Raw genomic sequence first — 72,089 nt, 5'->3', positions numbered from 1 at the left:
ACGGTGATCGCTCCCCCTCATCCCGATGAACATGACTTAAATCTGTCATTGGATCACACCCAGGAGATGGTTCCTGCGGCTGCAACGACCTTAGAGCCGAAGCAAACCAAGCCATCTGAGGCCTCAGAGTCCGCGACGTTGGAGCCGCACGTGGACTCGACGCCCTGTGATATTCGCTTTAACGGAGCTTCGGACTCGTCTCCGGTTATAAGTTCCGGACTGTGTACACCCGCGGACACCGAGCTAGATCGGTTATCGATCCTTGAGTTCAGCGACGCTGGCGTGTTCCAACACTCGCCTTTGGGTGACGTTCTAAAATCTTTAAAGAATTTGTCCTTGGAAAAGGACTCATAGCCAAACTATGTCTGGTTCGAGCTCGAGACGGATGATGAGGAATTTCGCTTCCCACCCGCCACCCACTTCATAGCCACCATCGATGACTTAACCGACGTGCTTGACTATGGCTCCGAAGACATCGACGGTACGGACAATGATGGCGACAAGTAGCAAGGCCAAGAACACGCCATTCACTGGACGATGGATGGCCACCTCTTCATACGACGTGTACATGGTTGATACACCTAAAGGATCTGGCGACGACAAAGAAGAGTCGGATACGAACAAAACCTCCGAGACACAGTCCAAGCGCTGGCGGCCCAAACACCGCTCTAAGCACCACCGCTCAAAGAACGGCAACACTGGCACCGGACAAAATAGTACTCCGGGCGATGACGAAAACAATGAAGGCCCCGTCGGGGCTACATCCGAACAGGACCACGACATCAGGCAAAACAACCCTGACGAACAGGCCATGGAAGATGGCTCGGACGATGATAGTTACAATCCACCCTCCGAGGAGGAGACAAGCCTTGGCAACGGAGATTTCATCGTGCCTGAGGATCCTCTTGAGCAGAAACGCTTTAAGCTTCAGCTCATAGCCACTGAAAGAAGCCTGAAAAATAAACAACAGCAGCTTCAAGCTAAACAAGACTTGCTCGTCGACAGATGGACTGATGTCCTGACAGCTGAGGAATACGGCCTCAAGCACCCAGCCAACAGGTACCCAAAACGCAGACTTCTACCTCGGTTTGGTGAGGTGGCAACATATCCCATACCTCCTTCGCACAATGCGGATCGAGCACCCCGCGGTCGGGATAAAACGGTAACTCAGACCGAACAGCAGCCCGCCCAACCACCTCGCAAAAACAGGGACAGACCAGCTCGAGACCATACATACAATCTTCGGCAGAAATTGGACAATAGAGCAGGACACACTAGATCTATACGGATCGCGTGGACGCTCCCATACTCGGGACGACAGCTACCTACTCAGACATGACAAACTTAATCACATCCGGGCCAATAATCACATACGGACGTCATCGGAGATATGCCGTGACACGGCCCGTTATAGAGGCGCCGCACACCCTCTCTGCTTCACAGATGAGGTGCTGCATCAAAAATTCCCCGAAGGGTTCAAGCCTGTCAATATTGAATCATACGACGGAACAACTGACCCCACAGTATGGATAGAAGATTTTATTCTTCACATACACATGGCCCGAGGAGATGACCTCCATGCCATCAAATACCTCCCATTAAAACTCAAAGGACCAGCTCGACACTGGCTAAATAGTCTGCCTAAGAACTCCATCGGTAGCTGGGAGGACATGGAAGAGGCCTTCCTCGACAACTTACAAGGTACATACGTCCGGCCACCCGATGCCGAGGACTTAAGCCACATAGTTCAACAATCTGGAGAATCAGCCAGAAAATTCTGGACTAGGTTCCTAACCAAAAAAACCAGATCATCGACTGTCCGGAGTTGAAGCCCTAGAGGCCTTTAAGCATAGCATCTGGGATGAATGGCTTACCCGCCACCTCTGCCAAGAAAAGCCGAGATCCATGGCAGCCCTCACGATACTTATGACCCGCTTTTGCGCGTGAGAGGATAGTTAGTTGGCTCGCAGGACAAACACAGCCAACGAAACAGGCCCCTCCGAGGCCAAAAACAACACCGGCAAGCTCCGACGCAATGGACACAAATGCCGAAGCAATGGCGATAACGCCGATGACACTACAGTTCACGCCGGATTCAGTGGCTCCAAGTCCGGCCAGCAACATAAGCCCTATAAAAAGAGCAGCGGAGGACCATCCAGCTTGGACCGCATACTCGATCGTCCTTGCCAGATACATGGCACCCCAGACAAACCGGCCAACCATACCAACAGAGATTGTCGGGTATTTAAACAAGCCAGAAAGGTCAACAGCAGAAACAAGGAAGGAGAATCACGGAGCGAGGACGATGACGCGGAGCCCTGGCAGCCGAACACTGGGGAGCAAAAGAAATTTCCCCATCAAGCCAAAACGGTGAACATGATATACGCTACACACATCCCCAAAATGATAGAGGCGAAGGTGTCCTGATGTTTCGATGAGATAGATATCGTTTTCTGTGGGAGTCAACTTTGACGATCCGACTACGAACGTGCGAAGACGTTGCACCTTAGCAATCGCTAAACCAACTACCGAGGGTTATTGACCACGCCGGAGCACGATCGACCTGACCACGAGGGTCTATTTCCTGCGAGCAAACGAAGAACAAGCAAGAAACTGAGATTACAATCTGGATATTACGAATAAAAGATGAAAGCTTTATTGATCAAGGTGTGGTTCTGTGACATCTTGGTCTGGTCGTTGGACACAAACGAAGTACGCGAAGTTGCAGCTATGGCAAACTTTTAATCTAAACAAAACCCAAAGTCTAAACGACGCCCTAAGGGCTGTATATATGGAGGAATAGGGGGGAATTTCGTGGCCCCTGGAGGAGGGGTCTGAAACCAACCCTAACTCTTGTTTCCCCACACATACAGATTCTAAAAACAGCCTATACTTAAGTATTTTGAAAATACATGGGCCTGGCCCAATAATAAGGCGACGCAGCACCTAGAATAGCCTCTGGACGAAATTTATGAAGTGGCACCTTGTATATTTCGTCCAAGGCTTCATGCACTCCTTATGGTGGCTTCAAAGTCCTAAAATCATCACTTGTAACTCCGTTCTTGATACCCTTGCGCATGCCATCATCTCCATGCTTGAACTTTCTCCAAGGTTCATCTTTCTTGTCCAAACTAGGCCCTTCATTTGTAAGCAAAACAAATGTATCCAATTTAGGAAGCATCATGTTCTCATGAACATTATAATAGTTACCAAGAAACGAAAGTACCTGATAATTCAATTAGCGTGCGCGAGCTCTAGTAATTGGTCCAGTATGTATAGCAGCAGGGGCTGTGGGTGTAACAATGGTATTGATGTCCTCATCATCTTCCCCTTCTTGAAATGAAGTCGTCCTCGATGAAAGCTCATCCTCCTCACCCAAATAAGGCTTCGAATCTGCAATGTTAAAAGTGGGACTAACCCCAAAATCTGCAGGCAGCTCAAGTTTATATGCATTATCATTTATTTTCTCTAACACCTTAAAAGGACCAGCAGCACGTGGGATTAGCTTTGATTTGCGCAAATTAGGAAATTTATCCTTATGCAAATGTAACCAAACAAGATCTCCAGGTGCAAACACAACATGTTTTCTACCCTTATCTCAAGCAAATTTATATTTAGCATTCATACGCTCAATGTTTTCCTTAGTTAACTCATGCATTTTTAAAATCAATTCAGAGATGCAAAGTTGAATAAACGCTCAACGACGGTACTGTGCTGGTCCTAGGCTAGACCGTGCTAGAGACGCGAGCCTAGAACACTAACAAAATCACGGCGCTGCACGTAAACAAGGGAAAAGCACACTCTAGAACTTTTTTCGCTCTGTTTTTTTTGGCGCTCCTCTTTTTTTCACGCTCCTCTTTTTTGCGAAAAATCACTATCATGGCGAGTGTCTCAAAACTATTCCCTCGTCAAACTGACAGGATGGGCACGGAATTTTTATTTGACTATTTTTTCAGAAATCAGGGCAGCGACGATGAAAAAGTGCGACAAAAAATTACTATGATGGCACATGGCTCAAAAGTCTCAGAAAAGCCTAAAAATAGGATAGGGAAAAAATTTGCCTGTGAAAAATTTGGCCTAAAAACTGCCTGGTGGTCTCCAGACTCTTTTTTTTGGAACCTACTCACGCAAGGAAACACGAATCGCAAATTAGACGGACCTCGAAAACAAACCTAATATGAAACGAACTCGGAGTGGTGGTGGATATATGGTGGTAGGATATGGCAGCGGTGGTGGTATATGGATTAGGATTGGTCGTGGTATATGGATACAGATTGGTGGTGGTATATGGATACGGATTGGTGATGGTATATGGAGATGGATCGATGGCGGATAAGTAGTGGTGGTAGATGGCAGGGGCAATGATGATGGTGCGGCGGCGGCGTGACAACTTATGACCAGAGCTCGAAACTCTAATAGACTAGACTCTAAGACCAGCAACTAGACACGAGATGCAACCGCAAATTCAACAAAGCAAAATAATGAAAAGACTATGCAAAGGCTCAGATTGGTTCGGATATGATGAACTAACCCTAATTTTTTGTTTGGCTTTTTTCTTGGACTGTAGGTATGAAGAACAAACTCGGTCTAAACTACAAAAAACTATAAAATCTCACTGAGCAACCTGGAAATCTGATACCACTTGATAGAGGCGAAGGTGTCCCGATGTTTCGAGGAGATAGATATCGTTTTCTGTGGGAGTCGACTTTGACGATCCGACTATGAACGTGCGAAGATGTTGCGCCTTAGCAATTGCTAAACCAACTTCTGAGGGTTATTGACCATGCCGGAGCACGATCAACCTGACCATGAGGGCCTATTTCCTGCGAGCAAACGAAGAACAAGCAAGAAACTGAGATTGCAATATGGATATTGCGAATAAAAGATGAAAGCTTTATTGATCAAGGTGGGGTTATGTGACGTCTTGGTCTGGTCGTTGGACACAAACGAAGTACGTGAAGTTGCAGCTATGGCGAACTTTTAATCTAAACAAAACCCAAAGTCTAAACGACGCCCTAAGGGCTGTATATATGGAGGAAGAGGGGGGAATTTCGTGGCCCCTGGAGGAGGGGTCCGAAACCAACCCTAACTCTTGTTTCCCCACACATACAGACTCTAAAAACAGCCTATACTTGAGTATTTCGAAAATACATGGGCCTGGCCCAATAATAAGGTGACGCAGCACCTAGAATAGCCTTTGGACGAAATTTATGAAGTGGCATCTTGTATATTTCGTCCATGGCTTCATGCACTCCTTATGGTGGCTTCAAAGTCCTGAAATCATCACTTGTAACTCCGTTCTTGATCCCCTTGTGCATGCCATCATCTCCATGCTTGAACTTGCTCCAAGGTTCATCTTTCTTGTCCAAACTAGGCCCTTCATTTGTAAGCAAAACAAATGTATCCAATTTAGGCAGCAGCATATTCTCATGAACATTAGAATCGTTACCAAGAAACGAAAGTACCTGATAATTCAGTTGGCGTGCGCGAGCTCTAGTAATTGTTCCAGTATGTATAGTAGCAGGGGTTGTGGGTGTAACAATGGTACTGATGTCCTCATCACAAAAGAGAGTGCAAGAGCACACTTCGGGACGTCTATGTGTTAGAGCCAGTCGCCCCGAAATTCAATCAGTGGTTGTCATTCCCGATCACCTTCGACCGCCGAGATTATCCAACCAGCATCCGCCACGGCGGTTCAGCCGCACTGGTCCTCGACCCAATCGTCGACGGATTTCACCTGACGCGAGTCCTAATGGACGATGGTAGCAGCCTCAACCTGCTCTATCAGGATACAGTACGTAAAATGAGCATCGACCCCTCACGGGTCTAGCCCACGAAGACTACTAAGGGAGTCCTGGATTAGGGGGTGTCCGGATAGCCGGACTATACCTTCGGCTGGACTCCTGGACTATGAAGATACAAGATTGAAGACTTCGTCCCGTGTCCGGAAGGGACTTTCCTTGGCGTGGAAGCCAAGCTTGGCGATACAGATATGCAGATCTCCTACCATTGTAACCGACTCTGTGTAACCCTAGCCCTCTCCGGTGTCTATATAAACCGGAGGGTTTTAGTCCGTAGGGACAGACAATCATACCATAGGCTAGCTTCTAGGGTTTAGCCTCTTTGATCTCGTGGTAGATCTACTCATGTACTACCCATATCATCAATATTAATAAAGCAGGACGTAGGGTTTTACCTCCATCGAGAGGGCCCGAACCTGGGTAAAAACATCGTGTCCCTCGTCTCCTGTTACCATCCTCCTAGACGCACAGTTCGGGACCCCTACCCGAGATCCGCCGGTTTTGACACCGACATTGGTGCTTTCATTGAGAGTTCCTCTGTGCTGTCGCCATCAGGAAGGATGCCTCATCCCGTCCTTAAAGACGGCACCGTTGCTAAGGGAGCTTTGGCTGTCGTCCAAATTCTCCGGCTAGGTGGTTTCCTTATGACCGCATGTTCGGCTGCTGCGCCGATGATGACATCTCGGGTCATCGAAAGCAATCTTCATGTCAGCTCGAAATTCGCCGAGCAGCTAGATCCAATGGAGCTCTCTTCCATAAACGAGCTCTTGGATCGCATCGCCGCCCTGGGAGCCGCTACGGATTACGACCAGATTGGGCCTAAACCCGATCTGAGAGAGATTAACTCTCCCCAGGTCACCCATCACATTGCCATGGAAGAGGGACAGTGCGGCGACCCTTCATCTATCTTAAGGACTAGCTATGTCCGGATTCCTGATCCCTCCAAGCTGGATACCCGCGGAGGGGAGGACATCACTCAAGACCTGAACTTAAAGTCAGGCGACGGGCTAGATTCATTGGATAGCATCCAAGAATCCAAACTTCCGAGTTCAGAAACTCCTTGGCCCCTGGGTCTCAGATTGGGTGAGGTTTCGGATTTGATTCCACCCACCCACCCGTACATAAGCGATCTATCCCAAATTAGGCAAGAGCCCGAAGAAACAGTACATCATTACTGGGCCAGATTCCTCCTGGTTATGAACAGGATACTGGACTGCCGCGAGGAAGATGCAATTTCATTCTTCTGCAATAATTGCACGGACAAGGGAATCCTCAACGCCATAAGTCACCGTGATATTACACGCTTCGCTGACTTGGCGTCCATAGTACGAAAGTACTGTGCGATGGAAAGCGCCTGGAAAACCAAAATAAAATTTTGGGACAATCCGGCCCTAAATACAAACCCAGTCCGAAATAAAAGGGTGCATCATCGCCAGACACCCGGGTTCAATACCAATAAGCAAAAGCCCTCTACAGGGCATGGAACCGTACTGGAAGGATGGCTTAATGGACCCTGCAAAATTCACAGTGCAGAGGGCGCCACACCAACTCACAGCCTTAGAGCATGTTGGATACTCCGGCAGGTGGCGAAAATTGGCGAAGATCTTCTAATTCCAGAAGCCACAGAAAGCCACCCCAGAGAAACCAGTACGGTATTAACAGTCTTCGAGACTTTCGCATCAAATAATATGCGAAAAATAACACTCCGCAGGCTTGCCGAAGTCTACCAAGTAGCAACAATAAACCCATGGAGTGACACGGCTATTACTTTTAACGCTAGTGATGAACCTAAATTCCGAACAGCCCGAGCACCAGCCGCATTTGTCCTCAGTCCAATAGTGGACGGCTTTCGTCTTACCAAGGTACTCATGGATGGCGGCAGCGGATTGAACCTCATTTATGAGGAAACCCTTCAAAAAATGGAAATAGAGTGGAACCGCATTGAGCGAAGAGGAATAATCCCCAGTCGGGAAGCGCGCTGTACAGGAAAAATCACACTAGATGTGGTGTTCGGCACGCCGGATAATTACAGGTCCGAAGAGGTCACGTTCCAAGTGGCCCCGTTCAGTAGCGGATATCACGCTCTGCTAGCGCGGGAAGCGTTTACAGTCTTCCAAGCAATACCCCATTACGGGTACATGAAGCTCAAGATGCCCGGGCCTAACGGAATCATCACTCTCGCTAGTGATCCGGACATAGCACTCTGCGCCGAAAACAAGACAGCCGCACTGGCCCTCGAGGCGCTATCCGAAGCCCTAGCGGCTGAGGAACTGACTGCGCTGCGCTCCACGGTGAATAGGGACGATGTGATACTCGATAAAAGATCCAAGTTCACCTCCTTTAAACCGGCGGATGAAATAGTCAAATTCCAGGTCCATCCAACGGCCCTGATGTAGATGCCGCACTGCGAGAGTTCCTATGAGAGAACTGGGACATTTTCGCCTGGCACCCTTAAGACACGTCAGGAATCCCACGCAGGCTGGCCGAACACAGCTTAAATATCCTAAAAGGATTCAAGCCAGTCAAACAGGCTCTTCGGTGTTTTTTCGAACCTAAGAGACAGGCCATGGGAGAGGAACTAGCCAAACTATTGGAGGTCGGATTCATCAAAGATATAAAACACCCGGAATGTCTAGCAAACCTGGTGATGGTACCAAAGAAGGACAAATCCCGGCGCCTGTGCGTTGATTTCAAAGACCTTAACAAGGCTTGCCCAAAGGATCCCTTCCCTCTCCCCCGCATCGATCAAATTATCGACGCTACCGCAGGACACGATTCGTTGTGTTTCCTCGACGCATACTCCGGCTACCATCAAATAAAGATGGCAGAGTCAGACCAAGCCGCAACGGCATTCATCACACCATACGACCCATTCTGCTTCAACACAATGCCCTTCAGGCTCAAAAACGCCGGCGCAACATATCAGCGCATGATTCAGACATGTCTGGCAAACCAGATCGGCAAAATAGTGGAGGCATACGTAGATGATGTGGTCGTTAAAACAAGACATGTCGAATCTCTAGTAGACGACTTGAGGCTAACATTCAATAACCTCCGAACATACGACATCAAGCTCAACCCGGAAAAATGCATTTTTGGCGTTCCAGCCAGAAAGCTCTTGGGCTTCATTGTATCCGGTAGAGGAATTGAAGCAAATCCAGCCAAGATCCGAGCTCTGTCACAATTGGATATCCTGAAGGACCTCAAACAAATACAAAAATTAACCGGATGCGTGGCGGCTCTAAGCCGCTTTATCTCCCGCTTAGGAGAAAAGGCCCTATCCCTTTACCGCCTCCTTAGGCGCACCGAACTCTTCGAGTGGACGGATGCAGCCACGGCCGGACTCGACGAAATAAAAGCCATATTGGCAACAAACCCAGTCCTGGCCATGCCAAACATTGGCGAACAAATGCTATTATACATTGCAGCAACCCATCATGTCGTAAGCGTAGTGCTCGTCGTCGAACGAGAAACGGACGGACACAAATTCCCCCTTCAAAAGCCAGTCTACTATGTGTCCACTGTCCTTACTCCATGCAAGTCACAATACCCGCATTATCAAAAGATTGCGTACGCGGTATTTATGGCATCCCGGAAGCTGTGACACTACTTTCGAGAGTGTTCAATAACAGTAGCCTCGGAAGTGCCACTTAACGATATTATAAACAACCGCGACGCGACGGGCCGGATTGCAAAATGGGCCATTGAGCTCCTCCCGTTCGACATAACTTACATGCCACGGCGAGCTATCAAGTCGCAAGTTTTGGCCGACTTCGTCGCAGAATGGACGGAGGCCGAACTCCCTAAAGAGTACGGCACATATTCAAACTGGGTCATGCACTTCGACGGCTCCAAAATGTTGGCCGGTCTAGGGGCTGGCGTCGTTTTGACGTCCCCCACAGGAGACACAGTTCAATACATACTCCAGATAATGTACACAGACTCCAACAATGCAGCCGAATATGAGGTCCTTTTACATGGTCTCCGGATGGCAGTATACATGGGCATTCAAAGCCTAGAGGTGCGCGGGGACTCGAACCTCGCAATATCCCAAATAAATGGAGACTTTGATGCCGAGGATCCAAAAATGGCAGCTTATCGCAACACCGTCCTAAAAATGTCAGCTCGGTTCGAAGGGCTCGAATTTCACCATATAGCCCGGGAAAATAATCAGGCAGAAGATGTCCCGGCACGCATCGCTGCAAAACGCAATGTAGTCCCCCCCAACATCTTCTTGGAAAGGCTGTTCAATCCATCCGTAGTATGGGAAGGGGAACCCGGCAATAACAGCCCGGACCCAACCGCACTGCCCGACACCGAACACTCTGACATAATTGGAGGCTCTGCCAATGAAATAACACCTTCAGCCCACGTAATAATGGCCGTCATCGCCCCGTGGACAGAACCATTCCTCGCCTACCTTACTAAGCAGGAACTCCCTGAGGACGAAAATGAGGCACGCTGCATAGTGCAGCGATCTAAAGCCTATAAAGTCTATGAGGGAGAGCTTTATAAGAAAAGCACTACCGGAGTCCTTCAAAGGTGCATCTCCGAAGAGGAAGAGCGGAACCTCCTGGCTGAAATTCATGCCGGACTCGGCAGTCATCACGCTGCAGCTCGGTCCCTTGTAAGCAAGGCCTTCTGTGCAGGCTTTTATTGGCCGACGGCCCGGGCAGACGCCCAGGACTTAGTCCAACGATGCGTCGGTTGCCAGCTTTTTGCAAACCAAAGCCATATGCCACCCACCGCCCTCCAAACTATCCCCATCACTTGGCCCTTTGCAGTCTAGGGGCTTGACATGGTTGGACCCCTTAAAGGCGGAACCCACAAGAAAAAATACTTACTGGTCATGGTGGATAAGTTCACCAAATGGATAGAAGCCAAGCCTATTAAGACTGCCGAATCCGGACCGGTGATAGACTTTATATCCGGGGTTGTACACCATTACAGCGTCCCCCACAGCATCATCACTGATAACGGCACGAACTTTACGGCCGACGAGGTAAAACTCTGGTGCAAAAACATGGGCATCAAGCTCGATTATGCTTCCGTCTATCACCCACAAACTAACGGCCAGGTCGAACGTGCAAATGGTCTTATCATGAGCGGCATCAAACCCAGATGAGTGCGGTCCCTTAAGGAATCTAATACGCACTAGGTAGAGGAGCTCGACTCCGTACTCTGGGGGCTGCAGACCACGCCGAATCGCACCACCGGATACACACCATTCTTTATGGTGTACGGCGCAGAGGAAGTTTTGCCCTGCGACATAATTCATGACTCACCTCGAGTGCGCATGTATGAAGAAAGAGAAGCCGAGCCCGATCGGCAGGACAGTTTGGACGCCTTGGAGGAAGAGCATGATGTGGCAAAAGCCCGTTCCGTATTCTATCAACAGCAGGCTCGAAGATACCAAAGCAGAGAAGTACGGGACAAAAATTACAACGTTGGCGAATTAGTTCTACGCCTGCCGGACAAGAAAAAGGACAAACTCAAGCCCAAGTGGGAAGGTCCCTTCATAATTGACCAAGTCCTGACTAGTGGAGCGTACCGACTTGAGCCGAACCCATGGAACGCAGCACGTCTCCGAAGATTCTATGCCTAGCGCCGGACTCTGTGTTCGTCTCTTTCCTCTGTCCATTTTTATATACTTTCTGTCTTACATTTCTCTCCTTCTTCTCTCTCTCTTTCTCTCTCTCTCTCTCTTATAGCCTTTAAAGGCTCATAAAGTGATGCGCTATCTGCGCTCATTAAACCTGGGGGCTTCTTTAAACAGAAGCTTATTTATACGGGCTTCATGCCCAACACATGTGTCACACTTCCGCATGTACCTTTTATTCACCATTATATGCATCGATATGACTTAAGTTTTGGCCAAGCTGGGTTGCCTGGCTCCTGTGCTTACCCCTACATTCCCAATTGTTCGGCTAGGTGGTAAAGGGAGCACCTCTGCGATTGTTACTGCCGGGTCAGCCGGATGTGTACCTCAGACTGGGTGAAGCCGAAAGCTAGCGTTCTTAAGGGAATATTCGGTCGGTGAACTAAAGATGATCTTTTTTCACTTATTTATCTATACGCCCCCAGATGTTTTTCCCGCGTCTCTTTTCGCAGAATGGACATGCACTTTAGGGCATGCCTCCCAGGGAAAGGAACCCCTAACGGAACTATTCTCCCTGGAAGATGTTTCTTACTAACCATGTAATATAACATAACTAGTTGGGCACTTGTCTGTTCAAGCACTAATGACCCCTACGCCTGGTCTCCATGCATACCCCGGTTCTTATATAACTGCGAGGGTATTCGGACACACTCCGGACCGTCAGGTCCCGAGGTTGAAGCCAAAAGGTCGGCCATGACAAACGATCTACAATCCGGCTAGAAGGCATTACACATGTCAATTAAAATTACATAGTCAATATGACTGATTGTATTCCTCTTCAATACCATCTAACAGGCTGTCTAGCTTACAGTCCTATTGAGAATACTTTGCGGCCAATTCTACTTGGCCGTATACTAAGCTCATAGGGATCTCCTTCCCATCAGGCCCCACGGGTCCAACCTCGGCCATGTGGTTTGGGTAAGCCTTCATGTACCGCGTCTTCACCATGGCCCAGGCCTCCCTGGCGCCTTTACGGCAGGCCGACATCTTCCACAATCGGAAGGGCCGCCGCGCTCCCTTCAGCTTCTCTACAAGCTCTCCAAGGCCTTCGGGCATGGAGACGGATGGCCACAAGGCCTGGGCAACGCCTTGCATCACCTGCCGAACTCGCTCGTGCAGTTGTGAGAGCTCGGGAAGAAGGTCACCCGTAGAACCAGGCATTTCCTCTGCAGGACGACCTGTTAGCATACCTACAGACATTACTCTGTTAGTCGACTTCCTCGCCGAACTCTTTTTTCAAAGTTCGTTTAAGCACTTACTAAATATGTCGCGTCGAAGCCGCTGATTCTCCTTAACGGAGTCCAATAGCTGGGCATGAATGTCCTTCAGTTCAACGCCCATCTTGGTGTTGGCATCTTGGAGATTGTTCTTCTCCCGCCTCACCTTTGTCAGCACACTCTCACCATCCTTCATCTGGCGTAGGAGTTGTTGCTTTTCCAGATTTAATTTGGCGCCATCTGCAATTTCATTTGTCAGATTTGCACCCACGCCGCACTTCGCAAAATACTTATCTTTCGAAGCGTATATTATCAGAGGGGGTCTCCTTGGGCTCCCCTGCCGCGGCTATTGCAGCCTCAAGTTGGGCTTTGCACTCTTACAGCTCCCGGGACAGTAGGGTATTCTTTTCTGTAAGAACCTGCATAACAAATGATCCTTAAATCAGTTATTCTAACTGCTTCAAGTCTCGGGGGCTACTGGTATATATATAATTACCAAAATTTTCTTACCCGTATGTCTTTTACATACTGCTCCATGGCTTTGGCTAGACCATTTTGAGCGGCACGGAGGTACGCATCTCCCGAATTGAAGGCATCCAATGCCTCTTGGGAGAAACAAGCATCACGAAGAACTATCCGGCGACGCGTGTGGTTCATGGCGCTCTCCACCTCGGAATTGGTGGCAGACAGCATGTCCGCATCCTCTGTCGGAGCAGCGTCCGGTGCGCACCTTGTGTTCGCCTCCGCTTCCGGACCAGGCTTTGGAGCCTGGCTGGTGGAGACGCGATTGGCAACCTCTCCGGATATAGTCCGGCGAGGTCTCTTCGTCCTGAAGAGAGCACGAGCGTTAATATGCCTCGAAGGAGTAACACCTGGGAATTAGATGGCGCGCTATACCTTTGCGTCGGCGTCTCAGTCCGGACCGCACTTCTTTTCAGCCCGCGGGGCCTTGCCGCCCCTTGTTGGCTAGTCGCCGCAGGCTCGGCCTCCCGTCTCAAGGACCTCCCCTGGAAAACACGGTTGGCATACGGCAATCGAAAACACGCGAGGATAGATCCCTTTTCAAAGTGTTGGGACTTCGGTCTCAGTTACCTGTGAGGCTGGGAGTAGCCCTGGGTAATCGGCCATAATGTCCACCAAGGTGTTGTCCTTGCTCAATTGATGAAACACGCCATCAATCAGCTCCACAGATAAGTCCGGATCCTCTTGAGAGGCCGGGTCGAGGGACCGTCCCGGATCCTCGGGTTGTGGAGGAGGGTTGTTTATTTCTTTAACAGCTTGGCGCAGTTCCTGCGTTGAAGTCGTTAGACTGAATATTTAACGATGGGAATATAAAATGGATGGGCAAGTAAAAGTGTCCACTTACCCAACTTGGGGGATTATACATAGAAAATCCACCCTGTGGGTTGACACGAAGAAATTCCCCCTCTTCTCCCTTGTACAAAGTGAACAAGGTCTTTATTAGAGCGGCAGCCGAATCCGGCCCCTTATGACCGTGGCGGGTAGCGTCGTCCTCCCCGTTGAAGTCCCACATGGGGTGGCCTCTATACTGGAGCGGCTACACCCCTTGCATGATGCATGCGGCCATGACCCCGATCATGGTCAGTCCGGAATGGGCTAACAATCTTATCCGGCCCATCAGGTAAAGAACGTCCTTGTCGCTTTCCCTCTGAGGGCTCCGTGGACGCCAGCTTAGGCGCTTCTTTAGGGGAGCACTGTCAAACTCAGGGAGGCCGATCCGGACAGGATCCGGCAGCGGGACGTCCTCTATATAAAACCATTCCGAAGGCCAGTCTTCGGACGCCTTCTTTGGGGTTCCGGATAGATATCCGGTCCCGGCGATGCGCCACACTTTGGCTCCGCCCACTTGATATATTGACCCCTTCTGAGAACGGGGCACAAGGCAGAATAGCCTTTTCCACAGCGCGAAATGAGCCTCGCGGCCCAAAAACAGCTCGCAAAGGGCTACGAAGCCCGCGATATGCAATATGGAGGCAAGCGTGAGGTTGTGCAGCTAGAGGCCATAGAACTCCAGGAGCCCCCGGAGAAACGGATGAATTGGAAATCCGAGCCCTCTTATTAAGTAAGGGACAAGGCATACCCGCTCTCCTTTGGAGGGATTGGGGGCGCTCTCCGCTTGCTCTCCGCCATTATAGGTGGCAAGTCCGGCTCGAACCGGGACCATATAGGCCGGGGGGAGAAATCCCTTGGTCTCGAGCGTCACTAGCTCGTTGTGCGGGATGGAGCACCTCTTCCAATCTCCAGGCTGAGGGCTGGAAGGGCGAGAGGGGGAGCTGCGGCGGCCGGCCATCATAGAATGGACCTCTGTCGGATACGCTCTGATGAAAACTCGCGGAGGGGAGAAGGTGTGGTTTGGATCTAAATCCTCGTCCCCTTAAATAGGCGGCTCATTCACGCAGCTAGGGGTGTAAATATAAAAACACCCTGACTTTTCGTATTCGTTTGACACATGGAAGATGGCCATTATTGGGCGTAGAAGCCAAAGAGCGCTACATTTACAAGAAACCGGACACTATTCAACAGGTACAAGGAATTTGGAGGAGAACCCGCCTTGCAATGTCGAAGACAATTTGCGCGCCAGACTCGTCGTCATTGAAGCCTGGTTTGGGGGCTACTGAGGGAGTCCTGGATTAGGGGGTGTCCGGATAGCCGGACTATACCTTCGGCCGGACTCCTGGACTATGAAGATACAAAATTGAAGACTTCGTCCCATGTCCGGAAGGGACTTTCCTTGGCGTGGAAGGAAAGCTTGGCGATACGGATATGTAGATCTCCTACCATTGTAACCGACTCTGTGTAACCCTAGCCCTCTCCGGTGTCTATATAAACCGGAGGGTTTTAGTCCGTAGGGACAGACAATCATACCATAGGCTAGCTTCTAGGGTTTAGCCTCTTTGATCTCGTGGTAGATCTACTCTTGTACTACCCATATCATCAATATTAATCAAGCAGGACGTAGGGTTTTACCTCCATCGAGAGGGCCCAAACCTGGGTAAAAACATCGTGTCCCTCGTCTCTTGTTACCATCCGCCTAGACGCACAGTTCCGGACCCCCTACCCGAGATCCGCCGGTTTTGACACCGACAACTACCTTTAAAGGAGTCATACCAGGCGTAGAGGCCCGCTGTACGGGCTCAATAACGCTGGAAGTAGTATTCGGTTCCCCGGATAACTTCTGAAGAGAAGAACTACTCTTTGATATCGCCCCATTTCGCAGCGGCTATCACGCTCTGCTCGGACGAACCGCATTCGCTAGATTCAATGTGGTGCCACATTCCGCTTATATCAAGCTCAAGATGCCCGGCCCACGTGGCATCATTACAGTAAATGGAAACACAGAACGCTCCCTCCGTACAGAGGAGCACACTACCGCCCTAGGAGCAGAAGTTACAGAGCGGCCTTCTCAAGCAGCATTATAATCCGGCTGCCGAGCCCCTGGACATCATCAAGAGGGTCCGGACCACACTACTACAGGACAGCTCGGCTCGGCCGAATTAGCAATTTGACCTCCATCCCAGCCCTGACGAGGCAAAGGCACCAATACCGCGCGTACATAAACTACACACTCAAAACCCCAGGTGAATTGACGGAGGCATAACTCGTTCGTGATCCACTATACCGCTCGACCGACCCTGGGATTCGCATGATTTCACTTTTCCTTTTCACGAGTTTTCTTCTCTTTTGAATGTCTATGCGGACAACCTGCTTGCAGAACACACCAAGGAGCCAAGGAGCTTTGTCTTACAAGGGAATCCCCAGGTGGTCTCTACTAAACTTGCCATACTTGCTCTTCATACCCGCATGTAGCTCGCCCTTGGTTGCGGCATGTTAAATAGCCCTATTTTTGCTTATCATATTACTTGTACAAAGTACGCCCCGACGTACTAGTTACATCACAATGGCGAATACACGGTAGCGTCGGCTCATTATTTCATTTTTTCCGTTTACTCGCCTCAGTATTAATCAATTACCGCACACATACCCCATGGTATGTATTACTACGCCTGGGGCTTCATTATGCTCAACACTACGGCAATAAAATTTCGAACACTTCCATAGTATAGTTCGGCACCCCAAACTTATAGCATTATATGCATCGGCTCCGAATCATGTCTATGGTCAATAGTTGGGTTGCCCGGCTCCTGTGCTTACTACCTTACGTTCCGCTATATCGGCTAGGGTAGTAAAGGGAGAACTACTGCGATTGTGTCCCGGTTCTTTTGGACGAGCACCTTAGTAGAGAAAGCCGAAAACTGACTGCCATGATGCGGCGAGAGCCGGTCAGCTATTCGAGAGGTTCCAAATCGCTAAAGATTTCTTTTTCCGCTTCTTGCAAAGAATCGGTTCCCCCGATTAGGCGTGCATAGCGCCCCTAGTTCGGTCTTCCGAATACCAGGGGCTTCGCCAACTTTCTTAATTGTCAAACTCCTATGGCTAAGTGAGGGCGGTAAAGGCCACATAGTCCGATTGCCTTGTTCATTGCGCTAAACACCTCCTTTAAGGACCAGAATGTGGAGTAAAGAGTGTTTAGATTCATCCCGAACACCCCCGTACTATCTACGTGGGGGCAGAAGCCGACGACTGGTCAACCCTCGGAGTTAATAAACGGCCGCACAGGAGGTTAAATTTAAATCATAAGCATTATACTACACAAACACCATTGTTCCATATTACAGGGCAAGGTAATACACATGTTCTCATGAGAATACGATATCCTTCGAACATTGCTCCGCCACAAGGCGGGACTCCTCCAGGACACCTTCAAAATAGTGCTTAGGCCAACGATGCTCCTTGCCCTCCGGTGGTCCCTCGGTGATTAGCTTCTTGGCATCCAGCTTTGCCCAGTGCGTTTTGACGCGGGCAAAGGCCATACGCGCACCTTCAATACAGACCGACCGCTTCACGGCTTCGAGCCGCGGACAGGAACTCACAAGCTGCTGCACAAGGCCGAAGTAGCTGCTAGGTATAGGATCGGTAGGCCACAGCCGGACTATTAGGTCCTTCATGGCTAGATCTGCCAACCTATGCAGCTCGACCAACTGCTTTAGCTGGTCGCTGAAGGGCACCGGATGTTCGGATCCCAGATATTGGGACCAAATCATTATAATGCTCGGCAGCACCGGATGTTCGCTGTAGACATCCCTTCTTCGGCTTTATAATGCTCGGCAGCATTTGACACACCGTGCGGCAGATCTATAAACGCCCCTGGAAAATCCAAATTTAGGATAAGTACAAGGAACGTTTCTTCTACACACTTGCTATGCATGGGGAAGGATTTACCCGCCGTAATATTCTTGGCTGCCTGAATTTCCTAGAGGGCACTCTGGGCTTCGGCTCGTGCATCCTGCGTGCTCTGGTAGGCCTTCACCAATTCGGACTCTTGCACCTTACAATCGCGCTCCAAGGACTCAAACCTCTCTATCGCGCCCTGGAGCTGTTGCCGTGCCTCGCCAACCCGGGCTTCGTGCTCCTCGCGTGAGGCGCGTTCTTTGGCCACTTTGTTCTGGGCCTCGGCTAGCGCCTTCTTAAGGGCCGCCACCTCGGTCGTGGCCACTAACAAAGTTTATGACACTTTAAGTTCGGCTGGACAACTCATTTTTTCGAAATGTACCTACAGGTTACTGCATACCTTGGCTATCTTCCAGCTGTTTCTTCACGAGGCCGAGCTCCTCCTCGACCCGCTCCAGTTTCCGCTTCAGTCCGGAAACTTCTGCAGCGTGAGCAGTGGCAGCATGCAGCGACACCTGCTTATTCAGATAGACAACTCATGTTAGACTCATGCGATATTCATTCTTGATCCTCTGTTTGGTTTTTCCTCTCGAACACCGAACAGAGCATAAGGGGCTACTGTCTATACGGTGATGTTTTTCCTACAATTACATTACTTACCTCAAAGCCCATTAGAAGGCTCGTGCAGGCTTCGGTCAGTCCGCTTTTGACAAACTGAACCTTCTCTATTACCGTGTCCTTGTCCATAAGGACACGATGCTCATCCAATAGAGGCGCCTCGTAGCGCCTCCAGCAGATTATCCGGTGCCTCTGGTTGGACAGAGATCACCGGAGGAACAGTTACATTCCCTCCTTGGGGGGAATATCGTTCGCTGGACCCCCGGAGCCACGTAGACCTCCGGAATGGTATCTAGCTAAGGCCCGAAGGGAACTCGGGCCCGTCACTAGTCCCCGTGGGGACTTTTTTTCCCATATGTCCGATGGTCGAGGAATCATCCTGGGACGTCACCTCGATGGTCTCCGGAATCTCCCCCCGGCCCGGGAAGGTCTTTTTGGACACCACCTCGTCATCTCCCTTGGGTGAGATGGAATGGGCAGGCGGCGGAGACATGCTAGCCACCTCCTTCGAGTCCAGCGAATCCTCTGTCGAGGATCGCGGGGAGCCATCACGTGCCGGACTGCAATGACAAGGTTTAAGATGTATCAATATTACAGACCAAGCAGGCCAGATGTTTTTGATTCTGGTACTCACAAGGCGGCCCGAGGATTGGTTCGGCGAGGTCGCTCCGGACTGCTGTCGACATCCCACGCAGAGTTATCCGCGAGGGAGCCTTTTCCCATTGTGGGCGCCTCCGCCTCCAAACTCGTGGAGGCCCCCCTTTTCTCCCTTCCCCTCGCAGGAGGGGAGTCCCCTCCCTCCTCGTCGTCATCATCGGCGGCCGAGGGGCCTGTCTCATCGTTAGACGAGATGACCAAGGTGCTCCTTTGGCGAAGCTCACTCCTAGTCCCCTTGGTCGTGGTTTTGACCTTCTTCTCCGGTACATCGTAAGGCGCCGGAATAGCATCTTCGTGAGGAGTGAGGTTTCTCCACCTTCAGGCAGCGGAGCCGGACTATTATTCCGTCCCGCTAGGTCAACCCAGGCCTGAAAAAGGAATTGATAAGAGGGCTTAGTATCTTTCCTCGAAGTATGTCCTTAAAGACTATACCTTGATAGCCTACCGAATTGGCCTGACGCTTAAAGTTGAGCCCGCGATCCTTGGTCAAGAGTGGCGGTGTCTCGCTGCCCTTGAAGAGCACCTTCCAGATATCCTCGTGCGTCGTGCCGAAAAGCCTTAACAGCATGTGGTGCTTGGCCGAATCGAACTCCCACAAATAAAAGGTCCGGCGCTGACCCGGAAGGATCCGGCGTACAAGCATGACCTGGATCACATCAACGAGATTGATCTTCCGGATTATCATATTCTGGAAGAACGTTTGGAGCCCCGTGATCTCTTCCAAAGTTCCCCAGGTCAGGCCTTTCTCTTGCCAGGAGGTAACCGCATCGGGACTCCGACTCGGAATTTGGGAGTCGCCGCCTAGTTGGCGTCGCGCGGCTCGGTGATGTAGAACCACCCCGATTGCCATCCCTTCACCGTCTCTACAAAGGATCCTTCGAGCCAGGTGGTATTGGGCATCTTGCCCACCATGGCACCTCCGCACTCGGCCGGCTGGCCGCGCACCACCTTTGGCTTTACATTAAAAGTCTTCAGCCATAGGCCAAAGTGAGGTGGGATGCGGAGAAAGGCTTCGCACACAACTATGAATGCGGAGATGTTAAGGATAAAATTGGGGGCGAGATCGTGGAAGTCCAACCCATGATAAAACATCAATCCACGGACGAATGGATGAAGAGGGAATCCCAACCCACGGACGAAGTGTGTGAGAAACACAGCCCTCTCATGGGGCTCGGGGGTAGGGACGATTTGCCCTTTTGCAGGGAGTCGGTGAGCAATCTCCTTGGCTAAATAGCCGGCCTCTTGGTGCTCCATGATGTCCTTTTTCTCAACAGAGGAGGCCATCCACTTGCCTCCAGCTCCGGATCCGTACATGATTGGAGTGCCTTCTCGAAAGAGGAAAAGTTAAAAGCTTGGGCGCTAGAGCTCGAGGATGGAAGGACTGAAGATGAAGAAGGATGTGGGTAAAGGGAGAATGTTCTTATCCCCTTATAAAGGCCGCGAATATCAAGCGCCTCCCCGCTCGTCCTGAAAATTTGCCTATTCCCAAGGGCTGTGTAAACAACACGATTGAGTTACCCATGCCCGCATTGATGAGAATCCCGCGATAAGGGGACACGATCTTTGCTTTGACAAGACGTGCCAATGGCAACCGCGTATCGAAACGTGGAGCGGCAGAAGAAAAATGGTTTGAAATTATAACCAGACAAATATAATGTCGTGTTGGAAAAAAGCTGTCAACAGATTAGATTCGTGCAAATATTATATTCTCTCTGCAGTTGTGTATGGTGTGTGTAACAGGTCAGGATACTACTATTGCATCCAAAGACTACCTTGGAGTTCGGAGAAGGGGGAACCCGCCTTGCAATTCCGAAGACAATCTGCACGCCGGACTCCTCGTCATTGAAAGCCAGGTTCAGGGGCTACTGAGGGAGTCCTGGACTAAGGGGTCCTCAGGTATCCGGCCTGTTATACATGGGCCAGACTAATGGGCTGTGAAGACATGAAGGCCGAAGACTGCACCATGTCCATATTGGACTCTACTTGGCGTGGAAGGCAAGATTGGTGACCGAAGATTCCTTGTTATGTAACCGACTCCATGTAAACCCTAGATCCCCTCGGTGTCTATATAAACCAAAGGGGGCAGTCCGGAAAGGACACCACATATACTCATTATCATACCCACATAGGCTAGACTTATAAGGTTTAGCCATTACGATCTCGTGGTAGATCCACTCTTGTAACACTCATACTCGTCAATATCAATCAAGCAGGATGTAGGGTTTTACCTCCATAGAGAGGGCCCGAAACTGGGTAAACATTGTGTCCCCCGTCTCCTGTTACCATCGATCCTAGACGCACAATTCGGGACCCCCTACCCGACATCCGCTGGTTTTGACACCGACAGTCGTCCCAGTGTCCGCCACCATGTCCTCCTCCTCAGTCATAGCCCCGGTCGCTGCGCTCGGGGCGTCGACTGAAGCGTCCTTCGTGAATGGCTCTAAGCTCTTGACAGTCGCTGGTGTTGTGGGTATTCAGGTTGTGGAAGGCGCAGAACAGACGGCTGCTCTTGGATGACTCTGGTTGGTCTCTGCCACGCTTGGTGTCTGGTTCCGCTGCGAGCACGGTTGCTCCCTTGCCCTTCACGTCCTTGGCCTTGGTCTTCTTCTCTGGGTCCGCAGCAGGGAGATCGAGAAGGGAGAGGCACCTCTCCTCAGCTCTATCACACTTGGTCGCGATGTTGAACAGCTCCAGGGTCGTGCACAACTCTTCATGGATGGCAAGCTCCTCCTTCATCTTGACGTCGCGGACGCCATCAGTGAATGCTGAGATGATGGCCTCGTCGGCCACCTTGGGGATCTTGATGAGTGCATTGTTGAAGCATTGAATTTACTTCTGCAGGGTTTCTCCTGGTTGTTGCTTGATGCGGCGCAGGTCGCCCGCGACTGGGGGGGCGGTCGTGAGTGCCCTGGAAGTTGGCGATGAAGCGGTTGCGCATTTCGTCCCAGGAGGAAATTGAGCCTGGAGGCAGGTTCAGGAGCCAGGAGCCGGTGCCATACTTGAGAGCCATGGGAAACCAGTTCGCCATGACTTTCTCGTCGCCATTGGCCGCTTCGATGCTCAGCTTGTAGAGCTGCAGGAACTCCGCGGGGTCGGGGGTGTCGTCATAGTGAGGAGGCAGATCCGGCTTGAACTTGCCCGGCTAGGCGACGCTACGCAACTCGGGGGTGAAAGAGCGGCAGCCGGCTGTGGTCACCGGGGCCCACCTTGGGGGTGGAGCTTGGTCTTGATGGGGTCCACGCCCTGCTGCTACAGGTGGCACGCGGTTTTTCCGCAGCAGTCGGTCCTGGCGCGGTGGTGCGAGGAGCAGCGGAGCATTTTCTTGCGGTCGAGGAACCTCTTGACAGCTTCTTTCTTCACGCGTGGGCGTGGGACACGGCAGGTCGCATCGCGGAGCCACGCGTCTTGGCGCCAGGGTGCCGTCTTGGGGCTGAGGTGGTGGAGGCGCTCCATGAGCTACGTCGCCCATAGCTGGCGGAAGGCGAGGCGGAGAGAGGGACGGTGTAGGGGAGCCCCCTGCGGTGCGGATAAGCTTGGCGATGCGGTCGAGCCAGTCCTCGTAGAGGTCATCGACCGGGCGGTAGCGCAGGAGCTCATGCACCATGAGGAGCACGGCCCGTGCGTCCATGGGAGGGCGACGTGCATGGGAAGAAGAACCGGCCGGGGTCAGCGATGGATTGGCGGTGCGGCCGTCCCGCTACACCGAGGGGTGCAGCGAGGATGCTTGCTGCTCGTTCCCCACCGGGCCAGTGGCGGCGTTGGCGGCAGGCGACGGGGAACGACGAGGTGGCCCACCGACGGGAGCCGTCTGAGCGACGTGGGCGGCGAGGGCAGCCCGGCGCTCAGCACGAGAGCGGCGCGCGTCCGCCATGGAGACGACGGAGCAACGGGACGCGGAGCGGCGGAAGGAAGCTTCGGTGCACCCCTATCTGGCGCGCCAAATCTCGGATCATGAGTTCCGGCAAAACCCTCAAGGTTCGAACACTGGGGTGCGTGCAAAGGTTTTCTCCCTACCGATCCACGCCCTAGCTCTCTAAGATCTCGCGGACGAACTCAACGAACTCACAACACAGAAAGACACAAGATTTATACTGGTTCGGGCCACCGTTGTGGTGTAATACCCTACTCCAGTGTGGTGGTGGTGGATTGCCTCTTGGGCTGATGATGAATAGTACAAGGGGAAGAACAGCCTCCTGAGGTTGAGGTGTTCTTGTGCTTTATTTTTGTTGTGCTCTACTGTGGTGGCTAGCTCTACTTATATAGGCCCTGGTCCTCTCCCCAAATATTGAGCGGGAAGGGAGCCAACAACGGTTAGTTTGAAGGGGACAGCTAGTATAGCTTATCCTGGCAAAGGTGGTCTTCACCTGCAAAAGGCTCTGGTGATGACGCCGTCTTGGGCTCCATGGTGACCTCCGTCTTGCTGTCATGCTGGTCTTGGTCTCGTTGCACCGATATGGAAACCTTTGCTTGATGCCTCGGTACTCCGCGCCTGCGCTTGCCCCCTTAGCACCAAAGAGGAAGCAAGGACACTATGCGCGCTGGCGCCCGCCTGGTCTCGATCTTCATGGCTCACGTCACGAGGACCTCGCGAGGTTTGCCCTGCCTTGATCTCTCCGCCCCTCGTGAGCCTGCCTGGTGAGGCCGCTCCTAAGGAGATCTTGAGTCATCCGCCTCACAAGGTTTGGCCCCTCGCGAGGGTCTTGAATGCCTTGTCGATGAAGATGGGTCATACAGACCTGCCAGCCCAGCCACACCGTGGGCCGCAGGCAGGCAAGTCTGGGGACCTTTCCCAGAACGCCGACAATGTTCACATGACACCACTAAGGGAATCACAACATACATACTATCAAAATATCAAACACATATCAAATTCACATGATTACTTGCAACATGATTTCTCCCATGACCTCAAGAACAAAGGTAACTACTCACAAATGATAAACATGCTAATGATCAGAGGGGTATTAAATAGCATATTGGATCTGAACACATAATCTTCCACCAAATAAACCATATAGTAATCATCTACAAGATGTAATCAACACTACTAGTCACCCACAAGTACCAATCTATAGTTTTGGTACCAAGATTGAACACAAGAGATGAACTAGAGTTTGAGAGGAGGTGGTGTTGTTGAAGATGTTGATGGAGATTGCCCTCCCCAAGATGGGAGAGTTGTTGGTGACGATGATTTCCCCCTCCGGGAGGGAAGTTCCCCCGGCGAAATCGCTCCGCCGGAGGGCAAAAGTGCTCCTGCCCAAGTTCCACCTCAAGGCGGCGGCGCTTCATCTCGAAAGTCCTCCACTCATGTTTTCTAGGACAAAATGACTTATATAACAAAACATGGGCACCGAAGGTGGGCCAAGGAGGGCACAACCCACCAGGGCGCGCCTGGGCTCCCTGGCGCGCCTAGGTGGGTTGTGCCCACCTGTTGGGCCCCCTCTGGTACTTATTTGCTCCAGTAATTCTTAAATAATAAATAAAGAATCTCCGTGAAGTTTGAGCTTGTTTAGAGTTGTGCAGAGTAGGTGGCCTGACATAGCTTTTCCAGGTCTAGATTTCCAGCTGCCAGAATTCCCCCTCTTGGTGTGTATCTTGCAAATTATGAGAGAAAAGGCAACAGAATTACTCCAAAAAGCATTATTATGGATAAAAACATTGTAAATAACAGTAAGAAAACATGATGCAAAATGGACGTATCACCTCCCGGCAGTCAGCGCACGTGGTAGCTTCCTTACCGGGAGCTTCGGCCTTAACCTTCTTGCTGGTACTAGGCGTGCCCAATCCTTTGAAGGTCATCACTGCCTTATCCTTGCACCTCTTGTTGCGCTTCTTGTTCTTCTTCTTCTGACTGGTGGTCTCATCGTCATCCTCTGAGTCAATGTCGGTGCAATCGTCCTCTCCAGGGAGTTTCCTTCCCTCCTCCACCCGGGCGCATTTGTCCACCAAGGTGTAAAGCTCCTTCACAGTCTTGGGAAACTGAACATTCATCTTCGAACTTATCCTGCAGTTGCGCACATTGGATTGGAAGGCAGCTATCACAGCCGTCGGGTGGATATCTGGGATATTTCTGTGGACTCTGCTAAATCTCTGCAAATACTTTCATAGAGTCTCTCCTTCTTTCTGTTGGAGAAGCTGCACGTCGCTGGGCCATCCTGGTTCTTGATGGCCGCCCGTGAAGGCACCAATGAACTCATGGAAGAGATCGGCCCATGTCAAAATGGAGTTCTCCGGCAGGTGCATCAGCCAAGACCTCACATTGGACTTGAGTGCCAAAGGGAAGTAGTTGGTGAACACCTTCTCATCTCTTCGCCTGGCAGCCTAAACAGTGATGGTGTAGATGCTCAAGAATGGGCCAGCTCGCTGTGAGCCCCTAGCCTCGGCGAAGCCAATCAGACTCTGAATGGTGGCTCTCCGCCCATCCATCTAATCAGCTACTGGGCCCGCGCCATGGCCTCTATAGCGATGCTTGGCATTGGTGATGATGACGTAGACTGCATCGTCGCCCGGCTTCTGACGGTGTCAGCAGCAACTGTGTCGCGCCCTCGTTGTTGCGAACTAGCCGCTTCGATGGCAGGGTGACGTGGTGAAGGTGCTTGAGGGGGTGGCTCCGTTGGGCATAGTGGCTGGGTCAGCCCGCTCCGGGGGAGGCGCGCACCCTGCAGTCGCGCCCGTGGTGGGGGCGGCCGGAGGGTGGCGATTCGCCCCAGACCGGGTGCCACCACTTCGGTTGTGCCCTTCGGCGAGGAGAAGGGGTGCAGACAGAATAACCCCTTCGTTCATACCTCATGGAGGATGACCGCTGGGATGTTGTTGATGCCGCTCTTCTCTGGTGCCTCCCGCTCCTGCTTCGGCCGCGGGGGAGGTGGTGACAATGCCGCCTGCACCGACCATGTCCCCTGCAGCACCCACATCCTCGTGCGCCTCTATATTCCCCGCAGCGTCGGCGGCGTCGGGCGGCAGGGCCTTCGAGGCAGACGGGTGACCTGCGGCACCGGGCTTCTTTTTGGGCGCCATAGTCGATGGAGCCATCGATGATGAAGATGGCAATAAGGATGACGCGCTGCTCACGCTTTCGGGTTCGCGCAAGTGATCCCCCTACCTGGCGCGCCAAATATGTCGTGGGAAACCCTGGCCACCTATGGGACCAAGAGTCCCTTTCTGGTTCGCTGGGGGGATGGAACATTGCACAAAGAGCGGAGAAGCATGGAACGACACGACAGAGATCACACGGGAAGTTTTTACCCAAGTTCGGGCCACCGTGAGGCATAAAACCCAACTCCTGCTTTGGTGGATTAATGGTGGAAAGGATGGTGGTGAGCGCAGCACGTTTTCCCGGCAGGGTTGCCTCGGGGCAAGAACGGCTACGCGCGTATGAGTGTTGGAGGGTCTGAATCAGCCAACCCTTTCGTCGGTTGCCTTGGGCCTCCTTTTATAGATCAAGGGGTCACCACAGTGGCAAATCAGTCATTACACACTGATTAGATAGTAAACAGTGCTATCAAACCTAACTCTGCAGGCTGACAGAGCGCATTAAATGCACCACTCAACATCACATCACAGCTCGCCCGGCAAGCCCTACCAGGCTGTTTTGCCAGCTTCGCGCCTGCTTGCTTGACACATCTCAGGATGGGTGTCGCTTGGAGGTATTTTCTATAGGAAGTGGCTGCCATGTGGCGAATAGCAGCCACCTAATCACTTTGGAGCTTGACACCGCACTAATCGACGACGTGCGTCATGATGAGGTGGTGCGGTGGAGTGGCTTTGCCTCCGTAAGCCCCGGCAGGCCTGCCAGGACAACCCGAAGGCTTGCTTCCGGGGGCGACACCATCCTTGCCAGGCTCGCATGCCCAGCAAGGCAGGTTTTTTTCCATAGCGATATCTTGCTTCTCTGGCTATTCTTGGTCCTTTTGTGATGCACGTTGGTCCTTCGAAGAACTGATCCCTTGTGCTTAAATCTAATCTTGGTGTTGTGATCTTATTCTTGTGCCTGTGCACAGTCTAGGCAACGGACCAAGGGTTTGTTGTACCGACACTATCATCAATAGGTAGTGGGTCATCAAGAATATTTTCTAACCTAGACAAGTTATCAGCTATGGGGTTCTCAGCTCCTTTCCTATTAGTGATATGTAAGTCAAATTCTTGTAGCAAGAGAAGCCACGTAACGAGTCTAGGTTTAGCATCTTTCTTTTCCATAAGATATTTTATAGCAGCATGATCAGTGTGAACAATTACTATGGAATCAATGATGTAAGATCTGAATTTATCAAACGCAAATACAACTGCTAAAAATTCTTTCTTAGTGGTAGCATAATTTCTTTGGGTACTATCTAGAGTTTTACTAAAATAATGGATAACATTTAATTTTTTATCAACTCTTTGTCCTACAACAACGCCAACAGCATAATCACTAGCATCACACATGATTTCAAAAGGCAAGTTCCAATCAGGTGGTTGTACAAAAGGTGTAGAAGTTAAGTCTTTCTTAAGTGTTTCAAAGGCTTCTACACAATCATCATAAAAATGGAATATCCTTTTGTAAAAGATTAGTAAGAGGCCTAGAAATTTTAGATAAGTCTTTAATAAACCTCCTATAAAAACTAGCATGACCTAGGAAACTATGAATACCTTTGATATCTTTAGGACATGGCATTTTCTCAATTGCATCAACTTTATCTTTATCCACCTCAATACCTCATTCAAAAATTTTATGCCCCAAGACAATGCCTTCATTAAACGTAAAGTGGCACTTCTCCCAACTCAAGATAAGATTAGTTTGTTCACATCTATGCAAAACTCGATCAAGGTTGCTTAAGCAATCATCAAAAGAAGTTTTGTAAACCAAAAAATCATCCATGAAAACCTCAACAATCTTTTCACAAAAATCAGAGAATATAGCAGTCGTACATCTTTGAAAGGTAGCAGGTGCATTTAATAAACCAAAAGGCATACGTCTATAAGCATAAGTTCCAAAAGGACAAGTGAAGGTGGTTTTCTCTTGATCAGGTTGTGAAATAGGTATTTGAGAGAAACCAGAATATCCATCAAGAAAACAAAAGTGTGTGTGCTTTGATAGTCTTTCTAACATTTGATCAATGAAAGGAAGAGGGTAATGATCTTTTCTAGTAGCTTTGTTGAATTTTCTAAAATCAATTACCATTCTATAGCCAGTAACAATTCTTTGTTGGATGAGTTCATTTCTATCATTAGGAACAACATTTATTCCTCCTTTCTTAGGGACACAATGAACAGGACTTACCCATCTACTATAAGCTATGGGATAGATTATAGCTGCTTCTAGAAGCTTTAGTATTTCAATTCTACCACTTCATTCATCTTAGAATTTAATCATTGTTGGTGATCAACAACGGGTTTAGCATGAGGTTACATATTAATCTTGTGCTGACAGAGAGTGGGACTAATACCCTTAAGGTCATCTAGAGTATATCCAATAGCAGCTCGGTGCTTCTTCAGAAATTTTAATAATCTTTCTTCTTCATGTTCTGAAAGGTTAGCACTAATAGTAACATGATATATTTTTTCTCATCAAGATAAGCATAATTCAAAGTGTCAGGCAATTGCTTTAATTCAAACACAGGATCACCTTTAGGTGGAGGAGGACCTCCTACAGTTTTAGTAGGCAATTTGTGTTTAAGGAGTGGTTGTTGTTCGAAGGAAATTTTATCTATTTCATTTCTTACATGCAAGTGCATATCATTTTCATGGTCTAGCAAATATTGTTCTAGTGGATCAGTAGGAGGTACTCAATAGAAGCAAGACCAATTAATTCATACTTACTAGGTAATTCTTTATCATGAGGTTGTCTATGAAACTTAGAGAAATTAAACTCATGAGACACATCTCCAAAGCTAACACTGACAATTTCTTTCTCACAGTCTATTTTAGCATTGACAGTGTTCAAGAAAGGTCTACCAAAAATTATGGGACAAAATAATCTTGTGGGAAACCAAGAACTAGAAAATCAGTAGGCTATTTTAGTTTCCCACACAAGACTTCAACATCTCTAACAATCCCAAGCGGTGTGATGGTGTCTCTGTTTGCAAGTTTAATAGTGACATATATGTCTTCTATTTCAGCGGGTGTTGTATCATTCATAATTTCTTGGTATAAGGTAAAAGGAATAGCACTCACACTAGCACCTAGGTCACATAAACCATGATAGCAATGATCTCCTATTTAACTAAGACAATATGCATGCCAACTACACGTCTATGTTATCTTTTTCATCGGGTTTGGCAATTCTAGCAGCTTCACCACAGAAATAAATAAGAGACATTTACATCTATGCCCCTAATTTGCGCCCACTCTCAGATTTACCCCTAATTTCAAAGCCTGCTCAAATTTGCCCCTCCGCCGTTAGGTGCACTTACAGAAATACCCTTCTGTGTCGTTACCGTCCGGTCAAAGCAGGTCAAAGGGCTTTGACCATCCTGAAAAAAATAGCAAAAAAATTCTAAAAAATCTGAAAATTTGTGGGATCAAAGATAGTCAGGTTTGCAAGGTGCGGGAAAAGTTCTGTGCTGTTTGTACATTCCAGGAGCTCGTGTCAGAGGAAAAACAATAAATATGTAAGCCTATGAACAGTAAATTCAAAAAATAGCAAGAAAATTAAAAAAATATGAATTTTTTTGGCATCAAAGAGGCGCGAGTCTGCAAGCTGCGTGCAAATTTTTGTTGTGTTTGGACATTGGAGGGGCTTGTGGAGAAAAAAACAAAATTTGGCTCGGGAAAAAACTTGGGAAAAATGACTATTTTCTTTTTTCTTGCTAGAGCTCCTCGCATGTCATTTGATCACAAAAACTTGCAAGCACCTTGTGCACCCAAGCCACTTTGATGCCAAAAAAATTCATATTTCTTTAAATTTTCTTGCTATTTTATTTCAAATTTATTGTTCACAAGCGTGCAGATTAACTGTTTTTCTCGCCATGAGCTCCTGGAATGTCCAAATAGCACGAAAATTTGCACACACCTTGGGCACATGAGTATCTTCGATCTCACAAAAAATTAGATTTTTTAGATTTTTTTTGCTATTTTTTTCAGGACGGTCAAAGCTGTTTGACCGGACGGTAACGGCGTAGAAGGGCATTTCTATAAGGGCACCTAACGGCGGAGGGGAAAATTTGAGCAGGCTTTCGAATTAGGGGTATATCTGATTAGGTGGTTCGAGTTAGGGACAGAAATGCAAATGGCCCAATAAATAACATGCCCATCAATATTTTCTACCAAAAGATCTTTAACCCTAGCAACACTAGGTTCTACTTTAATTTCTTCGAGGGTTTAGGTGCTTTAATATTACTTTTATGAACCATGGTTGATACCTTAGCATGTTCCTTTATCCTAAGAGGGAAATGTGGTTTTCCAATATAAGCAGTAGGCACAACTGGATCAACATTGTAAATAATAGTTTCATCTTTAACTTTTACCGGTTCTTTAATTTCTTATTTAATAGGGAGTGATATTTAAACCACTTCTCCTTAGGGAGATCAACATGAGTAGAAAATGATTCACAAAAAGATGCTACTATCTCAGAGTCAAGTCCATATTTAGTGCTAAACTTGTGAAAATCATTGGTATTCATAAAGGATTTAACACAATCAAATTCAAGCTTAATGCCTGACTCTTTACCTTCCTCAAGTTCCCAATCTTCATAGTTGTATTTAATTCTTTCTAAAATATCCCACCTAAATTCAATAGTCTTCTTCATGAAAGAACCCGTACAAGAAGTATTGAGCATGGATTGATCATTACGAGAAAGCCGAGCATAAAAATTCTGGATAAAAATTTCTCTGGAGAGCTCATGACTGGGGCATGAATATAACATTGACTTAAGCGTCCCCCAAGCTAGAGCGATAGTTTCTCCTTCACGATGCTTAAAATTATATATGTAATTTCGATCACGATGAACTAGATGCATAGGATATACTTTTGGTGAAATTCCAATTTCAATCGATTCCCGTTCCAAGATCCAATATCATCGCATAAAATATACCATGTCAATGATTTTCCATTCAAAGATAATCAGAAAACCTTCTTATTAACTTCATCCCCAGGTAAACCTACAAGCTTAAATAATCCACAAATTTCATCCACATGGATCAAGTGCATATCAGGATGTTTTGTTCCATCTCCTGCATATGGATTAGCTAGTAGTTATTCTATCATACCCGAAGGAATTTCATAACTAATATTTTTAGTAGGTGCAGTAGCTTGAGGGGAAAGTCTTTGTGTTTCCGATCAAGGTGAAGACAACCTAAACAAACCCCTCAAAGGATTGTTTTCCATGGTAGCAAGTGACAATAAATTTCAGCATGTAGTATCAATTTTTTCTTACTGATTTCCACTTACCAAGAGTGCTTCACTCCCCGGCAATGATGCTAGAAAAGTGTCTTGATGACCCACAAGTATAGGGGATCAATCATAGTCCTTTTGATAAGTAAGAGTTTCGAACCCAACGAGGAGCAAAAGGAAATGACAAGTGGTTTTCAGCAAGGTATTTTCTGCAAGCACTGAAATTGTCGGTAACAGGTAATTTGATAGCAAGATAATTCGTCACAAGTAACAAGTAACAATAGTAACAATAAGTGCAGAAAGGTATCCCAATACTTTTGGTGGCAAAGGACAAGCCGGTACGGTCTCAGATAATAAGCAAAGCATTCTTGAGGGCACAAGGGAATTTCATCGTCACTTTCATCATGTTGGTTTGATTCGCGTTCGCTACTTTGATAATTTGATATGTGGGTGGCCTAGTGATATGTCTCCGTCATACCTACTTTTCCAAACTCTTTTGCCCTTGTTTCGGACTCTAATTTGCATGATTTGAATGGAACTAACCCGGACTGACGCTGTTTTCAGCAGAATTGCTATGGTGTTATTTTTGTGCAGAAGTAAAATTTCTCGGATTGGCCTGAAAATTTACGCAGAATATTTGTGGAATATATAAAAAATACTGGCATAAGAATTAACCAAAGGGGTCCACTCAGAGGCCACAAGCCTGGGGGCGTCCCCCTGGGGCGCGCCAAGCAGGCTTGTGGGCCCCCTGGACCTCCTCCGACCTCAACTCCAACTCTATATAACCCTATTCGGGGAGAAAAAACAGAGAGAAGGATTCATCATAGTTTACGATACGGAGCCGACCGCCGCCTCATGTTCTTCATCGGGAGGGCTGATTTGGAGTCCGTTCGGGGCTCTGGGGAGGGGGTTCATCGTCATCATCATCACCAACCTTCCTCCATCACCAATTTCATGATGCTCACTGTTGTACATGAGTAATTCCATCGTAGGCTTTCTCGACGATGATGGGTTGGATGAGATTTATCATCTAATTGAGTTAGTTTTGTTAGAGTTTGATCCCTAGTATCCACTATGTTCTAAGATTGATGTTGCTATAACTTTGCTATGATTAATGCTTGTCAGTAGGGCCTGAGTGCCATGATTTCATATCTGAACCTATTATGTTTTCATGAATATATTTGTGTTCTTGATCCTAGCTATCTTGCAAGTTGTAGACACCTATTACGAGTTATGATCCGCATACCCCAAGGTGAAAATAATTGGGATTATTTCCGGTGATTACCATAGTTTAAGGAGTTCATGTATTCACTAAGTGCTAATGCTTTGGTCTGGTTCTCTATTAGAGAGGCACCAATGGGGATGATGAACCCCTCTATGATGGTGTCTAGATTGGATCTGGTGGTTCTGGAACTTGCAGTGGCTAGAATTGTGTTTCATCGACTTCCCTAGGGTTTTTGGATTTTCGGGGTATTTATAGAGCAAAGAGGCGGGGCGGCAGGCGTCCAAGGCGGGCACAACCCACCAGAGTGCGCCTGGGCCCACAGGCGCGCCCAGGTGGGTTGTGCTCCCCTCGAAGCCCCCCTCTGGTACTGCTTTGGCCCAACATGTATCTTCTAGTTCAGAAAAATTCTCCAAAAAGCTTCACTGCGTTTGGACTCCACTTGGTATTGATTTTCTGCGAAGTAAAAAACAAGCAAAAAATAGCAACTGGCACTGGGCACTATGTCAATAGGTTAGTCCCAAGAAATGATATAAAGTTGCTATAAAATGATTGTAAAACATCCAAGAATGATAATTTAACAGCATGGAACAAGCAAATATTGTAAATATGTTGGAGACGTATCATACTCCGTTCTTGTTAACTTAACACACTAGATGCATGCTGAATAGTGGTTGATGTGTGGAGTAATAGTAGTAGATGCAGGCAGGAGTCGCTCTACTTCTCATGGACGTGATGCCTATATTCATGATCATTGCCTTGGATATCATCATAATTATTCACTTTTCTATCAATTGCTCAACAGTAATTTCTTCACCCACCGTATGCGTTCTTTCAAGAGAGAAGCCTCTAGTAAAAACTATGGCCCTAGGTCTATTCTTATCATATTATTTTTAGATCGACAAAACCAAAAACCCAAAAATACCTTGCTGCAATTTATTTAATTTTACTTTATTTTGCACTTTAATTTATCTTTTATACCTATCTCTATCAGATCTCATCCTTGCAAGTAACCGTGAAGGGATTGGCAACCTCTTTATCACGTTGGGTGCAAGTATTTGTTTGTTTTGTGTAGGTGCTATCATTGGAGACTTGTGTGTTCCTCCTACTAGATTGATACCTTGGTTTTTAACTGAGGGAAATACTTATCTCTACTTTGCTGCATCACCCTTTACTCTTGAAGGGTAAAACCAACGCAGGATCAAGAAGTAGTAGGAAGAATTTCTAGCGCCTTTGCCGGGGAGGATCTACATCAAGCCTACCATGTACCCATCATAAAATCTCATCTCTTGCAGTTACATTATTCGCCATTTTCCTCTCCCCCACTTCTAAAGTGTTTTCGGAAAAACACAAAAATTGTTTCCTTTTTATTCGCCTTCTTTCCATTCATCTTTTCGTTTGCCTTTTGTCTGCACGTGTGCTAGATTACTTACGTTGCCATGTTGTCTCAAGAAAATACCAAGTTGTGTGATTTTTCCAACACTAATAATAATGATATTATTAGTACTCCGGTAGCTCCCACCACTAGTGTGGAATCTTATGAAATTAATGCCGCTATGTTGAATCTTGTTATGAAAGAACAATTTTCTGGTAGTCCTAATGAAGATGTTGCATAACATCTTAATACTTTTGTTCAATTGTGTGATACGCCAAAGAAAAAATGGTGGAAATTATATTGTTAAATTAGAGCTATTTCCATTCTCACTACGAGATCATGCTAAAACTTGGTTTTCATCCTTGCCTAAAAATAGTATTGATTCATGGAATAACTATAAGGATGCTTTTATTTCCAAGTATTTTACTCACGCTAAGATCATCTCCCTTAGGAACGATATAATGAATTTTAAGCAACTAGATCATGAACATGTTTCATAATTTTGGGAGATGTTGAAATTAATGATAAGAAATTACCCTACTCATGGTTTAAGTTTATGGATGATCATACCAAAAATTTATGCTGGATTGAATTTTGCATCTAGAAATCTTTTAGATTCCGTCGTGGGTGGTACTTTTATGGAAATCACATTAGGATAAATTACTAAACTCCTAGATAATATTATGGAAAATTACTCTCAATGGCATACGAAAGATCTTCTACTAGTAAAAACTGCATGCGATTGAAGAAATTAATACTTTGAGTGGAATGATGGATGAACTTATGAAATTGATTGCTAGAAAGAGTGCTCCTATTGATCCTAATGATATGCCTTTGTCTACTTTGATTGAGAATAGTAATGTATCTATGGATGTGAATTTTGTTGGTAGGAACAATTTTGGTAATAACGCATATAGAGGTAGTTTCCTAGTAATTCCTCTAATAATTGTGGTAATTCCTACAACAATTCTTATGGAAATTATAATAAGATGCCCTCTGATCTTGAGAATAATATTAAATATTTTCTTAACTCCCAAAATATTTTCAATGCTATGGTAGTAGAAAAATTGCTTAAGATTGACAATGTGGCTAGAAAGGTCGATAGAATTTCTCATGAGATTTATTCTTTTAAGATTAGATATATGCCACCCAAGCTTGATATTAATGAGTCTCTAAAAGTTATTCAAACTTCTACTAATGAAAGTAGGGAGAGAACCGGTAGGATGCGTGCTAAGATAGAATGGCTAGAAAAAGTATGTTCTTCTAGTTTTCACGATAATCAAGATGGAGATCTTAAAGTAATTGGTTTTACTCTTGCTAATATAAAACTTTGATAAAAAAGGGACTTGAGAGGAGTCAACTTTAGCTAGAAGGCATCCTGATAATTTCGAGAGTGAAGATCTTAAAGAAAATTTTGATAAAAGTGGGTTTGGCGAGGTCAAAACTTTAACTAGTGATGAGCCCACTCTTTTGGATTTCAAGGATTTTAATTATGATAATTGTTCTTTGCTTGAGTGTATTTCCTTGTTATAATCTGTGCTTAATTCACCCCATGCTTATAATCAAAATAAAGCTTTTACTAAACATATCATTGATGCTATGATGAAATCTTTTAAAGAAAAACTTGAGTTGGAAGTTTAAATCCCCAGAAATCTTTATGATGAATGGGAACCTACTATTAATATTAAGATTAAATATTATGAGTGCAATGCTTTGTGTGATTTGGGTGCTAGCATTTCCACTATTCCAAAAACTTTATGTGATGTGCTAGGTTTCCATAAACTTGATGATTGTTCCTTAAATTTGCACTTAGAGGATTCTACTGTTAATAAACCTATGGGAAGGATTAATGATGTTCTTACTATTGATAATAGGAATTATGTGCTCGTAGGTTTCATTGTGCTTGATATAGATTGCAATCCTACATGCCCTATTATTCTTGGTAGACCTTTCCTTAGAACCATTAGTGCAATTATTGATATGAAAGAAGGAAACATTAGATTTCAATTTCCATTAAGGAAGGGCATGGAATAGTTTCCAAGAAATAAAATTAAGTTGCCATATGAATCTATTATGAGGGCCACTTATGAATTGAATATCAAAGATGACACTACCTAGATATATGCAACATGCCTAGCTAGGGGCGTAAAACAATAGCGCTTCTTCGGGGGCGGCCCAATTTTATTTTTATGTTTTTGCTTCTGTTTTTCAATAAATATGCAATTATACTTATGTTATGATTGTGTTTTAGTGTTTTAATTAGTGTTTGTGCCAAGTAAAACCTTTGGGATGGTTTGGAAGATTGTTGATTTGGTTCTGTGAAAAAACAGAAACTTTTATGCCAAGTAGCAGAATTATCAAAAATCATTGGAGCGACGAAACATTCTGAATTTTTCCACTTTATTGATATACAAATTTCCCATCTTGTCCTAATTTTTCAGAACTTTTGGAGTTACAGAAGTTTGGCTAATGTCCAGATTACTACAGAATGTTTTGTTTTTGATAGATTCAGTTTTCATTGTGTTGTTTGCTTATTTTGATGAATCTATGGGTACTATGGGGGATATGAACCATAGAGAAGTTAGAATATAGTAGATATAACACAAATATAAAATTCAAATGAGTTTACAATAGTACCTAAAAGCGGTTATTTGCTTTGTTTCACTAACAGATCTCACAAGTTTTCTGTCGAGTTTTGTGTTGTGAAGTTTCCAAGTTTTGGATGAAGTTTCGATGAACTAAGGAATAAGGAGTGGAAAGAGCCTAACCTTGGATATGCCCAAGGCACCCCTAGGTAATATTCAAGGACAATCAAGTATCTAAGCTTGGGGATGCCCCGGATGGCATCCCCTCTTTTGTCTACAATCCATCGGTAAATTACTTGAGGCTATATTTTTATTCACCACATGATATGTGTTTTGCTTGGAGCGTCTTGTATTATATGAGTCTTTGATTTTTAGTTTTCCACAATCATCCTTGATGTACACACCTTTTGAGAAGGACACACATCAGTCATGAATTTATTATAATACTCTATGTTCTTCACATATATATTTTGAGCTAGGTAGTTGCTCTAGTGCTTCACTTATATATTTTTAGAGTATGGCGGTGGTTTTATTTTTAAGAAATTGATGAACTCTCATGCTTCACTTATATTATTTTGAGAGTCGTATAAATAGTATGCAAATTTTCTTAGGTTATGAATTTAGTCCTAATATGATGGGTGCTCAAGAGGGATATAATAAAAACTTTCATGAAGATCATTGAATATATGAGAAGTTTGATTCCTTGCATTTGTTTTGAGATATAAAGATGGTGATATTAGATTCATGCTAGTGATTAATTGTGCTTTAGTAAGAATATTTGTGTTAAAGTTTGTGATTCCCGAAGCATGCACATATGGTCTCTCATTATGCGATGAAGTTGGCACATGATTTATTTTTGATTGTCTTCCTTATGAGTGGTGGTTGGGGACGAGCGATGGTATTTTCCTACCAATCTATCCCCCTAGGAGCATCCATAGTAGTACTTTTCTTCGAGGGCTAATAAACTTCTGCAATAAGTATGTGAGTTCTTTATGGCTAATGTTGAGTCCATGGATTATACGCACTCTCACGCTTCCACCATTGCTAGCCTCTTCGGTACCATGCATTGCCCTTTCTCACCTTGAGAGTTGGTGCAAACTTTGCCGGTGCATCCAAACCCCGTGATATGATATGCTCTTTCACACATAAGCCACCTTATATCTTCCTCAAAACAGCCACCATACCTACCAATTATGGCATTTCCATAGCCATTCCGAGATATATTGCCATGCAACTTCCACGGTTCCATTTTATTATGACACATACCATCATTGTCATATTGCTTTGCCTGATCATATAGTTGGCATAGTATTTGTGGGTCGGCCATCGTTCATATTCTTTATACATGTCACGCTAGATCATTGCACATTCTGGTACACCGCCGGAGGCATTCATATAGAGTCATATTTTTGTTCTAGTACCGAGTTGTAATTCTTGAGTTGTAAGTAAATAAAAGTGTGATGATCACCATTATTAGTACATTGTCCCACATGAGGAAAGGATGATGGATACTATGATTCCCCCATAAGTCAGGATGAGACTCCGGACTTAAATATAAAAAAAGAGGCCAGAGAGCCCAAAATAAAAAAGAGGGCAGAGAGCCCAAAATAAAAGGGAGGCCAAAGAGCCCAAAATAAAAAAAATAAAATTTAAATTTTTAAAAAAATGAGAGAAAAAGATAGAAGGGATAATGTTACTATCCTTTTCCACACTTGTGCTACAAAGTAGCACCATGCTCTTCATGATAGAGAGTCTCCTATTTTGTCACTTTCATATATTACTAGTGGGAATTTTTCATTATAGAACTTGGCTTGTATATTCCAATGACGGGCTTCCTCAAATTCCCTAGGTATTCGTGAGCAAGAAAGTTGGATGCACACCCACTTAGTTTTCTTTTGAGCTTTCATACACTTATAGCTCTAATGCAACTCTTGCATTACAATCCCTACTCCTTGCATTGACATCAATTGATGGGCCTCTCCATAGCCCGTTGATTAGCCTCGTCAATGTGAGACTTTCTCCTTTTTTGTCTTCTCCACACAACCTCCACCATCATATTCTATTCCACCCATAGTGCGATATCCATGGCTCACACTCATGTATTGCGTGAGAGTTGAAAAACTGAAGCGCGTTAAAAAGTATGAACCAGTTGCTTGGGTTTTCATCGGGGTTGTGCATGACAAATACTTTGTGTTAAGAAGATGGAGCATGACAAGACTATATGATTTTGTAGGGATAACTTTCTTTAGCCATTATATTTTGAAAAGACATGATTGCTTTTTAGTATGCTTGAAGTATTGTAGTTTCTATGTCAATATTAAACTTTGGGAAAACTTTGTTTTTGCCACTCTAGCTTTTGCCAATTTTGCTTATGCCACTCTATAATTTGACATGTCACTTTTGCCACTCTTGGGTTTTGACAATACATCACAAACGCCATTCCATGGCAAAAACGATAATTTTTTATTTCACTTTTGCCACTCTCAGCTTTTGACAATGTATGACAATTGCCACTCTGAAAATGTTGCTTTTGCCATGGAATGGCAAAAGTGATATATTGTCAAAACTAAGAGTGGCAAAAGTGAAATGTCAAATTCTAGAGTGGCATAAGCAAAGTGGGCAAAAACTAGAGTGGCAAAAACAAAGTTTCCCCTTAAACTTTCGTTTTGAATCTTACGGGTCTGAATAGTCATGCCACATAAAGAAAGATTACATGATAAACATGTTAGGTAGCATTCCACATCAAAAAAATTATTTTTATCATTTACCTACTCGAGGACGAGCAGGAATTAAGCTTGGGGATGCTTGATACATCTCCAACGTATCTTTTTTTATTGTTCCATGCTATTATATTATCCATCTTGGATGTTTTACATGCCTTATTATGCTATTTTATATCATTTTTTGGGACTAACCTATTAACCTAGTGCCAAGTGCCAGTTGTTGTTTTTCCTTGTTTTTGTATTCTACAGAAAATCAATACCAAATGGAATGAATTTTTTTATGATTTTTCTTGGACCAGAAGACACCCAGGAACCTTCGAGAGGGGATCAGAGGGGCCACCAGTTGGCAACAAGCTCCGAAGGTGCGCCCCCAGGCTTGTGGGCCCCCTGATGCTCCTCCAACCCCAATCTTTGCTCTATAAATACCCAAATATTCCCCGTATACCAGGGGCACACCAAAAATACTTTTTCGCCGCCGCAAGTTTCTATCCTCGTGAGATCCCATCTAGAGACCTATTCCAGTACTCCGCCGAAGGGGGATTTGAGCATAAAGGGCCTCTACATCAACCTTGCTGCCCTTCCGATGATGTGTGAGTACTTTACCACATACCTACAGGTCCATAGCTAGTAGCTATATGGCTTGTTCTCTCTCTCTCTGGTCCTAAATACAATGTTCTCCTCGATGTTCTTGGAGATCTATTTTATGTAAACTTCTTTTGCGGTGTGTTTGTTGAGATCTGATGAATTGTAGGTTTATGATCAGATTATCAATGAATATTATTTGAGTCTACTCTGAACTCTTTTATGAATGATTAAGATAGCTTTGTATTTCTCTTCGATCTATTGATTTGGTTTGGCCAACTAGATTGATTTTTCTTGCAATGGGAGAGGTCCTTTGTATTGGGTTCAGTATTATGGTGCTCAATCCGAGTGACAGAAAGGGACATGACACGTATTGTATTGTTGCCACTAAGGATAAAAATATGGGGTTTGTTCATATTGATTGGATCTATCCCTCTACATCATGTCATCTTGCTTAAGGCGTTACTCCATTTTTGTTAACTTAATACACTAGATGCATGCTGGATAGCGATCGATGTGTGAAGTAATAGTAGTAGATGCAGGCAGGAGTCGGCTACTTGTCATGAATGTGATGCCTATATTCATGATCATTGCCTTAGATATCGTCATAATTCTTCGCTTTTATATCAGTTTCTCAATAGCAATTTGTTCATTCATCGTATGTGTTCTTTCAAGAGAGAAGCCTCTAGTGGAAACTATGGCCCCCGGGTCTATTCTTATCATATTATTTTCAAATCGACAAAACCAAAAAACCAAAAGTACCTTGATGCAATTTATTTACCTTTACTTTATTTGCACTTTTATTTATCTTTTGTACATATCTCTATCAGATCTCATCCTTGCAAGTAACCGTGAAGGGGTTGACAACCCCTTTATCGCGTTGGGTGCAAGTATTTGTTTGTTTGTGTAGGTGCTATCATCGAAGACTTGTGTGTTCCTCCTGCTGGATTGATACCTTTGTTCTTAACTGAGGGTAATACCTATCTATACTTTGTTGCATCACCCTTTCGTCTTCAAGGGAAAAACCAACGCAAGCTCAAGAAGTAGCATGCCACCGAGTTTTTGATCGGTGCCACCGAGATAGGTCAAAAGTGTGTAATGGTTGGATTTTGTGTGGAGGCTATATATACCCCTCCACCCCCTCTTCCTCATTAAGGAGAGTCATTAGAACATTCCTACACTTCTATCATTCATTTTATGAGAGAGAACCACCTACTCATGTGTTGAGATCAAGAGATTCCATTCCTACCATTTGAACCTTGATTTCTAGCCTTCCCCAAGCTGCTTTCCACTCAAATCCTTCTTCCACCATAGCCAAATCTGTGAGAGAGAATTGAGTGTTGGGGAGACTATCATTTGAAGCACAAGAGCAAGGAGTTCATCATCAACACATCATCTATTACCTTTTGGAGAGTGGTGTCTCCTAGATTGGTTAGGTGTCATGTGGGAACCTCCGACAAGATGTGGAGTTGAACTAAGAAGTTTGTAAGGGCAAGGAGATCGCCTACTTCGTGAAGATCTACCCGAGTGAGGCAAGTCCTTCGTGGGAGATGTCCATGGTGGGATAGACAAGGTTGCTTCTTCGTGGACCCTTCATGAGTGGATCCCTCCGTGGAATCCTGCAACTGTTACCCTTCGTGGGTCGAAGTCTCCATCAACGTGTATGTACGATAGCACCATCTATCAGAACCATGCCTAAAATTCTCCGTGTCTCCATTACGTTTGCCTTCTCCAAACCGTCCCATTTACCTTCATATGCAATGTTTTACATTCCGCTGCTATACTCTTAGAGTTGCATGTGTTTGTTGATTGCTTGACTTGTCATAATTGCTAAAATCTGCCCACAACTAAAATTGGGAAAAGGAAAGATTTTTATTTTGTCAAGTAGTCTAATAACCACCACCACCACCCTCTAGACATACGTTCGAGCCTACACCATGTACACTGACTTCGCGTGTCTATGCACACAACTGCACTGGGCTGGCCTTGTGCCACTGCTAGAAGGCCCCCACATCGTTTAATTAGAGTGGCCTAATTAGTTTAGGCAACAAACTAAACCCCTAACCCCCATAGACTATTGGGCCCCCACTAGCTAGCTAACAAAATTAAACCCCTGTTAACTCGTGTGTCTATGACATGTGGACCCCCGCCACTAATTGGACTAATTAAACAATCTGCTAAACAAATGACCCTATGACACCTGGGCCCCACTGCCTAGATTCGACCAGTCAACACACTCAATGTTGACTGTTGACCATGCTAACTCAGCACCCCCTTGGCCCACTGTCTTACATTGTGGCTAGAGTAACACCAGGTGACAAAAGTATATTATGTTTTTAATTCGAATTTATAACAGTTCCAGAAATTCAATAAAACTTTGGAAATTCATAGAAAATAGATCCTAAATCCGATGAAAATAATTTATATATGAAAGTTGATCAGAAGAATAAGACGAATCCAATTATACCATCCACATACCTGTCCCATGCCTCTAACACTACAAACATGGAACATTCCCCTCCGGTTCGTTTGTCCAATAACTGCCTAAACCCGGGAAAATATTCATAGATATTTTGCCCGCTCCATCTGTAACGTGTAGCACTGCATTAGGTCACCCCAAGCACAGCATATTGCCATGTCATGCTTTATGATGCATTTGTTTGCTTTATATTTACTATTTCTTCCCCCTCTTCTCTCCTATAGACCCCAAGACCGACGCTGACGCCATTGAGTACGACTACACCAAAGATGGTCAGCCACTTGCAACATAGCTTCGAGGCAAGCAAAACCCCCTTGATCATTCCTCGCCCATTCTTTCTCTCCCATGCTTGCATTAGATTTTGTTGTTTTTCGATAGCTCCTATTCTGATGCATAGCTTGCTTTTGTAACCTGTTGTTGTTACTTTACATGTTGTCCTATATGCTTAGTATAGGTTGGTTAGTGGTCCATCAGTGGCCCCGCACCCTTGCCTATGTTGCCATGCTTTGCTTTTGGATGACTCGATCAATGTGATCGAGGTGTAGAGACTGACACATCACCAGCACCCCTGTATAGTTGTATGACTCTGCAGAGCTACTACCGAGTGCCGAGGGTGATACCTCGAATCTCACTCCTCATGATATCTCTGTAGTGTAGCTAATCAGTCATGGATTACTAAGGGTGATTGCTCATTCACCACTCCCGATGATGACTCTGCCATGCAACACCTCAAGTGTGAACCCTTCGAGGGTGATTCCTCCAAGGTCACCTTGATGGTTACATCGAGTAGGAATCCATCAAGGGTGATTCCTCAGATTCCCGTTGATGTTATGGACACATGGATACCTTGGCCTTCACCTCAGTCCTTTGTTGAAGTCGGGTCGACCCAAGGGGTACCCGCGAGGGTTATTGATGTCGGGTTGACCATGAGGGTACCCGTGAGGTAATGACACGACACGATCAGGCAGGCAGAGACCACCCCAGGAGAGGGATGGGCCTGGCCCTTGTCGTAAGACTGCGAGACGGGGCGATAGGATCACTGATCGTTTCTACAAGCTGCTTATACACTAACAGGTTTGGATGTGTGATCTGAGTAGGCCTCTTGCCTTTTCGCACTAACCACCATGTGGGAATAAGTATGGGCACTCGGCGTCGTACGATTCTCCCGAAAGCTTTGTTAAACGTCTAGTTCAGCATTGTGGCGTGGTTGGGCAAGCGGATCCTGGAAGAGTTCCGTTTGGTCTCCATCACCATCGCAACGACCCGGAGTGCTTAGAGGTGAGTGGCCGAACAACCCCTTCACGCTTAGGATGTAGACTGGCAGGGACCTCTCTACGAAGCCTAGGTAGGTCTACGACGTGTCGATCAGCCGAGGCCGGGCATAGCCCGGAAAAGTGTGTCCGGCTGGAGATAATCGAGTGTGTTGGGTAAGTTGGTGCACCCTTGCAGGGAAGTAATCTATTTGAATAGTCGTGTCCACTGTAACGGACGCTCAAAGTTGTATCCCAATCTACTACAACAAGAACTAGATACTTGTTACACTAAACTGATATGACGGCTCTGGGATTGCTTTCTCACAGGTAGTTGAGGAAGGATCTCTGGGCATGGCTAATGTATACTTGTTACCATATGTTATGTCATTCTACTCTCTTCTGTTGCTGCAAGACGCTGCAAGATGCTAGTCTTCGATAGGCTAGGCATTACCCCACTACTCTGGCATTCTGTGGTATAGTCCACAAATGCAACCCCTTCCCATTGATACCGATGCATATTTAGCTTAGATCTGATGTAAGTCTTGCGAGTACTTGGGATGAGTACTCACGGTAGCTTTGCTACCTTTTTCCCTTTTACCCTATTGTTGTGATCAGATGACAGAGCCCCGTAGCCAAATGATCCCGCTGATGACTACTACTACACTGATGGAGCCTACTATGTGGAGAGTGACAACCAGGAGTAGATAGGAGGCCCCAGGCAGGAGACCTGCGCATTTTCGATCTAGATTCGTTGTTTGTTTTCGCCTTCTTAAGGCACCTTTGTAAATGTGTGTACTCAAACCTAAATCTTGATGTAATTTCATGTCTTGCGACCCTGGCTTGTAGTCTATGTTGTTTCTGTATTTATCCTTTGTGTTGTAAAGTTGTGTTGTGATATTATACCATGAGTCATTAATCTTGATCGTGCATGCTGCGCATGGATGTTTAGTTCATGATTAATTAGTATCAGAGGTGACTACGTGTAGGAAACTCCCTTTCCAACTTCTTGGCCGAAGTTGAGTCTAGTCTTTGAAAAACTATTTTACTAACTGTGGTGTGTGGCTTACGGGCCCACATCACCAATAGATGGGATTAGGATCTTTTATTCCTCTCCTTTACTCTAGGATTTTGATCTCTCTTCTATTCGGGTTAAAGATTTTACTAACTCTAACTCTAGGTTCTCGTAACTACTTCCTCCCGGAAAGCTCCTCATTCCAGATGATAGCTTGATTCACGAGAAGATTTTGAAGATACTCTTCGATGTTCTCCCGAGACCCTTGTGGCCACCGCCTTTGCAATTCCTTACCACCGATATATCCTTATGGATAACTACATACACTTGCCATTCATACAATCGTTCCTCGTTGCTCTTGTTATTACCAGATACTCCGAAACATTTTTCTATATTCTGAGAACCCATCATGCATGCTGCCTTGCAGCTCCATTTCCGCATCAATACACCTACGAATAATTCCTCACACTTACCGGGGATTCGTCCATCCCTAGTTGATCATTTGTTTCACAAAAATCTTTGAAATGCTATTCAATCTTCTGAAAATCATCTACAACCTATTGATCTTGAAATTCTTGCATGCTTGCATTATGGTTACTTCCATGTGTCTAGTAGTCTTCCTTGACATCCCTTGTCATTGCCATTTTGAGCCTAAAGATTCAATGTGTATTAATGCACACAATCAATAGTTGACTCTTAGAATTATCTTTCCAGCTTAGATGCCATTCCAGATATGAGCTCGTTCTCGACCAATCAATTTGCCATTGATTATGCCTCTAAGTCTATTCAACTTGCTCATATTCAATCAGAGCATCTGATTTTGATCACTGATTTAGAAATTTAATTCCTTTGTATTTAAGCTTTGAAGTATTAAGATGATTCGGTAATATAATGCCTTTCCATTCTTTCTTCCTCTGATTGAGTACTGGTAGTCACATCAGCTCCATTGTGGACCGCCAGACCCATTGCTGGGATATTATCTGATAGTGTCCTTCACATTCAAAATCTTGTGAGTTCTTCCCCAGAAACATAATGCCTTTGTTAAATTGTATCCTCTGCTTTTGTCAACCATGCTCTACTATCGAGCTTGTGTTATTTACTCTTGAAGTTTGTGGTATATGTCACTAAGATGCCTTGATGGGTTGTATCTATGCTTTTGCCATGTATGTCAACCAGAAAGTTTTCAAGTGTCATACTCTTCTGATGTTTCGCCAGATAAATTTTCAACACTACAACTTCATCGAAGTGAGGAGTGAATGAAAGGTTATGCATTGATGAAGTGGGAGTCGACCTTAAAATTTGTGTTCATGCCCATGGAAACGATGTAGATCATCACGGAAGCTTCTTATAAATTTACTATCCATTTGTATAATTCTTTCGGTATCATTAACTTGATTCTATGAAGTTATGGTTTTGACCATGCCGACCTCATATTGATAAATCCATTCCCGTGCCTAGTCTATTTTTGGACATGGTTAAAGTATCTATTGTTTCAAGTCAACGACCCAGTTCAGCTTCTATTATGTTCTACCTTTGAGTATTACACCCTGGTATCTCGAGGATATCATGTCGTTGGACTACATCTTATGAATTTTTGATGAAGTAATACCTTTCCATGTCTTAGTCATCCCACGGGTTATGGGTTTTTCGTCAACCGAGAACACCTACAAGTGAATCCAATCCGCACTACCATTCAATACCCCCTAATAATTTTTGTTGATGGGAAGCTTAATACTCCATCATGTCATTCCTAGCCTAATCAACTACATCATTATCGTGCTAGTTTTAACTGTGCTACCTAGTCCTTCTTTCCAGTGCACATTTCTGACAATAACCTAACCCTGTGTCAAACTTTCACCGTCATATCGTTTTGCTTACACAACATTACAGAATCTGAGAATACATCTTATTTGTGGTTCCAATAACCTTTTGCTTCACCATTCCTTTTGCTTGATGATGTCGCTGATCGATTACATCTTCATGAAACCTCTCAAAAAATGTGTCGTTATCATCGTCAACATTTTGACTTCTTTCGAGAAATACCATCCTTGCCCCTTGATGATTTGTGTTATCATTGACAATATGCTTTATTTCTTACCAACACAGACTTGGTCATGTTCTGCTTATACATTGTTTTCCTTGCTATTCCAGAAATTGTTCCTTGTGCATTCTTGTGATCTTCAGACCCAACCCTTACTTGAAATACCATATCTTTGCTACCTCAAAGCATGATTGTGGTACTCAAAAATCAGCAAGAACATTGGAAGCATAATGCTAAATATGTCTTGATCAATTATCCAAACACTGTTGTATGGGTAACATCATGAATTCCCTCACCCCTTTATCTAAATGGTTGTCTACTTGTTGTCCTGTTATGTATATCATGCGCTGCTTGTTCTTGTGAAGTATATACTCCTAATACTTGTGTCTAAACACATTTCCTTTCCATTGGCCTGTTTAATCTGATAATCACATTTTCCTTTCCATTCGTTTGTTTAACCTTTCTTGTAATCTAACTTATCTGAGCAGTGATAATTCCCTGCTTATGTCAACACCCCCAAGTACAACCATGTCAAGTAAAGCCATGTTACTATTGTTGATGACATTCCGGTAACCCGGGTGGAAGAGAACTTTGCCTACTAGTCCGCCTCGCTTAATGAGCAGGAAAATGGTTCTCTTCGTCCCCTGCCCTTGGTACCGACGTTGTTGCCGACATAGCTGACAAGCTATCCTCGGACATACCTTGCTATTGTCACCATGCAAGATGTCACCACCCTTCCTACTTTTAATACACACTAACCACAGTTCCACAGGATCGAAACCTGACTCTCTTGTAGATCCTTGATTCCGAAGTACCCTTTGCACTTGGCTTCGTATGTAATTCATGAGCCACCGTCTAAGGGATGATCTATTCTAGTAGCAGACACAATACTTATTCCCTTGCTCTGAACCCCTTTCACACTTTGTTTCAGGTATCAAACGCTTGCCTATCCACTTGAAACTCCTTATTGTACCTTCTTACTTTGCTCTTGGTGTTCTATTAAGTTTCAATTCAAGAGATACTTTCTGCCACATTCCCTGATTTATCTACCAGATAATCAACCTTGTAAAGGTCTGTTCTTCTGAATTTACCCATTATCCTTTTCGTAAGTACGATAAAGATCCCAAAGAAAGGATGACGACTTCTTCATGATGACCTGGAGCAGAGAAATAAAGACATCAATGAAAAGGATCAACTACTTCAGGAGGAGCAACCAAGACAGAGAAGACTAGTTAGAATTTCGTAAGAAATTCCTTCCCCTTAACTCTACCTCTTAAATCTCGGGACGAGATTTCTTGTAGTGGAGGAGATTTGTAACACCCTAGAGTCGTGCTACAGTGACATCACACTAATGGTGCCATGTCATCAAGTTTGACTAAGCCAAATTGCCACCTATTTCAAATCAACTCCAAAAATCCAATTTAAAATGCAAGTTAGAAATCATTTCTTCAAATGGACAAACAATTTTTTACAATATTCTAAATAATCTCTTGGTAATTTACCAAGTGAAACCAACATCAATTGAATTTTTAAATTAACCGTAGAAACTTTCAAAGTGGACCAGCAACAAATTAGTTGACTATTTCAATTTCTAAAAAATGTGTAAGTAATTCTAATGGGCTGAAAGCTTTTGTGCACCCCTAGATTCTTGCCTTGTATTTATGTGTGAAGTTCCCATCTCAAAAAAATCATTTTCTATGCAAACTAAATAGAAAACAATAGCTAGAGGAATAAACAGAAAATGAAAATGAAAAGGACAGTGTTGCACTGCACTATTGGTCTTCAAGTCAACAGTGCCCGACCCAGCCCACCACGAGGTTTCCTCCTACCTCCTAGGCTGGATCAGACACCTGCCGGCCATCAAGTGACGCACCGACGTCCTACAAGGTCACCCCGACTCCCATCGAAACCCTAGCCCCAATTTATGCATTGCTTGCCCTCTTCCTCTCGGTTTTGCTCGCCCGAGGCCGCCCGCACACGTGTCGTCAAGCCCATGGCCGTCGTCACTCCCCATCCCTTCCATGGTGTCCAGGGGCCTAGTAGTGCTCGCCCACGCCACCCCTGCTCACGAGCACGAGCCGCGGGGGCCCATGTAGTTGGATCGGGCGTCATCCTCACGTCCGCCTGTCGTTGCCTCACTGTCGCCACTGCAGCACCGATGCCTCCCCGACCTGTACCTAGCTCGCCACCGGCCTCCTCACGGTGAGCCTCCTTCGCCCCCCTTTTTTTCCTTATACATCCGTGCCTCTGGCTATGCCTTCTCGTCGCTAGCCGCACTCACCATCGCTGGTCATGCTCGCCGCGAGCCCCTGCCTGCCCCGGCCGCGTATTCCTATGCCTGCTATGCCCCCTATGCGTGTCCGGGCCCCTACTCCTGCTCGCACTGTTGCCTAGCATTGTCCCTGCCCCGCGCCACTGTCGAGCACGCCTGCCCTACTGCTACTTCTGTCATCGCCACCGCCTACAGCCCCGCCCTGCCCGCACACACCCCCACCCAGCCTACGCACTCTCGCGGTCGCTCCCCGCCTCTAGCCGACCGAGCCCGCTTCTGGCCGCCGCTGGCTCCATCACTGTTAGCTGGGTCGTGGCCACGGCCACTGACTGAGCACACTCGTGCACATAGCCGCACTGGGGTGGCCTTGTGCCACTGCTAGCGGGCCCCCACATCGTTTAGTTAGAGTGGCCTAATTAGTTTCCTAAATACTTCCTAGTGCACACGCGCTATCTCGTCCAATCGAGCGGTCGCAGGTCGATCGCTCGATCCGAGCGAATCCTGCGGCCCACGGGTTCAGGTGTTATCTGGTCGGGTCAAGATCTGAAGCACACGTGCTCCCTGCTTCATCCCCTTTCTCTATCCACCTTCTTCCCCATATTCCTACCGCCTCCCGCTGAACCAAGTCCGCGCCCGATCCACCGGCATTCATCGAAGACCAGGCCACGACTGCGGCTCTCCTGAGCAGCTACCCGACGGCGTTCACCGCGCTGCTCTCCATAGCGCCTCCGAGGCTGCCTTCCAGTGCATCTGTCTACTCCCAGTCTAAGCCCCTCATGCTGCGCCTCGCTTCATCCCCAACGTTATGTGATCTTACGCATGATGGCGTCGTGGTCGTCATCCACCTCCTGCTCGTTGGCTAGGCATCGAAGCCGGCAAGCTATGGCAACTTCCTCGTGCATGGCTGCATCAACCTTGCATCGTGGTCGTTCTTGCCATCCTGTTGGCAGACCTCCGTCCTCTCGTGCTAATTTCTCTCATGGTGCGTTCCTGTATTTATACGTGTACTAGTTGGCTCATGTGATGTGGATTGATCTGAGTGCTAGCTTTGGTGTGTGCCATGTGCGTATAGATCTGAATCATGTGCATATGGGTCTGAATGCTGGTCACATAGTTCATAGAACTACAATTTGTTTGGTACCTCTTTTTCTTTTGAGTGGTATGTAATACTAACATTGACATATTCAACCGATGTTTGCACAATCCTCAGTTTTAGGGCAAGCCGGTAATGTTCAAACCCTCTCATTTTTTCATTGGTCGGAGTAGTAGATGAACTGAGATGATAGGCCATATAGGAGGAAAAGATGCACGTCGACTATTAGATAGTTGGTCGAGGCAACACATGCAGTTGCACGTCGTCTGATAGACAGTTCGTCGGGGCAACACATGCAATTGCACATTGTCTGATAGAAGTTGGCTAGAGCAAAAGACCAAGTTGAGGTGGTGAAAACCGCACATCCAAGATAATCAGTGAAAAAGTTGCACATCGAATGCTAGTCAGTTGGTCGGGGGCATTTCTGCCTAAATCTGGGCTAGTTTTTAGGCGTTGGCCCAGAGTTTGGGCCTGGTTGAGGTAAAAAAAAGTCTCAAAGCCTGGAAGACGTGGAAGGCGCTGACACAATCGGGTTCTTGTTGAAGAGATGCAAACCGTATGCCGGTGAGCTCTTCACCGAAGAAAAAAGCCCTCGGACGGTGCCACGGCTATGCAACTCCACCGGCGTGTCGAGCCGGGTCAGCGGCGAGGCCATCGCAATAGGGTACTACGTCTCCATCACGGCCAAGGGTGGCACGTCGGCGCCAAAGCTCACCGAGGTGTGGCGGTCAGAGGATGACTTCTGTGGCGCACGAGGCCATAGAGTTGCACAATCTGGTCCGCATAATCGCATATGAATTGTCGTGGGAGGTTCTCACGCCCCACCGCGAACTTGCACACTTTTGTCGGTGCAGTTGCACATGCATGGCAACAGAGTTGCACAATCTGGTCCGCATAGTCGCATATGAATTATCGTGGGAGGTTCTCACGCCCGCCCGCGGAGTTGCACACTCTCGCCAACATAGTCGCACATGCATGGACACAGAGTTGCACAATCTCGTCTGCATAGTCGCACATGAATTGTCGTGGGAGGTGCTCACACATGGCCACGGAGTTGCACACTTTTGTCGGCACGGTCGCATATGCATGGCCACAGAGTTGCATGATCTCGTCTGCATAGTCGCACATGAATTGTCATAGGAGGTGATCACGCCCGGCCGCAGAGTTGTACACTCTCGTCGGTATAGTCGCACATGCATGGCCACAGAGTTGCACAATATCGTGCGCATAGTTGCACATAAATTGTCGTGGGAGGTGCTCACGCATGCCCGCGGGGTTGCACACTATCGTCGGCATAGTCGCACATGCATGGACACAGAGTTGCACAATCTCGTCCGCATAGTCGCACATGAATTATCGTGGGAGGTGCTCATGCATGGTTGCGGAGTTGCACACTCTCGTCGGCACAGTCGCATATGCATGGCCATAGAGTTGCACAATCTCGTCCGGATAGTCGCACATGACTTGTTGTGGGAGGTACTCATGCCCGGCCGCTAAGTTGCACACTCTCATCGGCATAGTCGCACATGCATGGCAATAGAGTTGCACAATCTCGTCTGGATAGTCGCACATGAATTGTCGTGGGAGATTCTCATGCCCGGCCGTGGAGTTGCACACTTTTGTCAGTATAGTCGCACATGCATGGCCACAAAATTGCACAATCTCGTTCGCATAGTCACACATAAATTGTCGTGGGAGGTGCTCACGCATGATCGTGGAGTTGCACACTCTCATCGGCGCATTCGCACATGTATGGGCACAGAGTTGCACAATCTCGTCCGCATAGTCACACATGAATTGTCGTTGGAGGTGCTCATGCATGGCCGTGGAGTTGCACACTCTCGTCATCACAGTCGCACATACACGACCATGGAGTTGCACAATCTCGTCCTCATAGTCGCACATGATTTTTTGTGGGGGGTGCTCATGTCCGGCCACGGAGTTGTACACTTTCGTCGGCATAGTCGCACATGCATGGCCAGATAGTTGCACAATCTCGTCCGGATAGTCGCACATGAATTGCTGTGAGAGGTGCCCACATCCGACCATGGAGTTGCACACTCTTGTGTGCATAGTCTCACATGCGTGGTCGTGGAGTTGGGACATTCTTATAGGATAGTCCCTCAAACGCGGCTGTGGGGGCTGCACACACGTCGTGACTACCAGGCAGTTGGCCAGGGCACCGAGGCAGCAGACAAAATTGCACATTTCACTATTAGAGAGTAGTTGGGGTGGTGCCAATAGTGAAAACTGCATGGCCTAGGCAACAAATGAAGTTGCACATCTCACTTGAAGGAGGCAATTTGGGGGTGCAGGTATCATAGAGGAAAACTGCACGTCTACGGTGTACGAGAAAAGTTGCACATCCCTCTCGGGTAGTTGCACATCGACGGCTAGCCAGTTGCACAAAACGGGGACAAAATTGCACAAAAAAAATTCGTCCAAATATACTCATGTGAGATCTAGTGTCAGGACCCCGATTCCAAGTCACAACGATCTAGCCGGTAACACCTCATATCACTTTGCGGCCTCATGCACGGTATTCCCACGGGTGACGCCTTACCATGGCCCGGGACCGTATGCGCCTTTTGGCTCACGTATATGATAGTGTCGCTAGCATCCATATGACAGAGAAACCGGGCCGACATGGCTAGTCGTGAACCCAAAGCGGCACCAAACTATGGGGACAGGCATACATGAATCACATCGAGCATGTCGGTCAGCAGCGTGTGAATCTGGGCTGTAGCACTGGGCTAACAGGACTCCGGGAACCCAGGCTGTAGCAGTCTAGGCAGGACTCCGGATGTCACCGCGTGACATTTCCCGAAAGGACAGACACAGGAACGAAGTGAAACACATGCCGGCCAGTCAAGTGTCCTGAGCAGTAGTGCTGGGCTAGCAGGACTCCGGTGAACCGGGCTGTAGCGGACTACTATGGCTCATGGAAGCACTAGACTACATTTCCCCATAAGAGAGACTGCCAAGGATAAACAACTATATTGCCGGATCCCACACATACCAAGCATTTCAATCATACACACAATATGCTCGATGTGTGTAAATATAACATGGCATCACAACATAACTCTACGACTCAAGTATTTATTCATTAGGCTCCGAGGAGCGAGATATTACAAACATGGGTCTCATGACCCAACAATCATAGCATACAAATCAAAGCACATGCGGAAGCTTAACATGTCTGAGTACAAACATCTACAAATGAAAAAGGCTGAGAAGCCTGACTATCTACCAGATCCTGCCGAGGGCACAAGATCGTAGCTGAGGTAACAAGCTAAATGTCGAAGTCCACGTGGAACTACTAGCGAGACTGAAGTCTCTCTGCAAAACATAAATTGAAAACGTGAGTACAAATGGACCCAGCAAGACTTACATCAGAACTAACTACATATGCATCGGTATCAACAAAGGGGGTGGTGGAGTTTAACTACAGCAAGCCAGCTTTGACTCAGTGGCTAACCTGAACTATGACTACAAGAAACTCTTTTGGGGTGGCGCACACGAGTCCACATATTCACCATATCAATACACCACTATGGATCCGCTCCCGTCTCCCTACGAGAAGGCCATCCATAGCACTCATGCTTATCTTGCAAGTTTTAGAGTATCCACTTTCACTTGTCTATGAACTATGCAAGGGGTCCAAGTTTCCATATCCGAGGAATCCGGCTATTCGAATAGATAATGAAAACCCTGCAGGGGTGTACTTCTTCACACACGCTCCCACCACTTACTGTCATTTACACGACATGTACTCAGCAACCTTCAAGCGGAAGCCCAACGAGGGTGTCGGCCACGGCCTACCTAAACACACAAGCCTCTAGTCCAGGTTTATCGCCTATCCAGGTTCCATCCGCAGGGAGTCCGGCCGAGGTTTCCACATACGGCCCCGAATGATGTGAACAGGGTTCCAGGGACACCAAACGGGCGCCCGGTACACCGTTCCATGGTGTATCTACCGCATCATAGCCCACCCCTAGGGTCAGCGCTATGCACGGCCGCCAACACATAACCTACAAACACCAAAAACTAGTTGCAACTCCTGGACAGAGTACTAGGGTGATTAAGAAGCCGAGAGGGTCAATTAAGGATCCCAATGAGTGGTAGTAGCTGTTCATGGATCACAGACACAGAACTCAATTCCTAAGAACGGTTTCAATGAGACAACCCACCATGTACTCCTACATGGCCTCTCACCGCTACCTTTACCAAATCATGTTCACACACTTAGCTCACACATAGTAGGACATGTTCATCACCATTCCAATTCATTCCCGATGAATCAGACCCGACACAACTCTATGCAATAGCAGGCATGACAAACAAGCATGAATGAGTAGGCACATTAGGGCTCAAACAACTCCTACTCATGCTAGTGGGTTTCATTTATTTATTGTGGCAATGACAGGTCATGCAGAGGAAAGGGGTTCAACTAAAGCAGCATGTAATAGTTGAATCGTTGTTGTCCTAATGTAGTAAAAGGGAGCAGGAGCGAGAGAGTGGGATTGTATCGGAATGAACAAGGGGGTTTTGCTTGCCTGGCACTTCTGAAGATAGTATAGTTCTTCATTGGTGTCATCGAATAATCGTCAGAACGTCGTCTACTGAGAGCGGACAGTCACCGGCAACAGAGAAAGAACACAATCAATGCAATGCGACAATATGATGCATGATCATGACATGGCAATATGATGTGAGTTGAGCTAATGCAGCTAGCAACAATTTAAATGAAGTTGGTTTGAACCCAAGGTTCAAATTCAAACTCCATGTAAGGCATTTCAAATGCCATTTATTCAAATTGTCTTATACAGCAACTTTAAGTTGCTCAAACATGCATGAAAATGCCAGATTCAGATTCTTTGGATTTTTCTGATCATTTTTCATATATAAATTATTTCATTTGGAGTTACGGTTGAATTTATATGAATTTTAGAAGTTTATACTATTTTCTGGAATTTCCTGAATAAGAATAAATCCAGAAAAGAGTTATTGCGTCACCATGACATCAGTGTGACATCAGCAGGTCAACACGCCAGGTCCAAGTCAAACCTGACCAGTGGGACCCACTGGTCAGTGACTCAGTCCACTAACTGAGTTAGTTAGTGCTAAACTAACCCTAACCGGGCTGTTAGCAGGGCGGGCCCACATGTCAGGGACTTGTTTAGTTAACTAAATTAGTTAGCTCTAATTAATCTAGAGTTAACTAATCAGGGGCTTGGGCCCACATGTTAGTGACCCAGGGGTCAAACTAGGCCCACCCGGTCAATGGTCAGCGGGGGTCAAACCCACCGGCGACTCGACGCCGGCGAGGCCCGAGAGGGTGGCGCGGCTCGGAAAACGCCCACAGGGCACGGGCGAGGCTGTTCTTGGGCTCGTTGGAGAGCTCTTGTAGGCGCGCGTCTACTGGTGGTGGAGGCCGGGCCTATGGTGGCCGGAGCCAACAACGGTGAGCAAGTCTGCGGCGGCCGGAGTTCGGGGGTTCGTGGGATCGGCGCTGCAGGGTGCAAACGAGCGCAGCGTGGCGCTAGGGAGGCTCTACGCGTGGTGGTGAGCATGTTGGATGCACACCCGGGGACAAATGGTCACCGGAGCTGCGTCAGCGACGAGTGCGCGTGGCGGCGCAGTCGGGCGAGAGGGGCACGGTGGCTACGGAGTGTAGGAGAGAAAACGGAGACGAGGAGGATGATCAGCAGCTCACGGTGAACACGAGGAGCGAGTCAGCGAGCTCGGGGAGGGGCCGAAGTGAGCGGGGCGGCAAGGGGGATCTCCGGCGTCCGACAGCGAGGATGAGGATGATGGCGTTGCTTAGGGCGTTCCGCGGGAGCGTGCTTCATCTTGGGGTTCCGTGGAGTCGAGGCGGAGCCTCTAGACATCACGGAGAGGCGAGGGAGAGGCGATGGCCGCGGTTGTGCTCGTCGGCGGTGACGACAGCGCCCGGTGGTTTGCGTGCGAGAGAGCTAGAGGAGGAGGGGAGCTCGGGGAGAGGCTGAGAGGACCTGGGGGCGCGTGGCATCTCCAGGGCGATGTCGGGGAGGCGGCAGCAAGCAGGAGGTGGCCAGGCACGACGTCGGCGCTCGCCACCGGCTGCTTCGTGCACTGGCAAGGGGAAGAAGACAATCGTGCCCCTGGTGGGCTGGGCTAGCCAGCTGGGCCGGCTTTGGTGGGCTGCACAGGTAGGTGGCCAGGTAAGTGGCCCAGGTAGGTGTTCTATCTCTCTTTCCTAAATTGTTTCTGTTTTCTATTTTTTCTGCAATTGTTTTGACTTAAATAAAATGCTAAGACATTTCCAAAAATCATGAAACTAATCATGGCTACTATTTATAATATATCCAACAGTAAACATTTTAGTTTATGATTATTTGAGCATTTAAAATATTTTATAGCATTTAAATGCCCAAATGCAAATATAATATGATTTAATTCAGAGCCCAAATATGTCATGGAAAAATTTGCAACACCTCTGGTTATTGCTTCCAGCATTTTCCAGAGATGATGAACATTTTTGAAAACCATTTGGATTCACTGGGAATATTTTTAGTTGAACCTGGTTAATTTCATTTGGTGCTAGGGTTTCAACAATCCCCATTTCAAGTTTCTTTGGAATTCAAACATGATGGCATGAAGAACAAGCGAAGTCAAGCAAGGGCTGAACTGGGGTTGTGACAGCTCACCCCCACTAAACAAGAATCTCGTCCCGAGATTCAAGATGTGAGGTAAGAAGACAGAGGGGACACAAAGCTAACACGATCTTCATGATCCATCTATCCCTCTCAAAGATGTTGATTCATGCTTCAAATTGATCTTGACATCTTTGCTTTCGAGATCTTCATCCAACATGATGACGACAGAAGGAAACTCTATAGAAAATGATCTTCTCAAAAATCAAGCGATACACGATCAACTCATGGAATGAGACGTTGAATCATCTCTTGATCTAAGAGACAAACACATATCAAGAGGGATGGAGAGAACAAATGATGAAAGTTCAATTTGGTAGGAAACACTCCCACGCTTAAGTTGGATGGTGCATAGGGTTCAAGGTAGCGAGGAGTTGATTGCCATGATTCCATAACGGGTCACCTCAGGGAGGTAGACTCGTAGAATTATTCCCTTAAGTGGCAAAAAGAATTACTTTTGACATAGAGATCACCGAAACTCTCTATACCAGCCTAAGGAAAATCACAATCGATTTGTTGAAATAGTTCGAAGGGATGGCATACTCATACTAGAATGGATGATGTGGACTACCTTGTTGAAGACAACGTAATGGATGATTTTTATCTTATCATCGGAATGGATGGGACCCATGGTAGGACCACTTTTGAAGGTGATCTTGACCAGAAATTACCGAGAAGGGTAGTCCAAGGTTGAATGGCACAATGGCGGTGCAAGCTAGGAACAAAATGCAATTGCTGGGAATGATCCTAGTAACTAGGAAGAAACTCAACGGTAGAGAGGGATTCCACTGTTAGAAAGGTTACGGCATAATCGAAGAACCTGAGAGCAGATCCCAATTAATGCCGACGATAATCCTAGTGCTTGCGCGTGCTCTCAAGAACTTGAGAATTTCCATATGCATCAAGGTTTTACCAATATCCGTGTCAAGGATCCTGGCAACACAACATACTACCATGATGAATAGTGATGGACGATGCAGATGCAAAGGGAGATAACACTTTCTCAGATTTCACCTTAGCGAGGCCAAAGGAACGAAATCTGGATGATCGACCGAGAGACATTTAGCACTTCTCTTCTAATGTTCTCCTTGATGTACTGGTTACCATGGTCATGCTTTAAAGCATCAACATATCCATCAAGTAGTGGTCGGACTTCGGAATACAAAGGATCCATAAGGAACAACTTCTGGAGTAAATCCTACAAAATCCTTATGGGGAGGTGGCCAACTTCTTCAATCAATATACTACAATATTAGGTCTTCCAACTGGGTGTGTCAGCCACGACATCCACTTTACCGGGTTACACAGAGACCAATATTATAGTTCTTGGGAAAAACATTCCAACCATCATATCTTCCTGAGATTCAGATCTGGTTGGTGTCAGGATATTCCAGACTCATCGAGTCTAGAAAGAAAAATGATAGTTTGCAACACAATTCAACGAAAATGACGTTACGAGATTCTCGGGAAATGGAGTACGGTAGTAAGCTCCAAAATATGAGCTGGTTTTGCTACAAACAAGTGAACACGTTGTCCAAGACAAGAATGACCACGTAGTAGTCTTATAATAAAATACTACCAAGTTCAGGTTGGGGAACCATCATCGAGGATAACGAAGTCCTGACATAAGTCATGATTCTTAAGAAGGAACTTCTTCTCCTTGAACAAATCAATCAATGGCTTGGTGTGCTAGGAAACACATATAGAATGGAGGTGGCCAACCTATCAAATCATAGAGTACTTCGCACATATGCGTGACTAACTTGGGAAGATTCCAGAGGAAGCAAAAACAATCTTTCTCGAATCCACGGCGGCAACTTGCACCAAATACACATGAATTAGAGGAAGTCACTTCTTTCATCCAAGCATAAGCTTCATGAACGGAACACGAAGGCATTGCTTACAAAATTCTCAACACTAGGTCGATGTTCAACATGAATCATGGGGAAAACAAAATGCTGCTGATGGGCTCTAAAGAAACTCATCGGAATTTCCATATCACTGGACTTCCACCATTATGTGAACAATGCGATGGTATTGGTTAGACCAAAAGATGTAATGGTGTATGCTCGAGGGATCATCCATGGGTAAGACAAAATTACGAACATCGTTGGTTCTGATTTGACTTGACAATAGCCCATACTTAAGTCAAAGTTTCGACAAGGCAATGGATCCAACAACTGATCACGAGGGCCAATCAATGGAGATATCATCTTTCTTCAACACACACACACACATAGAAGATATCCCTTAGAGACGAACTAAGTTAAGCAAAGCTTTGTCTTCCAGCTCTCCAAGTTATTGTCTAGCTCAACCAACTAGCTCAGGGATATCCAACACAGATTCTTGGAGAATGGGTGGTTTAGAGGAAAACCAACATGATCACGAACTCAACATACCGGTCAGGTGACAACTAGGTAATACTTCTGAGAAGATCTTCAGAAAATCACAAACCACCGATATGTTACTAAGCTCGAGAACAACCTTGCTTTTCAGGGCAAGATGATATGATCAAAAGAGTGAGGGATTGACATAATCCTAACTCATTGATCGAGGGGTGCACCAAAAATAAGGACTAGATAGCACGACCAATCTTAGGATGATGATTTAATAACCAACACGCTAAGAATGAGAATATTGTCCATTAACTACCAAGCAATGGAGTTGCTAGGAGTATTGATTTCACACATCACGACTCACTTGCCAGCATTCCGGTTACAATAACACGGGAGCCGAGGAATGAACAATGATGGCAAGAAGTATCACTGCGTCAAAAATTCATAAGAGATGGTGCAATTCCTATGATATTCTTGACATGAATAGGGTAATACTCCAAGGTAGAACAGAACAAAAGCTGGTTTGGCATTTGATCTGCGATACACAACTATTTTGACCCAATCCTGGATATGGACGAGGTACTGGAGTTTGTTTCTCCTGGTCATTCTGGAATAGAATGGCTTGACAGACCACAAGAGTAAAAGGCATCGATGAACATGAATGCACAACTACTCCTGACTATCAATTGATAGACGAAGGTCAGAAGACAACTAAAGAGGGACAACTCAAAAGAACATCTGATTTTTTGAGTTGTGGATGCATAGATTAGTGTGTGAGCAAAGATCAATATTTCTTCCGGATAACCCATGCAGAAAGGTAGAACTGGCAGATTCACAAGGTAGAATGGAGAACTCATTGAAAGCACTCCTGTTGTGATCTTTTGGTTCAAGAGAACTCTTGCCGTATTGGTTCATGGTATTGGAAGAACGATGTACCACGGACCTTGAGGACTATCGCAAGGTTACTAATATCCTAAAGGAACTAGCAAACACTTTTAACACGAGGTAGGTAGTGTGAATCTCGGTTTTAAAAACCCAGGAGTAGAATGCCTACTACTAAGTGGCATCACGGGATGCTTTCGAGAATAATGGCCAGAATCACACACTGGGGATACAAAACATGGCTAGATCACTAGGTGACTCCCTGAAACACCTAGGGTCATAATAATAACTCCAACATACACGTCAAGGCAACGGAGTACCTCAACACACCGACTAGTGTGCTTAATCTGGCCCAAAAATACAACGGGAACATGGAGGAAAGATTTGCAAGTGCATCAGACTATTTAGAAATGTGGGATGACTCGGACAGCATAACAGTTGTAAATGCTCAAGAATATTTGAGACATCCTGGAAAATAGTGGCATGACCACTTAACATCACAATATCAAGGTTCTGAGGCCAACTATGAACATACAGAAGTAATAGAAACTGAACTGGGACTTGAATCCAACAATCCTACAAGTCTACGGATTAGTAACACGTCATCCTGATAGAAAGATGAGAAGCCTAGTTCTTAATCCCCGCAGAAGAGAAGAGGGTGACTCTGATCAGAAGGGCATAGGGTAAAGGAGTAAAAAGAGCCTTATGTTTCCTTCCACAATCAATTCCCTTACATAACTAAAGCTCTGATACCAAAGCCGTCAGGACCCTGATTCCAAGTCACATCGATCTAGCCGGTAACACCTCATATCACTTTGCGGCCTCACGCACGGTATTCCCACGGGTGTCGCCTTACCATGGCCCGGGACCGTATGCGCCTTTTGGCTCACGTATATGATAGTGTCGCTAGCATCCATATGACAGAGAACCCGGGCCGACATGGCTAGTCGTGAACCCAAAGCGGCACCAACCTATGGGGACAGGCATACATGAATCACATCAAGCATGTCGGTCAGCAACGTGTGAATCCGGGCTGTAGCACTGGGCTAACAGGACTCCGGGAACCTAGGCTGTAGCAGGCTAGGCAGGACTCCGGATGTCACCACGTGACATTTCCCCGAAGGGACAGACACAGTAACAAAGTGAAACACATGCCGGCCAGTCAAGTGTCCTGAGTAGTAGTGCTGGGCTAGCAGGACTCCGGTGAACCGGGCTGTAGCGGACTACTATGGCTCATGGAAGCACTAGACTACATTTCCCCAAAAGAGAGACTGCCAAGGATAAACAACTAGATTGCCGGATCCCACACATACCAAGCATTTCAATCATACACACAATATGTTCGATATGTGTAAATACAACATGGCATCACAACATAACTCTACGACTCAAGTATTTATTCATTAGGCTTCGAGGAGCGAGATATTACAAACATGGGTCTCATGACCCAACAATCATAGCATACAATTCAAAGCACATGCGGAAGCTTAACATGTCTGAGTATAGACATCTACAAATGAAAAAGGCTAGGAAGCCTGACTATCTACCAGATCCTGCCGAGGGCACAAGATCGTAGCTGAGGTAATAAGCTAAACGTCGAAGTCCACGTGGAACTACTAGCGAGACTGAAGTCTCTCTGCAAAACATAAATTAAGAAAACGTGAGTACAAATGGACCCAGCAAGACTTACATCAGAACTAACTACATATGCATCGGTATCAACAAAGGGGGTGGTGGAGTTTAACTACAGCAAGCCAGCTTTGACTCAGTGGCTAACCTGAACTATGACTACAAGAAACTCTTTTGGGGTGGCGCACACGAGTCCACATATTCACCATATCAATACACCACTATGGATCCGCTCCCGTCTCCCTACGAGAAGGCCATCCATAGCACTCATGCTTATCTTGCAAGTTTTAGAGTATCCACTTTCACTTGTCTATGAACTATGCAAGGGGTCCAAGTTTCCATATCCGAGGAATCCGGCTATTCGAATAGATAATGAAAACCCTGCAGGGGTGTACTTCTTCACACACGCTCCCACCACTTACTGTCATTTACACGACATGTACTCAGCAACCTTCAAGCGGAAGCCCAACGAGGGTGTCGGCCACGGCCTACCTAAACACACAAGCCTCTAGTCCAGGTTTATCGCCTATCCAGGTTCCATCCGCAGGGAGTCCGGCCGAGGTTTCCACATACGGCCCCGAATGATGTGAACAGGGTTCCAGGGACACCAAACGGGCGCCCGGTACACCGTTCCATGGTGTATCTACCGCATCATAGCCCACCCCTAGGGTCAGCGCTATGCACGGCCGCCAACACATAACCTACAAACACCAAAAACTAGTTGCAACTCCTGGACAGAGTACTAGGGTGATTAAGAAGCCGAGAGGGTCAATTAAGGATCCCAATGAGTGGTAGTAGATGTTCATGGATCACAGACACAGAACTCAGTTCCAAAGAACGGTTTCAATGAGACAACCCACCATGTACTCCTACATGGCCTCTCACCACTACCTTTACCAAATCGTGTTCACACACTTAGCTCACATACAGTAGGACATGCTCATCACCATTCCAATTCATTCCCGATGAATCAGACCCGACACAACTCTATGCAATAGCAGGCATGACAAACAAGCATGAATGAGTAGGCACATCAGGGCTCAAACAACTCTGACTCATGCTAGTGGGTTTCATCTATTTACTGTGGCAATGACAGGTCATGCAGAGGAAAGGGAAACTACCGCAGCATGTAACAGTTGAATCGTTGTTGTCCTAATGCAGTAAAAGAGAGCAGGAGCGAGAGAGTGGGATTGTATCGGAATGAACAAGGGGGTTTTGCTTGCCTGGCACTTCTGAAGATAGTATAGTTCTTCATCGATGTCATCGAATAATCGTCGGAACGTCGTCTACTGAGAGGGGACAATCGCTGGCAACAGAGAAAGAACACAATCAATGCAATGCGACAATATGATGCATGATCATGACATGGCAATATGATGTGAGTTGAGCTAATGCAGCTAGCAACAATTTAAATGAAGTTGGTTTGAACCCAAGATTCAAATTCAAACTCCATGTAAGGCATTTCAAATGCCATTTATTGAAATTGTCTTATACAGCAACTTTAAGTTGTTCAAACATGCATGAAAATGCCAGATTCAGATTCTTTGGATTTTTCTGATCATTTTTCATATATAAATTATTTCATTTGGAGTTACGGTTGAATTTATATGAATTTTAGAAGTTTATACTATTTTCTGGAATTTCCTGAATAAGAATAAATCCAGAAAAGAGTTATTGCGTCAGCATGACATCACTGTGACATTAGCTGGTCAACACGCCAGGTCTAGGTCAAACCTGACCAGTGAGACCCACTGGTCAGTGACTCAGTCCACTAACTGAGTTAGTTAGTGCTAAACTAACCCTAACCGGGCTGTTAGCGGGGCGGGGCCCACATGTCAGTGACTTGTTTAGTTAACTAAATTAGTTAGCTCTAATTAATCTAGAGTTAACTAATCAGGGGCTTGGGCCCACATGTCAGTGACCCAGGGGGTCAAACTGGGCCCACCCGGTCAATGGTCAGCGGGGGTCAAACCCACCGGTGATTCGACGCCGGCGAGGCCCGAGACGGTGGCGCGGCTCGGAAAACGCCCACAGGGCACGGGCGAGTCTGTTCTTGGGCTCGTTGGAGAGCTCTTGCAGGCGCGCATCTAGTGCTGGTGGAGAATAGGCACTCTATGTCTAAGACTCCCCAAAGTAGACACATCCATCTTCCTCCAATGGTGTTTAAACCAAGGCAATGGAGACCAAAGCTCTGATACCAATTGAAAGGATCGAGAAGAGGTGTCTAGAGGGGGGTGATTAGACACTAAGTGCCAAAAGTTGCAGTTTTTAATATTCTTAAGTTTAAGTGGAGTTTAAGCACAAGTTTAACAAACACAATACATATCAAGCAAGCATGCAATGAGTATATGAGCAGCGGAAAGTAAAGCATGCAACTTGCAAAAATGTAAAGAGAAGGGTTTGGAGTATTCAAACGCAATTGGAGACACGGATGTTTTTGTCGTGGTTCTGATAGGTGGTGCTATCGTACATCCACGTTGATGGAGACTTCAACCCACGGAGGGTAACGATTGCGCGAGTCCACGGAGGGCTCCACCCACGAAGGGTCCACGAAGAAGCAACCCTGTCTATTCCATCACGGGCGTCGCCCACGAAGGACTTGCCTCACTAGCGGTAGATCTTCACGAAGTAGGCGATCTCCTCGCCCTTACAAACTCCTTGGTTCAACTCCACAATCTTGTTGGAGGCTCCCAAGTGACACCTAGCCAATCTAGGAGACACCACTCTCCAAGAAGTAACAAATGGTGTGTTGATGATGAACCCCTTGCTCTTGTGCTTCAAATGATAGTCTCCCCAACACTCAACTCTCTCTCACAGGATTTGGATTTGGTGGAAAGAATATTTGAGTGGAAAGCAACTTGGGAAAGGCTAGAGATCAAGATTCATATGGTTGGAATGGAATATCTTGACCTCAACACAAGTGTAGGTGGTTCTCTCTCAGAAAATGTGTATTGGAAGTGTAGGTATGTTCTGATGGCTCTCTCCACGAATGAAGAGTGGGTGGAGGGGTATATATAGCCTCCACACAAAATCTAACCGTTACACACAATTTGCCAAACTCGGTGGGACCGAATGGTTAAACTCGGTCGCACCGATTCAGCAAACCTAGTGCCCGTTAGGATTTTCGGTGGGACTGAGATGCAACTCAGTAGGACCGATATGGTTAGGGTTAGGGCATAACGTAATCTCGGTGTGACCGATTACACAAACTCGGTGGGACCGATTTTGGTAATAAGCTAACCAGAGAGTTGGTCAGGCAAACTCGGTGAGACCGATTACACAAACTCAGTGGGACCGATTTTGGTAATAAGCTAACCAGAGGGTTTGCATTGTAATCTCGGTAGTACCGATTGCTCAAACTCGGTGAGACCGATTTTGGTAATGGACATACACAGAGAGATTACAATCCCATCTCGGTGAGACCGATATCCCTATCGGTGAAACCGATTTGCTAGGGTTTGTGGCAGTGGCTATGACATCTGTAACTCGGTGGTGCCGGATAGATAGAATCGGTGGGGCCGAGTTTGACTTTTGGTTTAGGTCATATGTGGATGTGGGAAGGTAGTTGAGGGTTTTGGAGCATATCACTAAGAACTTTGAGCAAGCAAGCCATTAAGCAACACCTCATCCCCTCTTGATAGTATTGGCTTTTCCTATAGACTCAATGTGATCTTGGATCACTAAAATAGAAAATGTAGAGTCTTGATCTTGAAGCTTGAGACAATCCTTTGTCCTTAGCATCTTGAAGGGGTTCCACATCCTCTAGTCCATGCCACTCAATTGTTGAACTTATCTGAAACATACTAGGTAAAAGTGTTAGTCCAACAAGAGATATGTTGACATTAATTACCAAAACCACCTAGGGAGCACTTGTGCTTTCAGCGCTGCAGGGTGCAAACGAGCGCAGCGTGGCGCTAGGGAGGCTCTACGCGTGGTGGTGAGCATGTTGGATGCACTCCCGGGACAAAATGGTCACCGGAGCTGCGTCGGCGACGAGTGCGGGCGGCGGCACAGTCAGGCGAGAGGGGCGCGGTGGTTACGGAGTGCGGGAGAGAAAACGGAGAGGGAGAGGATGATGAGCAGCTCATGGTGAACACGAGGAGCAAGTCGGCGAGCTCGGGGAGGGGCCGAAGAGAGCGGGGCGGCGAGGGGGATCTCCGGCGTCCGACAGCGAGGATGAGGATGATGGCGTCGCTTAGGGCGTTCCGCGGGCGCGTGCTTCGTCTTGGGGCTCCGTGGCGTCGAGGCGGAGCCTCTGGACATCACGGAGAGGCGAGGGAGAGGCGATGGCCGCGGTTGCGCTCGTCGGCGGCGACGACAGCGCCTGGTGGTTTGCGTGCGAGAGAGCCAGAGGAGGAGGGGAGCTCGGGGAGAGGCTGAGAGGGCCTGGGGGGCGCGTGGCGTCTCTAGGGTGACGTCGGGGAGGCGGCAGCAAGAAGGAGGTGGCCAGGCGCGACGTCGGCGCTCTCCACCAAGCTGCTTCGTGCGCTGGCAAGGGGAAGAAGACAAGCGTGCCCCTGGTGGGCTGGGCCAGCCATCTGGGCCGGCTTTGGTGGGCTGCACAGGTAGGTGGCCAGGTAAGTGGCCCAGGTAGGCGTTCTCTCTCTCTTTCCTAAATTGTTTCTGTTTTCTATTTTTTCTGCAATTGTTTTGACTTAAATAAAATGCTAAGACATTTCCAAAAATCATGAAACTAATCATGGCTACTGTTTATAATATATCCAACAGTAAACATTTTAGTTTATGATTATTTGAGCATTTAAAATATTTTATAGCATTTAAATGTCCAAATGCAAATATAATATGATTTAATTCAGAGCCCAAATATGTCATGGAAAAATGTGCAACACCTCTGGTTATTGCTTCCAGCATTTTCCAGAGATGATGAACATTTTTGAAAACCATTTGGATTCACTGAGAATATTTTTAGTTGAAACTAGTGAATTTCATTTGGTGCTAGGGTTTCAACAATCCCCATTTCAAGTTCCTTTGGAATTCAAACATGATGGCATGAAGAACAAGCAAAGTCAAGCAAGGGCTGAACTGGGGCTGTGACATCTAGTTTCGAAGAGCACGCCGCGAGGGTTCCAACAGTGAAAACGGATCTTAATTCCGACGCACAGTTTAAAAGTTATGACTTCCCATAAATTTGGAAATTTGAATTAATGCGTTCACATGGATGGTTTTCTAATTCACTTTCCTTTTTCCTGTTTACGTGGTTCTTTTACTATTATGGAATGAAATTTTGTTATATAGGAGTATTGATTAGGGGATAAATTATTTCCTTTATAGATTAGTGGACCAATTTTTTTTCCTTTTAGGCCGGCCGCTCCGAACAGCCAGGGAGCAGTCGGCCGCTGCGTAGACTTGTCCAGTTAGTTTAGGCAACAAACTAAACCCCAAACCCCCACAGACTAATGGGCCCCACTGGCTAGCTGACAAAATTAAACCCATGTTAACTGGTGTGTCTATGACATGTGCACCCTCACCACTAATTGGACTAATTAAACAATCTGCTAAACAAATGATCCTATGACACCTGGGCCCCACTACCTAGATTTGACCAGTCAACACAGTCAATGTTGACTATGGACCCTGCTGACTCAGCACCCCCTGGCCCACTATCATACACTCTGGCTAGAGTAACACTAGGTGACAAAAGTATATTTTGTTTTTAGTTTGAATTTATAATAAGTCTAGAAATTCAAAGAAACTTTGGAAATTCATAGAAAATAAACCGTAACTCTAATGAAAATAATTTACATATGAAAGTTGATCAGAAAGATGAGATGAATCTGGTTATACCATCCACATACCTATCCCATGCCTCTGACACTACAAACATGGAACCTTCCCCTCCGGTTCGTGTGTCCGATAACTGCCTGAAGCCAGGAAAATAATCACAGATACTTTCCCGCTCCGTCTGTAACGCGCAGCACTGCATTAGGTCACCCCTAGTGCAACATATTGCCATGCCATGCTTTCTGATGCCTTTGTTTGATTTATTTTTATTGTTTCTTCCCCCCTCTTCTCTCCGGTAGACCCCAAGACCGACGCTGATGCCAGTGAGTATGACTACACCGCAGACGTTTAGCCACTTGCAACACAGCTTCAAGGCAAGCAAATCCCCTTGATCATTCCTATATCACCCATTCTTTCTCTCTCATGCTTGCATTAGATTTTGCTACCGTTGTTCGGTAGCTCCTATCCTGATGCATAGCTTGCTGGTTGTAACCTGTTGTTGTTACTTTACATGTTATCCTATATGCTTAGTATAGGTTGGTTAATAATCCATAAGTGGCCCCGCACCCTTGTCCATGTTACCATGCTTTGCTTCTGGGTGACTCGATCAATGTGATCAAGGTGCGGAGACCGAGACATCACCAGCACCCCCTTTAGTTGTACGACTTTGTAGAGTTACTGTCGAGTGTCGAGGGTGATACCTGGAATCTCACTCTTGATGATATGTCTATAGTGTAGCTAATCGGTCGTGGATTACTGAGGGTGATTCCTCATTCACCACTCCCGATGATGACTCTATCGTGCAATAGCTCAAGTGCGAACCCTTCGAGGGTGATTCCTCCAAGTTCACCTTGACAGTTACATTGAGTAGGAATCCATCAAGGGTGATTCCTTAGATTCCCCTTGATGTTATGGACACACGGATACCTTGACTTTCACCTCAATCCTTTGTTGAAGTCGGGTCAACCCAAGGGGTACCCGCGAGAGTTATTGAAGTCGGGTTGACCCTGACAATACCCGCAAGATATTGACGTGGCACGACCCGGCAGGAAGAGACCGCCCCAGGAGAGCGCTGGGCCTGCCCTTGTCATAAGACCGCGAGACGGGGCGAGAGGATCATTGGGCATTTCCGCGAGCTCCTTTTACCCTAACGGGTTTGGATATGTGATCTGAGTAGGCCTCTAGCCTTTTCGCACGAATCACCATGCAGGAATAAGTATGGGCACTCGGCGTTGGACGATTCTCCCAAAAGCTTTGTCAGACGTCCAGTTCAGCATTGCAGCATGGTCGGGAAAGCGGATCTTGGAACAGTTCCGTTTGGTCTCGGTCACCCTCACAACAACCCGGAGTGCTTAGGGTGAGCGGCCGAACAACCCCTTCGCGCTTACAATGTCGACCGGCGGGGACCTCTCTACAAAGCCTAGGTAGGACTACGATATTTCGATCAGCCGAGGCCGGGCATAGCCTAGAAAAGTGTGTCCGGTGGGAGTTAATCGAGTGTGTTGGGTAAGTTGGTCCACCCCTGCAGGGAAGTAATCCATTCAAATAGTCGTGTCCATGGTAAGGGATGCTCGGAGTTGTATCACGATCTACTACAACAAGAACTGGATATTTGTTACACTAAACAGATATGATGGCTCCGGGATCGCTTTCTCGCAGGTAGTCAAGGAAGGATCTTTGGGCATGGCTAATAGCTTGTTACTATATGTTATGTTATTCTACTCTCTTGTTTTGCTGCAAGATACTAGTCTTCAATAGGCTAGGCATTACCCCTCTACTCTGGCATTCTGCAGTATAGTCCACAAGTACAACCCCTTCCTATTGATACCAATGCATATTTAGCTTAGATCTGATGTAAGTCTTGCGAGTACTCTGGATAAGTACTCATGCTTGATTTGCTACCTTTTCCCCTTTACCTGATTGCTGTGATCAGATGACGGAGCTCCGGAGCCAAATGAACCCGCCGATGACTACTACCACACCAACGAAGCCTACTACTACGTGGAGACTGACGACCAGGAGCATATAGGAGGTCCCAGGCGCCTTTCCGGTCTAGAATAATTGTTTGTTTTCGCCTTCTTAAGGCACCTTTGTAAATGTGTGTACTCAAACCTTACTCTTGATGTAATTTTGGGTCTTGCGACCCTGGCTTGTAATCTATGTTGTTTCTATATTTATCCTTTGTGTCGTAGAGTTGTGTTGTGATATTATACGTGTGTCACTGATCTTGATCGTGCATGTTGTGTGGATGTTTAGTGCATGATTAATTTCGATGGCATCACAATTTACCAATCTTCAGAGTTGCGTTTAATTCGTTCAAGAAGATCCCATTTGAATTCAGTAGTTGTTTTCATAAAGGAACCAGTCAAAGAAGTATCAAGCATTCATCGATCATTATGAGAAAGCCGAGCATAAAAGTTTTGTATAATCATCTCTCTTAAGAGCTCATGGTTGGGGCATGTGTGCATCATATGTTTAAGCATCCCCAAGCTTGAGCGATACTTTCTTCTTTACGAGGCCAAAAATTATATATATAATTACAATCATGATGAACCAACTGCATGGGATAAAATTTTCTGGTGGAATTCCAGCTTCAGTCGATTCCCATCCCACGTTCCAGTATCATCCAATAGCCTGTACCAAGATAATGCTTTTTCCCTCAAAGATAAGGAAACATCTTCTTAAATCCATCCTCTATTAAACCTGCAAGCTTAAGCAATCTACAAATTTCATCCATATATATCAAGTGCATATCAGGAAGTATTGTTCCATCTCCTAGATATGGATTAGCAAGTAGTTTCTCCATAATACCCGGAGCAATTTAATAGTAAATATTTTCAGTAGCTTCTGTAGTTTGAGGAGAAACTCTTACCGCTTCCGATCGAGGTGAAGATACCCCTAACAAGCCCCTCAAAGGATTATTTTCCATAGTGACAAGTAACAAAAAGTTTTTGCACATAATAAAACGGTTTCCTTACCAAATTCCACTTACCAAAGGCGCTTCCCTCCCCGGCAACAGCGCGAGAAAATAGCCTTGATGACCCACAAGTATCTGGGATCAATCGTAGTCCTTACGATAAGTAAGAGTGTCGAACCCAACGAGGAGCAGAAGGAAATGACAAGTGGTTTTAGCAAGGTATTCTCTGCAATTATTGAAAGTAACAGCGACAAAGAGTTTTGTAGCAAGGTGATTCATAGCAACTAACAAGTAGCAAAAGGAAGAAAGGTGCAGCAAGGTGGCCCAATCATTTTTATATCAAAGGACAACCCGGGAATTTCTCTTATAGTAAGCAAAGCGTTCTCAAGGACACATGGAAATTCTCGTCTAGTCACGTTCATCATATTTAGTTGATTCACATTCACTACTTTGATAATTTCATATGTGGGTGGACCATTGCTAGGGTGTTGTTCTTACTTGAACAAGCAACCCTCTTATGATTAACCCCTCTCACAAGCATCCGCAACTATGAAAGAAGAATTAAGATAAATCTAACCATAGCATGTAACATATGGATCTAAATTAGCCCCTTATGGAATAACTCATAAACTAGTGTTTAAGATTATGTCACTCTTGCAACCCATCATCTACTCATTACACCCCAATGCCTTACGCTAGGCCCAAATATGGTGATGTGTCATGTAGTCGATGTTCACACGACACCACTAGAGGAAACAACATGCATATCATCAAAAAAATGAACGAATACCAACTTCACAAGATTACTTATAACGAGACTTCTCCCATGTCCTCAAGAACAAAAGTAACTACTCACAAATCATATTCATGTTCAAGATTAGAGGTGTATTGTATATGATTAAGGATCTGAGCATGTAATCTTCCACCAAATAAACCAACTAGCATCAACTACAAGATGTAATCAACACTACTAGCAACCCACAGGTACCAATCTGAGGTTTTGAGACAAGGATTGAATACAAGAGATGAACTAGGGTTTGAGAGGAGATGGTGTTGGTGAAGATGTTGATGAAGGTTGGTCATCCCATGATGAGAGGATCGTTGGTGATGTTGATGGCTTCGATTTCCCCTCCCGGTGGGAAGTATCCCTGGAGAAATCGCTCAGCCGGAGAGCAAAAGTGCTCCTGCCCAGGTTCTGCCTCAAGACGGCTGCGCTTCGTCCCAAAGTCATCTTCTGATTTTTTTTTTCTAGAGAAAATGGCATCATATAGGAGAAGGGGGTCCATGGAGGCCTGCTGGTGGCTCCCACCTAATGATTCTTCTTAGAGTACTTTTTATTAATTCCAAAATAATTATTCATAAATTTTCAGGGTATTTGGAGCATCGGAGAATATCTATCTCTGCTGTAGCTTTTTCAGGTCCAGAATTCCAGCTGCCGGCAATTTCCCTCTTCATGTGAAACTTACAAAATACGAGAGAAAGATCATTATAATTGCCTCATCAAGTGAAATATTGTCCTAAAACATTATAAATAACAGTAGGGTAACACGGTGCAAAATGGACATATCAGACACCTAAGCAAAAAGATTATTTGGCAGCTAATTAATCAGGGGAGAGAAAAATATGTAATATAGATAATTACTAACACTATGGGTAACATCACACTTACGAAGACAAGACGAATCTATAACCTAATAAATGAAGTGTTGAAGGACACCACACATATGTTAGGGCATC

This window comes from Triticum urartu, chromosome 2 (assembly GCF_003073215.2).
Source record: "Triticum urartu cultivar G1812 chromosome 2, Tu2.1, whole genome shotgun sequence".
In the NCBI taxonomy this organism is placed as follows: Eukaryota; Viridiplantae; Streptophyta; class Magnoliopsida; order Poales; family Poaceae; genus Triticum; species Triticum urartu.
This window is presented reverse-complemented; position numbering follows the sequence as displayed.